Source organism: Hypanus sabinus, chromosome 12 (assembly GCF_030144855.1).
Source record: "Hypanus sabinus isolate sHypSab1 chromosome 12, sHypSab1.hap1, whole genome shotgun sequence".
NCBI classification, from domain to species: Eukaryota; Metazoa; Chordata; class Chondrichthyes; order Myliobatiformes; family Dasyatidae; genus Hypanus; species Hypanus sabinus.
In genome coordinates, this window is record NC_082717.1 from 5,197,944 (window position 1) to 5,270,032 (window position 72,089).

General features: G+C 44.7%; 1 gene segment (V, D, J or C); it reads right to left on the reverse strand.

The window, feature by feature from the left end:
- Nucleotides 1-8,478: 8,478 nt before the first annotated feature.
- LOC132402583 (Ig kappa chain V-IV region S107B-like) lies at nt 8,479-49,237 on the reverse strand. The segment is given in 7 exon segments: nt 8,479-10,382; nt 12,158-12,200; nt 12,291-12,335; nt 13,375-13,448; nt 13,614-13,733; nt 21,994-22,335; nt 49,113-49,237. Coding segments are annotated over 7 exon segments (702 nt in total).
- Between the last annotated feature and the right edge of the window lie 22,852 nt (nt 49,238-72,089).

Here is a 72,089-nt window from a genome sequence, read left to right on the forward strand (position 1 = left end):
AGTTTTATTCACCCAGACACAGTGCAACACTGTGGACTCGTGACACGGCCGGTAAGCCAGAGGGTCACCATGGCTTCTGGATCGCATTCCACAGACATCTGGGGGGGGGGGGGGGGCTTGTGTAGCGACATTGGTGGTGCAGGGCACAGAATATCAGAACTTTGCGTTACTGGTCTTGCCTCAACTGTGTGCCCCTGTGCTATTGGGACTCAACTTCCAGAGCCACCTGAAAAGTGTGACAATGGAGTATGATGGGCCCCTCTCACCAATCACTGTCAGAAATCCTCAGTTTTGTGGGACTTTGTCATATACCCCACTACTGCCCACACACACACACACCGACACGTGCATCCCACCCAACACCATACCAACAGCCATGTTACTGACACCACTTGCAGCCTCTCTGCCCTCAAGATCCCTCCCCCCACTGCTGTTCGCCAACCTGACCCCCGACTGTAAACCTGTGGCAACTAAAAGCAGGAGGTACAGTGCGGGGAACAGGGCCTTCATTCAGTTGGAGGTGCTGCAGCTGCTCAGGGAGGGGATCATTGAGCCAAGCACAAGTCCTTGGAGGGCCCAGGTGGTTGTTGTTCGGACTGGGCAAAAAAATAGGATGGTCGTAGACTATAGCCAGACCATCAATAGGTTCACACAGCTTGACGCGTACCCCCTACCCCGCATCGCGGATATGGTCAACCAGATAGCTCAGTACAAGGTGTACTCGACCATAGACCTGAAATCCGCTCACCATCAGCTCCCCACCCACCCGGAGGACCGCCCCTACACCGCCTTCGAGGCGGGCGGCAGGCTCTATCACTTCCTGCGCATCCCCTTCGGTGTCACGAATGGTGTCTCTGTCTTCCAGAGGGAAATGGACCGGATGGTGGACCAGTGCCAACTGAAGGCCACATTTCCATATCTGGATAACATCAACATCTGCGGTTACGACTGGCAGGATCACAACACCAACCTCCAATGATTTTTCCAAGCCGCCAAAGCTCTTAACCTCACCTATAACAGGGACAAGTGCGTGTTCAGAACCACCCGACTTGCTAACCTTGGGTATGTCGTGGAGAACAGGGTCATTTGCCCTGACCCCGACCGTATGCACCCCCTGTTAGAACTCCCTCTTCCCACCACCCTCAGAGCCCTCAAATGGTGCCTGGGCTTATTTTCCTATTACGCCCAATGGGTCCCTCATTACATGGACAAGGCCCGCCCCCTGATCAAGTCCACCACATTTCCCCTCTCAGCTGAGGCCGGCGTAACCTTCAGCTGCATTAAACGGGACATTGCCAAAGCAACGATGCATGCGGTGTACGAGACCATTCCCTTCCAAGTAGAGAGTGACGCTTCTGACTTCACACTGGCTTCTACCCTCAATCAGGCAGGAAGGCCGGTAGCATTCTTCTCTCGTACCCTTCAAGGCCCTGAAATTCGGCACTCCGCAGTGGAGAAAGAACCCCAGGCCATAGTGGAAACTATTAGGCACTGGAGGCACTATCTTGCCGGCAAAAGGTTCACTTTGCTGACTGACCAGCGCTCAGTTGCGTTCATGTTTGGCAACTAACAGCAGGGCAAAATCAAAAAAGATAAAATTTTGAGGTGGAGAATAGAACTCTCCACCTACAACTATGACATCATGTACAGGCCTGGGAAGCTCAATGAGCCCTCCGATGCCCTATCCCGGGGAGCGTGTGCCAGCGTGCAACTCGACCGGCTATACGCCCTCCATGCAGATCTTTGCCACCTGGGGGTCACCCGACTTTACCATTTCGTGAAAGCCCGGAAACTGCCTTACTCCCTTGAGGAAATCAGGACAATGACCAGGGACTGCCAAGTCTGCGCTGAGTGCAAACCGCACTTCTACCGTCCTGAACAGGCACAACTTATCAAGGTCACCCGCCCCTTTGAGCGACTGAGTGTCGACTTTAAGGGCCCCCTTCCCTCCACCGACCACAATGTGTACTTTCTCAACATAATCGACGAGTACTCGTGGTTCCTCTTTGCCATCCCCTGCCCCGATACCACTGCCACGTCCGTCATAAAGGCCCTGCGCCAGCTCTTCACTCTGTTCGGATATCCCAGCTATATCCACAGTGATAGAGGGTCCTCGTTTATGAGTGACGACTTGCGTCAGTACCTGCTGGCTAGGGGCATTGCTACTAGTAGGACCATGAGCTATAATCCCCGGGGGAATGGGCAGGTGGAGAGGGAGAATGCCACGGTATGGAAGGCCACACTCTTAGCCCTTAGGTCAAAGGGATTGCCGGTCTCTCGCTGGCAGGAGGTCCTCCCCAAGGCACTCAACTCCATCCACTCCCTGTTATGCACGTCCACCAATGCCACCCCTCATGAGCGACTCTTTTCTTTTCCCAGGAAGTCTGCCACTGGGACCACCCTACCAGCTTGGCTGACGTCCCCAGGGCCTGTGCTGCTCCGGAAACATGTGAGGAGCAATAAATACTCCCCAGTGGTCGAGAGGGTTCACCTACTTCATGCGAACCCCCAGTATGCCTGCGTGATCTTACCTGATGGGCGGGAGGACACGGTCTCCATCCGCGACCTGGCGCCCGCAGCAGCACCAGATCCCTACCTGGAACACTCCACGGTGACTCTGAACCCTGTACCCACCGATGTATATACCCACGAGATACCGCACACACCAAGCCCTGCACAGACTCCTCACGACACTCTCATACCGGGCACATGCATGAGGGATTACTGATGCCTAACGGGCTGGCACCTCAACTCCAGGGTTGTGATCTCAGGATTGTGCTAAGTGCTAAGTGCAAGTGAGGCCAGAACTAGGAAGATTATACAGTTTAACCCATGGCCAAAGATTCGATGTAGGAGGGAGGGCAAAAGATTTTTGGATTGTTGGGTGCTCCTCCAGGAAAGGAGGGTCCTGTACAGAAGAGACGATTGCACCTGAACTGAATGGGGACTAATAGCCTAGCGGGAAGGTTTGCTAATGCTGTACGGTGAGATTTAAGCTGGAACTGCATGCGTACCAGAGTGCCAGAAAAGTTAGTGGAGAATTTGTGGAGACAGATATTAGGAGGACCTCAGTCAAGTCAGGAATCAAAAAGTTGAGCATGGTGAGACTAGTGTCCTGAACTGTGTATATTTCAAAGTGTGAAGTATTGTATGAAAGGTCAATTATGGATAAACACCTGGAATTATGACATTGTAGCCATTGGTGAGACTTGGTTGCAGGAGGAGCAGGATTGGCAGTTCAATATACTGGGGTTCTGTAGTTTTAGACATGACAGAATCGGCGGGAGTAAAGGACAGGTGGTGTTACAAGCCAGGGAAAATGTTTCAGCAGTGCCCAGTCAGGACAGATGGGGGAACTCATCTAGTGAGGCATTATGGCTGGAAATGAGAAATAAAAAAGCTATGACATCATTAATGGGGCTATTTTATAGACCACCTGACAGTCAGAGGGATTTAGAGGAACAGATTTGTAGAGTTTGCAGATTGTTTCAATATAACTTTGTGATAGTAGGTGATCTTAGCATTCTTCATATTGACTGGGACACCCGTGCTGTAAAAGGACCAGATGCTATAGGGTTTGTCAAGTCTGTTTAGGAAAGTTTCCTGAACCAGCACGTAGGGGGAAGGGGACAGCCAGGGGTTGTGAAGCATATTGACTTAATGATGGGCAGAAGAAGGGAAGAGGTTCAACACAGTAAGTATATAGAGCAAGGAAAGAGGCTGAAGAGAAGGACCTTCAAGGTTGTAATCTCTGGATTACTCCCTGTGCCATGGGCTAGTGCAGGTACGAATGGTGGTAACGAGTGGCTGTGGAGATGGTGCAGGGGATAGAGTTTCAAGTTCTTGGATCATTGGAATCTTTTCTGGGGAAGGGGTGACCTGTACAAAAGGGATGGGTTGCAGCTAAACTGTAGGGAAACAAATATCCTTCCTGGGAAGTTTGCTAATGCTGCTCTGGAGAGTTTGAACTAGTTTCGCTGGGGCTGGGAACTGGAGCCCCGGGTCACTAAGGGAAGGATTGGATCAGAAGGGAGGGAAGGCATTGAAAAGCAAAATCAAGATAACAGGTATGATAGGTCAGACAGTTTGAAGTGTGTATATTTTAATATTAGGGGTATTTTTGGTAAGGGCGATGAACTTGGAGCATGGATCAGGACATGGAACTACAATGTTGGAGTCATTACTGAAACTTGGTTGAGGAAAGAGCAGGAATGGGGGATTAATGTAGCAGGTTTTCAAAGTTTTAGAAACGATAGAGGAGGAGGTAAAAGAGAGTTTAGAATTACACAGCTAACCATGGACAATATCACAGCTGCACTCAGGGGAGACAGAATGGAGGGGTCAGGGACAGAGCCCATGTGGGTAGAACTCAGAAATAGGAAGGGTGCAATCACACTGATGGGATTGTTCTACAGACCCCTAATAACTGGAGGACATTGAGGAACAGATATTTAATCAGATAGGGAAAGGTGTAAAGGTAAGTGGGTTGTGGTCATGGGGGGGATTTCCACCCATCAACACTGAGATGCAGGCCACGGTCTCAGTTCAGTGCAGAGATTAGTAAACCTTGCAGGGCGGTAATCTGAACTGCCTTGTCCCTCGCCTCAGGCCCCAACACTCTGATCTTTTCAATCTGGCCAAGCACTTGAATTGAATTGTCCAAACCTCAGGTCATTCCTCCTACTTCGATATGCTCTTGGGCTGTTGCCCAACTGCCTGAATTCAGCCCGTACTCAACTTTTCCAATTCAGCTCCATGTTTAAATTGATAAAACCTCAGGTTATTCTTCACTCTCGGGCCTGGGTCCTGTCCCAACTGCCTTGACTGTGCATCTCCCCCACCTGTCCCGCTTCGCTTCTGCCAAAGCGAGTTGTCTCCATGTCCGCACAACCAATAGCCATACACTGGCTCATTCTCGGCTCTCTCACCCAGACCCCACTGTCTCGATTCAGCCCGTACTCACCAGGCCACTACCGTCCTACACCTTTGAGACTTCAGTTCCAACTGCTTTTTTTTTGTTTTATTTGCCACCAGCAATTTGTCACTGAGCTGCAACCAGAAAATAATTCTTGAATAAATTTTTGCATCTGTATTTAACCAGGAGCCGGACACAGAGTCTAGAGAAGTGAGGCAAAGCAGCATCAACTTCAGGGACCCTTACAGATTACAGAGGAGATGGTGTTTGCTCACCTGAGCCAAAAAGTGGCAATCTCTGGTTTATTACCTGAGCCACGTGCAAATTAGCACAGGGTGAAGAAGATTAGAGAGTTAAATGCATGACTAGGATTGGTGTAGGAGAAGTGGGTTTGAATTAATGGAGAACTGGCACCAGTACTGGGGAAGGAGGGAGCTGTTCCATTGCAATGGGCTCCACCTGTACCATGAACAAAAGAAAACCTGCAGATGCTGTCATCTGGTTCGGACATGGCTCAAGTGCAAAGTGAGAGACACTGAAGCAAGTCAATAGTTCACAGACTTTAATGCAAACAGTGTTAAAGGGAAAGAAAGCAATAAACACTAGGCCAAACAGGGTCATTAACTAAAACTGTTTGTAGTTACCTAATCATTATAAAAATAAGTCAATACAAATCAGGATAATGGTAATATAGCAATACTCCCACTAGGGGATGCTGTTTGTAAAGAGAGGCTGGTTCTGGGGTTGGAGGGGTTTCACTTCCACTTTCTTGTCCAGTGTGCATCTGTATAGCTTCTCTGCCATGCAGTATGGTTCAGTGAAAGCCTCTGTATATAAGTATCGGTTTTGCCATCCAGATAAAGTTGTTCCTTTGGGCACACAGTTGTCGAGTAGTCCTTTTTCGAAGTAGAAGTTACCACACTCTCAAATGGAAAGCAAAGTCTAAACTGCGGCTGAAAAGAACAACTAAGAATTAAATGAATACCGCTGGTCTTCAGAGACAGTTGACTCGAAAGTCCAGTTTCTCAGGCAAGGTGGAATGCAGATGACAAACCTTAGCTATGTTCAAGTCTCAACAAAAACTGCGACGGAATGAATGGAGCTAAATACTATCAAAATAAAATGATAATAAGCTGACACATGCATCATTGCAAGCGCAATTTCCGAATCTGCTGTGCTGCCAAATCCGTGGTTGCGACAGAAGCTAGAAATCTGAGCCCAAAATGTTAACTGTGCTTTTATCCACAGATGCTGCCTGGCCTGCTGAGTTCCTCCACCTGAACCGTGATGGGACCTGGATCTTCGCAAAGTGCATAACTAGGGTTTGTTAGAAGTTTATTTGTTTATTTGCAGATACAGTGTGGAGTCGGCCCATCCATCCCATTGACCCGTCCTGACCAGCAAACACCAACAGCCCTGATTTAACCCTAACCTAATCACAGAACAATTTCCAATGACCAATCAACTTATCTGATACGTCTTTGGACTTTGGACTGTGGGTGGAAACCAAAGCACCCAGGGAATGCTGCATCTGCATCCGCAAAGCAAACAGCTGTAACACATACCCAACAAGCTGGTATATGTCTAGAGGAAAAAGAGATCCAGCCACTCACCAACCCCACCTCCCGTACACGCAGGTGCTGTGGGAATCAAGTTAATGCCACGCGCACACACACAGTATCAAACACACACCAGATACCGTTATGGAATACACTTGAAAGATTTTACTAAAACTAAAAGAGTACTATGCAATACAATATATATGAAAGAAAAGAAAAAGTAAAAGGCGCCAACTTATCAAAGTTCAGTCAGTTTAGTGCACATCGTTGGAGCTCAACCATCGAACCATTCGACCTCTTGTCGCTTGCCTCCGACCTCCACATCCTCGCAACTGGGCCCACCCCCGGGCGGTAGACCGAGCAGTGCAGCGCACGTCCACCTTCCTTGGTGTCTCCTTCCCGACTCCCCTCAAAAGACCGCGAAACCACCCAAGCTCCCAGCCCCACAAGACAAAATAACATTCCCCATTGGTTAACAAGTGAATACAATCCCCATATCAGCAAGTCTAAAGCTAAACAACTGCGAGAAAAAAACACTTATCAGACACAGAAGCATTCCTACTATTAACAAACCAAAGAAGCCATTTTAGTAACGTACACAGTACATTGTACATTCTCCCCCCAACAGCAAATGTCATGCCCTCATGACATTACCAGAGTTCCCCAAGGCTTCTTGCAATGCAACCTAGGTGCAGACAGCAGCAACATAACTACCCAGAGCAGTAGAAATCACACTCAGTTCTCCTGGTACCACATATGTCAACTGCTCTGGGGGGCACCTAATCCTCTGAGATCTCCGTACCCCTTCTGCTGACCCTTCCGCCTCACTGGGCTCCCTCTTCACCTGCAAACCCTCTGCCTCGGACACCCCAGGTCTACCTGTCAGATCCTCACCCCCTCCCTCACGGGGTTCCCCCCCCTCACCTGAGAACTCCCTGGCTCATGTTCAGGTTCCACCCTCTGTCCCCCCAATGCTGGCTGCCTCTCCATCTGACCATCAACACCTTCCCTCCTCTCACCCAACTCAGTATGGGAAGGGCCAGGAGCCTCCTCTTCTGGTACTGAAACGCCAGCGAATGGGAGTAGTGGCCACTCATCTGAGTCGTCATGTTCTCCTCCTCCGAGCCTGGCCACTCCTCTAACATCAAGGACATATACTCAATCCAGGTCTCATAGTCCACCTCCCCATCCGGGGTAGGCTTGGCTCCGGAGAACACCCCCAGCTTCAGCCGTGGCCTCTCGGCCACTCCCACCAGGGAGTTAAGTGCGGCCGCCAGCTCCGAGGTTTCCACCCTCCGCTCACTACACAGGCATACTGCACCGGTACATCTTCCAACTCGCACCAGCTAACGATCTTATTATGAAGGACTCCACACACCCCTCTTCTCCCTCCTGTCATCTGGGAAAAGGCACTGAAGCATTCAGGCTCTCACAACCAGACTAGGTAACAGTTTCTTCCCCCAAGCTATCAGACTCCTCAATACCCAGAGCCTGGACTGACACCAACTTATCTACTGATATCTACTGTAAACCTACAGACTCTCACAGCTACCTGGACTATTCCTCTTCCCACCCTGTCTCTTGCAAAAAGGCCATCCCCTTCTCACAATTCCTCCATCTCTGCCACATCTTCTCTCAGGATGAGGCTTTTCTTTCCAGGACAAAGGAGATGTCTTCCTTTTTTAAGCAAAGGGGCTTCCCTTCGTCCACCATTAACTCTGCTCTCAAACGCATCTCTCCCATTTCCCGCACATTTGCCCTCACCCCATCCACCCGCCACCCCACTCGGGATAGGGTTCCGCTTGTCCTTACCTACCACCCCACCAGCCTCCAGGTCCAACATATAATTCTCCGTAACTTCCACCACCTCCAATGGGATCCCACTACCAAGCACATTTTTCCCTCCCCCCCTTTCTGCTTTCTGCAGGGATCGCTCCCTACGCAACTCCCTTGTCCACTCGTCCCCCCCATCCCTTCCCACCGATCTCCCTCCTGGCACTTATCCTTGTAAACGGAACAAGTGCTACACCTTCCCTTACACTTCCTCCCTCACCACCATTCAGGGCCCAGACAGTCCTTCCAGGTGAGGCGACACTTCACCTGTGAGTCGGCTGGTGTGGTATACTGCGTCCGGTGCTCCCGGTGTGGCCTTTTATATATTGGCGAGACCCAATACAGACTGGGAGACTGTTTTGTGGAACACCTATGTTCGGTCCACCAGAAATAGCAGGATCTTTTAATTCCACGTCCCATTCCCATTCTGATATGTCTATCCATGGCCTCCTCAATTGTCAAAATGAATTCAAACTCAGGTTGGAGGAACAACACCTTATATACCGGCTGGGTAGCCTCCAACCTAACGGCATGAACATTGACTTCTCTAACTTCTGTTAATGCCCCTCCTTCCCTTTTTACCCCATCCCTGACATATTTAGTTGTTTGTCTGTTTTCCATCTCCCCCTGGTGCTCCCCCCCACTTTCTTTCTCCTGAGGCCTCCCGTCCCATGATCCTTTCCCTTCTCCAGCTCCGTATCACTTTCACCAATCACCTTTCCATCTCTTAGCTTCATCCCACCCCCTCCAGTCTTCTCCCATCATTTCACATTTCCCCCTCGCCCCTCTACTTTCAAATCTCTTACTATCTTTCCTTTCAGTTAGTCCTGACAAAGGGTCTCGGCCCAAAATGTCGACATCGCTTCTCCCTATAGATGCTGCCTGGCCTGCTGTGTTCCACCGGCATTTTGTGTGTGTTGTTGTTTACTGCCCTATTGTCTTGTTTATTACTTATTGTAATGTCTACACTGTTTGTGCACTTTATGCAGTCCTGGGTAGGTCTGTAGTCTAGTGCAGTTTCTTTCTGTGTTGTTTTTTCCATAGTTCAGCCTAGCTTTTGTACTGTTTCATGTGACACCATGGTCCTGAAAAATGTAGTCTTATTTTTGCTATGTACTGTACCAGCAGTTACGGTCGAAATGACAATAAAAAGTGACTTGACTTGACTTGACTTGAAAGCTCACATGTTCCACAGGGTGGACATACAAATCCCTGAGAGGATGATGGGATTGAACTCTGAACTCCAACGTCACAAGCTGAAATAGCATCACACTAACCATTATCCAACCATGGTGCCCAAATATATTAATACATATAATATTATGTGGGGCACAGATAGATGCCAGTGTCTTTTTCCCACCGGTGAAATGTCTCATCCCAGAGGGCAGGCATTGAAAGTGAGAGAGGGTAATTTCAAAGGATAGATGAGGGGCAAGTTTCTGAAACAGAAAAGGGGGAGAGTCTGGAATTCACTGCCGGGGTGGTGGTGGTGGAGACAAATATGACAGAAATGTTCAAGAGGTCCTTGGATAGAGACATGAATTGGCAGGAAGTGGAAGGATATGGACATTGTGTGGGCTGAAATTACTAGTTTCACTGGTCATTTGATTGTGAATTTTAATTATTTTGACACATCAAGTCCAAAGGGTCTGTCCAGGGCAGTATTGTTCTGTGTCCAATGTTCAAAATGACATTGAAGGGAATGGAGGGATATGGATGATACACAGGAGGAGGACATTTAGTACAAATTGTCACCAAGATCAGCACAGCATTGTGGGCTGAATGGCCTGTCCAGTGATGAACTGTTCTATGTTCCAACAACTAGATCCTGATCACATTTCACACCCTCGATCTCAACCGCCCACCAGGATTGGTTTCCCCTAGAAACATCCCAAATACTGTCTCTGGTGAAGTTCTTGTCTCACACGTCAAATGAGTAGAATGTCTGGGCCTTAAACTTTTCCACGTCTGATGAGTGTGTCTGTGCAGAAATCCATCCGGGGCTCCTCCCCCAGCGGTGGTCACACAGACGATTCTCACTGTGGTTCAGCTGGTAGACGGTGGTTTATTGTCAGCTGTAACAAAAACAAGTTGTGTGAGATGAGCCGGTGAAGAATGGGAGAGTTAAACTGAGTGGCAGACACTGTCTGAGTGATTTTCCTGAGTCTCTGACCATCGGGGATTTGGGGTCTCAGGTTTGAATCTCCTCTGCTGGCCCTGAGCGTGAACCTGTGGCCAGGGAAAATGAATTGGACGGTACTGACCATCATCTCAGGTTACTGCTGGATGCAAGGTGCTGAGGGCAGAAGCACCCATGGGTGGGGAACTTGAGCAGCAACACAATGTTGCTGTTCTAATGCTGGACTCATATCAGGGGCCCTGAACAGACCATGCAAAGTGGATGTGGAGAACAGACCACTCAGTCCCTCCAATCTGTTCTGTCACTTCATCAGATAGTGGCCGATGGGTTTTAGCTCTAATCAACTTTCTCAGTACAAAACCAGTAAATTCTAGTTGGTTCCAATCAGGAATTCCCACCTGTGCTGAGAGAGGGTTGCACATCTCCATGGCAACACCAGTGTGTTTCCAAAGCAGCTGGGCTATGGTGATGTTGTACAGTTGCCGCACATTCTGGATTCCCCATGAGAACAAATGGTTTCTCTGCATCCATCAGAATGGACTCAATTGACATTGGCTAATCCTCTCGTATCACATTCTGGGTGGGATCTCCAGTACAGAGGAACACAAGGGGATCAATGAGGTCACACCTAGTTGTACCATTTTCTGGTGTGTGATCTCCAGTGTACAGGAACACAAGAGGCTACAGAGAGAACAGGGCTCATCCAGTTTCATCATGAGTACAACTCTTCCCACCACTGAGAACATCTACAAGAGAAGATGTCTCAGGGAGGTGCCATCCATCAGAGAACCCCACCATCCGGCCGTATCTTCCACTTAATGCTGTCTTCAGGTAGTAGGCACAGGAGCCTGAAGTTACACACATCGAGGTGCAACAACAGCTTCTTCCCCACTGCCATCAGGGTCTTGAACACACCTGGTTGCGGTTACTCTCCGTGCCATGTGGCCCTTTTTGGTGGCAAGATAGCCATTTTGTTAACATTCATCTGTTTTTCATAGGTCGAGTTGTCAGCTCAACACTCCACTGAGCATGGATGGGAAGTGTGCAAGGAACAAGCCAGATTCAAACCTGGGACCAATTGATTGAAGTCTGGTGTTGATGCCACTACACCATTGACCAGCATGAAGAAACTTGAACTTGAAAATTAACTCTTCTAAACTGTCTAAACTGAGAGCACTGCAATTCAATTGTGCAAATAGCTGGGAACATCGAACCCTGCCTCATCTCGCCAGTAGATCTGGTTCAGATGACACTGTGAGCGTGTTCAGGGATTGATGTCCTTTCCCTGAATTCTTCATGAGGAGTTACTGATGGATCCTGAAGAGGATGGGGAGTGTGAGTGGGAGGTTTGCCTCGGTCATCACCTTCCAAATTCCAATAACTCCTGTAACAGATTCTTTTGAAAATATCAGGGACAACACTTGCTCAGCCTTGAAACCAATGGAGGTGATGAACAACACTGGATCTTTTAGATACTCAGTTTTGCCAGGACTGTGAGGATGTGTGTACACGGCTGAGTGACCTGATTCAGTAAAAGGTGTGAATTCACACCCTGGTCCCATTGGTCATCAGACTGAGCACCCGCTGACCCATTACCTCACTGGGCTCATTGCTCACTGGGTGTTCCATCTAAAGACTTCTCCACATTCCCACCACTTCCACAGCAGTTGATATGGTTTAGTCACCCTGTCCAAAGATGTTGCTACGTACCTTGGAGATGACCGTAGATGGACTGAGTGGGACGTTGCAGAGCCTAGTAGAGAACACAGAAATGGTGTGAACAGCAGCTTGACAGCCCATGCTGTGGGAAAAGTTTCAATGTTCCAGAGGTGACCTTCCTTACCATGTAGGTGTTGTTTGAATCGACCCCCTGGTGACCTCCTGAAACCTACAACAGAACAATTGAACCATTACAAGGGTCTAAACATTGTCAACACTGGCTTTAAGATGAGAGGGGGAAGCTGAAAGGAAATGTGAAGGGCAAGTTACCTTCACACTACTCAGACAGACTCTCTCTCAGTCGCAAGGCTGAGAGGGACATCACTCATGCAACAAACAGGAGCAGGAAACCACTCGCTGTTTCGATGTTACAATCTGCTGTGTCAGTTGTCTGAGTCCATAGAATCAATGACCGACAGAGTGTGCTGGGGCGTTCTTCCATCAACAACGCACACCACCTGCTGTCTCTGTGTTTCTCTCAGTATCCCGCAACACTTTGGCAACATTGACCATTGGCAGCAAACCAAGAAAGGCTCCCATTTATTCCCACACTTTGCTTCCTGCCAGTCAGTCACTGCTTTCCTTACTCTGGCTCTCCTCTCAGCTATTCCCTTCTCCTCACCTGCCAGTCACCTCCCCATGTTGCCCTCTTCCCTGCTTTCCCCCAATAGTCTGCTCTCCTCTCCTATCAGATTCTTTGTTCTTCAGCCCTTTACCTTGCAACCTATCACCACCCAGCTTCTTTCTTCAGCCCCCTCCCCCAGCACCAATCTGAATCCACCTATCACTTTCTAGATTGTATTCCTACCCACCATCCCCGCAGCTTCTGATTCTGGCTTCTATGCCCATCCTTTCAAGACCTGACGAAGGGTTTTGGTCTGAAGCTCCAATCTTTCTATAGATGCTGCCTGACCTGTAGAGTTTCTCCAGCATTTTGTCTGTGTTGCTCAGGATTAGTTTCATGTAGCATTCGGGTTGGCACAGCCATGATGGGCAGAAGGGCCTGTTCCTGTGCTGTAGAGCTGTACGGTCTGTAGTCAATATCCAGGAACAGTTACACCACATAAAGTTGCAAATCATTCAGACATTGCAGAAATATTCAATGAACCACAATGTCACTGGGGAATATCCCTGATGTAAGAAGCCAAGAACATACCAGAGAGATCCCCACACAATTCTACTTATCAGAGAAAAGCATCAGAACTCACCGGGACACCCCTGGCCACGGAACCATTTTCATAAACTGCCCCTGGGCTCCGGTGATCAGTTGCTGTAGGTGGGTCTGTGAAATAGAGTATAAAGTATCATTAACATCCGTCTCAGAGCTGTGAGTCCCACATTGTGTCACAACACAACGACGGGCTCTTTCACAATCAGTCCCCAACCTTCACATTTTAATAACTCCACACAACAATCGGATCAGAATGAACCATTTAGTCACACGTACGGGACGGGTGGTTTCTAAACGCTCTGCGTCTGATGAGGAAAATGCCTCCAGTGACAGCGAGAACTCCCAGCACGACAACCACAATGATCCAGGCCAGGTACGATGGGGCTCGGGACATCTCTGCTTGAGGAACGGAAAGGAAATCACATCAGTGGGTAAACATCTGGGAAGCTCACTGTCAGTGTAGAAAGAATCCATTCGGCCCATCCTCCTGTGCCAGCTCTTTGAAAAAGGTGCTCACTAATCCCAGTCCCCTCATCCCCCAGAGTCCTGTGAAAAGTTCTTTACAAGCATTTACCCAATCCCTGAAGGAATGATGTTGTTCCAGCTGCTGCACCGACTGACCCAGTGGTGCAGTGGACTGAATAAAGCACAACCCTCAGAGACATCCTGTTCCCCGTTGCCCAATCCCTGAAGGAATGATGTTGTTCCAGCTGCTGCACCGACTGACCCAGTGGTGCAGTGGACTGAATAGAGCACAACCCTCAGAGACATCCTGTTCCCCGTTGCCATCTCACTGGAGACCAGAATTCCAGTAAGGTATCATTACTCTTGTACTCAAATCTGTCCCACAATAATGGACAAGGGAGTTTCTTTCCAAATCACCAGTTGTACCTGCTTGCTGGGTTTGATCTTTGTGTACAAGGCCACCCAGATTCCCCAGGACATGAACGTCCCTCAGCTTGTCTCTTTGTTTCTGTTTTTCTCCCCAAGAGAATGATCTCGCATTTGTCCACATGAAATTCCAACTGTCTTCACCTTGCACATTCACTCCTTGTGTCTACATCCCGAATGTCTCTGCACCCTCCTGACCAATCTCATTGCCACCAACTCTGCATCCCCAACAGGCTTGGATACACTTGGTCCCCTCATTGATACAGATTGTTAGAGCTGGGGCCCAGCCCTGATCCCAGTCACTACTGACAGTCTTCCAGCCAGACAATCACCCACTCTTCCCATTCCTTGTTCTCTGGACTATGCTCATTTCCATAGATGCTGTCTGGTCTGCTGAGTTCCTCCAGCATTTTGTGGAATTTGAACCTTCATCACCGGCATTGTAAGTCATTATGCTAATCACTACACTACCACGTTACATGATTGAAAGATTTACTAATGTTAATATAGACAACATCCACTTCTCAACCCTGCATTATCTTCATCACCTCCTCAGAAAACTCAGTCAAGCTGATGAGATGTGACACTCTGCAGTAATAGGTGACAGAATCACTGTGCACCACGTCTGTGACTGTCAGGGTGAAGCTGCTGTTGGACGTGTCTCTGTAAGACTGGAATCTCTCAGTGAAACCCCATCCCCACTCTGGGCTGCCTCCTGCCCTGTGTGTTAAACCCACTCCATGTCCTGCCTGGGTAGTTTCCGATACCAGTGGACATCAGTGTGTTCCAGCCTGGATTTGCTCATGGTACACCATAACCACGCCGTGTGACCCTCAGTGACACGCTGTATGCTCGGGGACTGGATAAGGACAGGAATGTCTGCACCTGTAAGGGAGAATATCGTCACTTCAAACACAGCTTGAGGCGTGTTTGGATGGAGTTGCTGTGTGGGGAATGTGGGCTTGAACAGTGTTCCTGAGACACAGAGGTGGAAAGAACAAGCCCTGTCTACAGAATGCCTCTGAAAGCCGAGGGTAGGAGACAAACACCCACTGCGTGTGGTAAGTGTTTTGAAGGTGCATCATGGTCTGGAGGAACATTGTGTCTTGAGCTTGTATACAGTATATGTTTTCTATCAAATCACAATAAACTTGAACTTGAACTATTACTAAGGCAAAGGTGCTTGTGATGCTGAAATCTATGAAATTAGATAAGTCCTCTGGACCACATGGTCAACACCCGAGAGTTTTGAAAATGGTGGCTGAAGTGAATGCAGAGGCATACTTTAATGATCTTTCAAGATTCACTGGATTCCGAAATGGTTCTGAAAGACTGTAAAATTGTAAATGTCACTCCATTTATTCCCACTCTTTGCCTCCTGCCAGTCAATCAATTCTTTACCCATGCTAGTGTCTTCCCTGTAATACCATGGGCTCTTATCTTGTAAAACAACCTCATGTGGACTTGTCAAAGGCCTTCTGAAAATCTGAGGGCTCAATATACATTGATTCTCCTTTCTCTACCCTGCCTGTTATTTCCTCAAAGAACTCGTCAGATTTGTCAGGCAGGATATCCCCTTAAAGAAACCGTGCTGACTTTACCCTATCTTATCATGTGCCTCCAAGTACGCCAAAACCTCGTCCTTAATAATGGGCTCCAACATCTTTCCAACCACTGAAGTCAAGCTAACTGACCTATAATTTCCTTTCTTTTGCTTCCCTCCCTTCTTAATGAGTGGAGTGACATTTTTGGGCCAAGAAAGAATGTTGTACCATTGGAGAGGGTCGAGAGGAAATTCCTGTGAGGAGTCACACACAAATTGTACTCTTCGCCATAAATGCTGCCTGTCCTGCTCAGTCCCTCCAGCATTTTGTGTGTGTAGCTCAGATTTCCAGCATCTGCAGATTTTCCCTTGTTTACGAGGGGTGATTGATTAGTTTGTGGCCTATGGTAGAAGGAGTCAATTCTAGAAAACCTAGCAATATTCGATTGTCTGAAACAGAAATACCACAAAAGTTATTAACTTTAAATTTTCTGTATAATTAATCAAAGACTTGAACTGCACATTGTTACGAACCCCGTAACTGGGTCACTTACCAGCAAAGATAGAGAGGTCCGGTGAAGTCTGATGGTACTATTTTTAACAGTATTTATTGATAAAAAGACACAAAATAGTATCAATGCAACCATACAGATAATATACGTCGTCAATACTAAATCTAAACGTGCGGGTATAATAATAATCAATAAGAAATAGCTCTATCGTTGTCTAGGGGATGATGTATTGTCTGATGGAAATATAAAAGTCACTGTTCGTTCGTTCAAGCTGCAGCGTTTTGGTTTGAGAGAAAGACGGGTTAAAACTTGCCCAGTCCTTTTACGATGTTAATCCGTCGAGTCGTTGGGAGTTGGGTTCCCCGTTGCTAGCTAAAAGCTGTTTTTCCATGGTAAAGGGCACCGGATCCAGGGCAAGTGGAACCGAATGCATGTGGCCTCCCCACCAGCTTCCACTATTACGGGATCGCTAGCATTTCTTCTGGTGCGTCTGAGGGGCTGTTCCCCCAGACCCTCTTTTATCCTGACTCACAGGGTCTCAGATGCCAATCAGGTTGGGGTGATGCAATCCCTCCCTCAACCAGCCCACTTTGCCTGAGGGCTTCCACGTAGCACAGTATTGCAATACACAAGTTTGTCTCCAAGAGACAATGGCTGTTTCCCGTAGCTTTATATCGCTGGGGGGAACAAGACATTCCGCACATCTCTCTCTAATTTCCTGGGTCTCTGGACCCAAATCAATAGTGATCTTGCGATTCTCACAAAGGAGGGGGCTACCCCGCACCCTTTGGCCCCTCAGAGCTGTGGTACATTCATAACAAGATGTAGGTAACGAGAGCTGTATAACTCATCTCCTTATACCTTAGGCCACTGACTTATCAATCAGCCCTCCTATGTCTACTGTTTACTATTTTCCATATTTGCTGCCTGGCCTGCTGAGTTCCTGCAGCATTTCGTGAATGTCAATTTTGACTTCCTGCATTTGAAGTTGTATTCAACCTTAGCTTTTTGGGAGAAGACAGAGAGTGGTAGTAGATGGTTGCTCTGACTGGAAGCCTGTGACTAGTGGGCCGAAACATGGCAGATGATATCCAATGCAGACAAGTGCAAGGTGTTACAATTCAGTTGAACCAAACAGGGTAGATCTTACATTGTGAACTTTGTGGTAGAACAAAGGGATCTGGGAATACAGGTCTGTAATTCATTGGAAGGCATCACAGGTAGTTTGGGTCATAAAGAAACCTTTTGGCACATTGGTATCCATAAATCAAAGTATTGAGTACAGGAGATGGCATGTTATGTTGAAGTTGTGTAAGATGTCAGTGAGGCATAATTTGGAGTATTGTGTGTAATTCCAGTTCCTTACCTGTAGGAAAGATGTAAATAAGTTTGAAAGAGTACAGAGAAAATTTTTAAGGATGTCATCAGGACTAGAAGACCTGAACTTCGAGGAAAGATTTAATGTGTTTGGTCTTCATTCCATAGAATGTAAAAGATTGAGGGAGATTTGATAGAGGTATACATAATTGTGGGGGGTATAGATAGGATAAATGCAAACATGCTTTTTCCTCCGAGGTTGGGTGGGACTGCCACTGGATGACATGGATTGAGGGTGTAAGGTGAAAAGTTTAAGGAAAACATGAGAGAAATGTCCTTCATTCAGAGCGTCGTGAGAGTGTAGAATGAGTTGCCAGTGCAAGAGGTGCATGCGAGTTCGATGTCAACATTTAAGAGAAGTTTGGATAGGTTTGGATGATTGGTGGTATGCAGAGACAAATAGGCTGAAGGCCTGTATCAGTGCTATATTTTCTATGACTTAGTGACTCTAATAATGTTGCTTCTGCCATTAATTGTATTCTCATACTTACTTTGAATTTAATGGCCGGTCTATTTCTTTTACACACATCATTTTATCCTCTTCTCCTGTCCACTTGCTCAGACTGTTTTTTTTTAATTGGTAATATCGTCCAGTTCTGACAACTCACACCCACAGGGAGAGCTCTCAGTAAGCTGGTTTATTATTGTCACACATACTGAGGAACAAAGAAAAACCTGTTCACCCACAAAATGATTCGCCAAGATTTTCTATATTATTCCAGAGTACTTGTCCTTTCCCACTTTTCCATTTCCCAACTGTTACCAGTTTACACTCCAGGGGAAACCATCCGACTCTCTGTTCTACTGGGGACATTACAGAACCCCCTGTGTCTGACAGTCATCGTGTGAAGGTTGGATACTGAGATGCTGTTATTGTCAGTGTAAACTGACGTTGACTTACCAGTTACATTGAGCTGCGTTCCTCCTCCGTAGATGTAATTCCACACACTGCAGTTGTACGCTGCAGTGTCACTAATAGATGTGTTGCTGATGGTCAGAATGTAACTGTTACTCACGCCATTCCTGTGAGACTGAAAACGGTCAGAGATACCCCCGGACCTGCTCACCGAGTCATTCACAAAGTGACTCAACACCCACTCGCTCTTGTTCCTAGGCCGCTGGTGGTACCAGTGGACATCGGTGACATTGACACTGGCGTTATACAAGGCACAGTGGAGCTGGACAGTTACTCCCTCTGGCACCTTGCTGACCGGTGGATACTGCACAAGGACGGGATCATCTGCGGGATCTGTGTGTTGGATATGGATATATTAATGTATATTTACAAGGCAGTATATTTCCCCCGCATTTGACAATTTCTAAAATTTAAATAAACGTTATCAACAAGAACAATTTTCAATCTCTTTACTGAAGTCAGTTATATCTGGTTGGTTCTGATGTTTTGGCTGCCCTACAGTCATGGGATCTGTTAAAAGATTGGAGAGAGTTCTGAAGACCATGTTGCATCAGTTGATAATATTTCTCCCTTTATCCCTGACCAGTCCTACCTTCTGTCTAGCCATTCTCCTGTTCCTCAGGTATGTGTAGAGTGTCTTGAGGGTTTCCTTATTCATAATCCCCAAGAATCCTTCCAGCTCTCCCAAGTCCCAACCGAAGATCCTTCTTTATAACTTTGAAGACCCCCATCTGATGTTTTACTTCATAAACTTTAAGTGTACATCCTTCTTCCTCTTGACCAGATGTTCCACTTCTCTTGTCAACCATGGTTCCTTCACCCTGCCCTCCTTTCCCTGACTCAGTGGGACAAAGCTATCCAGAACCCCATGGAAGTGGTTCCTAAACAACTTCCACATTTCTGTTCAGTGAGTGGTAGAATTATCAATAAGTTTGAATGAGGAGGGAGAATTAACACAAAAACTGAAGAAAAAGGAGTACGAGTTAGCCATCTAACCTACCAAACTCACTCTGCCATTCAATAAGATCATGGCTGATCTGGCCATGGACTCATCTTCACCTACCTGCTATTTCCCCATCACCTTTAATTCCCCTACTATTCCCACCACTCACTGTGTGAAGAAGCCTCCCCTAATGTTCCCTTTAAACTTATCCCTCTTAACCCTTAACCCATGAACTCTGGTGTTTTTCTCCCCTGGCCTCAGTGGAAGAAGGCTGCTTGCATTCACTCTATCTATACCCATCATAATTTTATACACCTCTATCAAATCTCCCCTCATTCTTCTACGCTCTAGGGAATAAAGTCCTAACCTATTCAACGTTTCTCTGTAACTCAGTTTCTCAAGTCCCAGCAACAACCTTGTAAACCTTCTCTGTGCCTTATTAATATACTACCTGTAATTAGGTGACCAAAACTGCACAAAATATTCCAAATTCGGTCTTCTCAATGTCTTATACAACCTCACCATTACATTCCAACTCATATACTCAATACTTTGATTTATAAAGGCCAATGTACCAAAAGCTCTCTTGATGACCCTATCTACTTGTGACACCACTTTTAGGGAATTATGTATCTGTACTCCCAGATCCCTCTGTTCTCCTGCACTCCTCAGTGTCCTACCATTTACCTTGTATGTTCTACCTTGGTTTGTCCTTTCAAAGTGCAATACCTCACTTGTCCGCATTAAACTCCATCTGCCATTTTTCAGTCCATTTCTCCAACTGGTCCAAGTCCCACTGCAAGCTTTGAAAACCTTCCTCGCTGTCCACTACACCTCCAATCTTTGTATCATCAGCAAATTTGCTGATCCAATTTGCCACATTATCATCCAGATCATTGATATAGATGACAAATAACAATGGACCCAGCACTGATCCCTGTGGCACACCACTAGTCACAGGCCTCCACTCAGAGTAGCAATCCTCACTACCACTCTCTGGCATCTTCCATTGAGCCAATGTCTAATCCAATTTACTACCTCTCCATGTATAAATAGCGACTGAATCTTCCTAAATAACCTCCCATGCGGGACCTTGTCAAAGGCCTTACGGAAGTCCATGTAGACAACATCCACTGCCTTCCCTTCATCCTCTTTCCTGGTAACTTCCTCGAAAAAATTTAATAGATTGTTTAAACATGACCTACCACACACAAAGCCATGCTGACTGGTTCTAATAAGTCCCTGTCAATCCAAATACTTGTTGATCCTATCACTTAGTATTCCTTCCAAAAATTTATCTACTACCGATGTCAAACTTACCGGCCTATAATTTCCTGGCTTACTTTTTGAGCCTTTTTTTGAACAACGGAACTACATGAGCTATCCTCCAATCCTCTGGCACCTGACTCGTGGATATCGACATTTTAAATATTTCTGCCAGGGCCCCTGCAATTTCAACACTAGTTTCCCTCAAGGTCCGAGGGAATACCTCATCAGGTCCTGGGGATTTATCTACTCTGATTTCCCTCAAGACAGCAAGCACCTCCTCCTCTTCAATCTGTATAAGTTCCATGACCTCCCTACTTGTTTGCCTTGTTTCCATAGATTCCATTCCAGTTTCCTTAGTAAATACAGATGCAAAAAAAACATTTAATATCTCTCCAGCCAAGACATTTAGTCAGGCACTTTTGTACAGTGCTGAGCTGTAATAATAATCATAAATTATTTATTGAGCACATTTCATACAGACAGATAGTTCAAAGCAATTTAAAAAGAGTGAAAGGGCAAACATGCAAATAAAATGAAAAAATAGAAATAAATATTAAAATTAAAGACAAAAACATACACGTAGCCCAGAGAACGTCACTGTGATTCTCTGACACCATCTTGCATCCAAGACCAAGTTGTTGCAGTCTTTCATTGATTCTACAATGGTGTTTATTCTGTTCTGGATTTATTGAGTATGCCCGCAAGAAAATGAATCACAGGTTTGAACATAGTGTCATATATGGACTTTGACAATAAATTTACTTTGATCTTTGAAGGTATGTTAATTGTGAAATAAGTAATTGGCAGTTAAAAGTGTTAACTGGTTTTACATCCCTTATTGTTTTAGGTTTTGAATTCCACAGGTTTGGAGCTTTTGGAAGAGGTGGTTTTGATTTAAGAGACGCTGACCTATGACTCCGAACTCTGAACATTTTCTCCTTTTCTCTCCTGTGATAACACACTCCACATTGAAATTGATTTTCAAATATCCAACTCGACACATAGAGCAGACGGTCAGTCACCATGTTGGTGCTCCCCACCCATGAGTTAGGGGCCACAGTGCTCTGGATCGTGTCCCAGTGACGGGGCTCCAGTATGACACTGTGTGTTCTTCACTACAATGTGCCCAGCCAGGGGAAGTGAGTGGTGGTGGAATAACTCCCAATGCAGGAACGCACTGCTGAATAAATAGAACTTGTACTCACTGGTTACGATGAGCTGGGTGCCTTTCCCATTTATGCTTCCCCACACTCTGCAGAAATAGAAGGCAGAATCATTGTGCACCAAGTCTGTGATCGACAGGGTGAAGCTGTTGTTGGACGTGTCTCTGTAAGACTGGAACCTCTCATTGAAACCCCATACCCTCGATGAGCTGCCATCTGCCTTGTGTGTTAAAACCACCTTGTCCTGCCCAGATAGTTTTTGATACCAGTGGAGGTCAGTCTTTTCCGGCCTGGCGTTGATCATGGTACACCATAACCATGCCGTGCGACCCTCAGTGACACGCTGTATGCTCGGGGACTGGATAAGGACAGGAACGTCTGCACCTGTAAGGGAGAATATCGTCACTTCAACCCCAGCTTGAAGCAGACATCTTTTATTATATGACCTCTTGTGAAGGTACAAACACTTTATTGCTTCTGATATTAATATTATGTTCCAGCTGTTTCCAAGTTTACAGAGTTCAGATGAGATCAAGGTTGGGTGATAAATATGTGCATCAAGTAATCACCACCCACTTCGAATTGAATGTGGAACAGTACAGAACTGGACAGGACATCTGGTCTTGATGTTGTGCCGACCTTGATGCTCATTTATGTTAAATATCCTCCTCCTATGTAACATTCATTTCCCTCCATTCCCTTTGTATTCACATGTCTATCTAAAATCCTCTTAAAGTCTAACAAACTCCCAGCTTCTCGACTGCCCAGTAACCTGTTCCAGGCAGATACAGTAGATTCTGGTTCATTGGGCTGTCGGTTAATCAGGGAGCTGTTCATTTGGGACATCCGATAAATAGCAAAGATGAATTGAGAAAATAGCCGGGATTCACTTTGTTTATTTGGGACACTATGTCACTTAATTGGGACAGGAGGTTGTTGCTGAACCGTTTCTAACGAGAGTCAGTAGCGTGCATTTGTAAGGCCGTTTCACAACACTGCTTTGAGTGAATAGTTTTTAAATAGCATCAAAGCACGTGTTTTTGTTCAAAATGTTGATAGTTGATGAGAAATAAGCAGTAAGACAATTCAGAACCCTTTTACTCATTGCCTATGTACAGTACATATAACCTCACCCCTCACATCACCTTTAAACTGTCCACTGCTCAAAACTTAAAACCATGTTTGCTGTTTGACATTTCTACCACGAGGGAGAACAACACGAGATTGACTGAGCTTTCCTTGTATTTCATTCCCTCTAATCCAGGCAGCATCCCAGAAAACCTTGTCTACAGTCTTTCCACAGTCTCCACATCCTCACTACAACAGGGCAATGGGAACTGTATGCAACACTCCAGGTGGATCAGAATAAAGATTTATACAGCTCCAACATGAATTGGAGTCAATTGCCTTCCTCACCCACCAACTAAGCCTGCAAGTTAACCTTCAGGGTTTTCTGCACAAGGACTCCCAATTCTCACAGCATCTTAAGATTGTAATATCTTAGATTTTTAAAAGATAATTGTCATGGTCCGGTCCATGAAATCTGCATTCCAGTTCACAGTCCGGTCCATGTTCCTTATTCCAGGTTTTCCAGGTTTTCCCCAGTTTCTGTTGAGGCAGCTGATTCTTGTTTGGACTGGCTTCATAAATAGCTTCAGGATACAGCTTCTGGCTGCTGGATTGATCCTGTCCAAATCCCCTGTCTGTATCCCTTCCCTCCCCCCCCACCCCCACCCCCACCCCCACCCCTACCCCTACCCCTACCCCTACCCCTACCCCTACCCCTACCCCTACCTCCACCCCTACCTCCACCCCCGCCCCTACCCCCGCCCCCACCCCCGCCCCCACCCCCACCCCCTCCCCCTCCCCCTCCCCCTCCCCCTCCCCCTCCCCCTCCCCCTCCCCCGCCTTGTCCCTGCCTGGAGCTCTGCCTTGCCTCACCTTGCCCCTGCCTGGAGCCCTGCCTCGCCTTGACTGAAGCCCAGCCTCGCATTGCCTGGAACTCTCCCTCACCTTGCCTCTGCCTTCAACTCTAGCCCTGCCTCATGTGCCTTGCCCAGCACAGTTCTACCTTGCCCAGCCTGGTGCTGAGGTTCCCTTGTCCAGGAGTCTCACATCCAATCTTGATGTCTCTCCCTTGACCAAGGCTTGGGTTCTCGTCATGTCCATGTGCCTTGCCCAGCACAGGAGTACCTTGCCCAGCCCGGTGCGGGAATTCCCTTGTCCTGTGCTGATGTTCCCTTGTCCCATCCAGGAGAATCTCGTCCTGTCTTGTGCCTCTCCTTGCCCTGTAGTCTTGTCTTGTCCTCACCTGGTTCTGGAGTCTGAGCCTGAGTCAAAACCCAGGTTCTGGGTCCTTGTCCAGTCTCTGGCTCGGAGTCCAAGCCCAGGCTTCTAGTTCCCAGTTCCATGTCCTGGTTCTGCTGTCCTTGTCAAGTCCTAGCCCAGGCAGGGAATCCTTGTCTCGCCTGTGGCATGTGTCATGTCCAGTGTCCTTTCTTCCCCATTTTCCTTGCTTCCTTCTCACACCTAATCCTGTTCCTGGTACTTCAGTGTCTGTGTCTTGCATTTGGGTCCACTCCCAATGCCCACCCTATGACAATAATTTCCATTGACACCACCACAATCATTCATGTGACCTCTTTCAGAACCCAGATGCATTTCCTCTGGTCTGGGTGACTTATATACCTTTATGTCTTTCAGCTTTTTGAGCACCTTCTCTCATGTAACAGTAGTTGAATTCACTTCTCTTCCCTTACACAGTACTACATTGGGCATACTGCTGGCATCTTCCACAGTGAAGACTGATGCAAAATACTCATTTAGTTCAGCAGCCATCTCCTTATCCCCATTATCATTTCTTCTGCATTTCTTCTCATTTCTTCTATAGGTGTCGCTGGACCTATATCCAGTATTTGAAAAAAAAACTTTTACTGTCCACTTTGATATTATTTGCTAGCTTACTTTCATATTTCATCTTTTCCTTTCTAATGATTTTTTACTTGCTCTCTGTAGGTTTTCAAAAACTTCCCAATCCTCTATCTTCCTACTAATTTTTGCTTTGTTTTATGACCTTCCTTTTTCTTTTACAATAGCTTTGACTTTCCTTGTCAGCCATAGTTGCACTATTTTACCATTTGAGTATTTCTTCATTTTGGGAATGCACCTGTCCTGCACCTCCCTCATTTTTTCCAGAAATGCACACCATTGCTGCTCTGCTGACCTCCCTGCCGCAGCTTCTTCCAACTTACTCTGGCCAACCCCTCTGGGAATACCACTGTAATTTCCCTTACTCCACTGAAATACTGCTAAGTCAGACTTTTCTTTCTCCCTATCAAAGTTCAAGTTGAACACAGTCATATTGTGATCACTGGCTCCTAAGGGTTCTTTTTGCCTTAAGATCCCTAATCACCTCCAGTTCATTACATAACACACATTCCAGTGTAGTTGATCTCCAATCCCCAAGTAGGCTCAACGACAAACTGCTGTAAAAAGCTATCTCTTAGGTATTCAACAAACCCACTCTCTTGAGCTCCATTGCTAATTTGATATTTCCAATTGACCTGCATGTTAAAATCTCCCATGACTACCATAACATTGCCCTTTTGACTCACATTTTCTATTTCCTGTTGTAACCTGTGGTCCACCTCCCAGCCACTGTTGGGAGGTCTGTATATAACTTCCATCAATGTCTTTTTACCCTTGTAGTTTCTTAACTCAATCCACAAGGATACGTTTTCTGATTCTGTGTCACATCTTTCTATTGATTTGATGCCATTCATTACCAGTAGAGCCACACCACCTCCTCTGCCTGCCTTCCTGTCCCTCTGATGTAACATGTAACCTTGGAGATTCAACTCCCAACTACAATCGTCCTTCAGCCACGATTCAGTGATGGCCACAACATCATACCTGGCAATCTGTAATATTGCAGCAAGATCAGCCTCCTTATTTCTTGTACTATGTGCATTTAGATACAAGGTAATCAAACCTTACAGAGAGATCCACATTAGATAGAAAAATGGGCTGGAAAATGGCCGATAAAATTTAATGCAGACAAGTGTGAGGTTTTGCACTTCAGTAGGACTGTCCAGGGTATGGCATTGAGGAGTCTTGTGGAAGAAAGTGATCTGGGAATACAGGTCCATAATTCATTGAAAGTGGCATCACAGGTTGATATGGTCGTAAAGAAAGCTTTTGGCACATTACAACCAGAGATCATGGATTAAGGGTGATAAGTGAAAAATTTAAGGGGAACATGAGGGAAAACTTCTTCGCTCAGAAGTTCATGAGCGTGTGGAATGAGCTGGCAGCACACATGGAGCTTTCAAGATAGATTTCAAGGTTTAAGAGATGTTTGCAGAGGTAAATGGATAGTATGGATATGGAGGTTTATGCTCCACGTGCAGGTCGTCAAGAATTAGCAGAGTCAAGAATAGTTTTGGCATAGACTAGATGGGCCTAATGGCCTCCTTTTTGGTACTTCTCTATAAATGTATAACTCTAATTGGATATAGAGCCACAGCATAATCTGTTGTCAGTTTTGACCTGAGGTTAAGTTAACTATTTTTCATAAGGTCTAGTGAATGTTGTATTCTCTACCTCAGAGACAGAGGTATGAGGAATGGGTGTGCTGATTTTAGGCAGGGATTTCCCAACCTTTTTATGCCACGGAGCCTTCCATTAACCAACAGGTCCGTGGACCCCGGTTAGGAACCCATGATTTAGGTCCTGTTGATATTAAGGAGGAAGAGTTGTCAGGTCTCTTGAGGAACATTAAGCTGGATAAGTTTCCAGGGACTGATGGCATCTGTCTCAGGTTATTGAGAGAGACAAAAGAGGAAATCTTTGTATCCTCTTTAGAGGATCCAATGGGACTGAAGAGAGGACAATTTGTTCCTCTTTTTAAGAAGGGCATCAGAGGAATACCCAGAAATTATAGGCTAATGAGCTTTACATTTGAGGAAGAGAAATGACTGGAGAAGATTCTTCGCAATGGGATCTTACATAGATTTAATAGAGACAGTCAGCATGATTTTACATAAGAATATATGAACATAGAAATATGAGCAGGAGGAGGCTATCTGGCCCATCGAGCCTGCTCGGCTATTCAATAAGATCATGGCTGATCTGGCCATGGACTCATCTCCACCTACCTGCCTTTTCCCCATAACCCTTAATTCTTCGACTATGCAAAAATCTATCCAACCTTGTCTTAAATATATTTACTTTGGTAGCCTTCACTGCTTCATTGGGCAGAGGATTCCACAGATTTTGTGTGGCTGAAGTCATGTGCCATAAATTGAGGCATTTTCCAAGAACACCTTTACCAGGAAATAACCTTACCCTTCCACACTTGCCATATTCTTTATGATATCATTAAAACTGGTCTGTTTCCAATTGAGAATCTCAACCCATGAACCAGACCTGCCCTTCTCCATAATTATCTTGAAACTAATGGAAATAAAATCACTAAATCCAAAGTGATCCCCACACACACCACTGCCACCTGCCTTGTCTCGTTCCCATCCAGACCATGCTCTTTTCTCACTGCTGCTATCAGGAAGGAGGTACAAGAGCCTCAGACCCACACCACCAGATTTAGGAACTGTTATCACCACTCAACCATCAGGCTCTTCAACCAGAGGGGATAACTTCAGTCAACTTCACTCACCCCATCACTGAACTGTTTCTACAACTTTCAAAGACTCTTCATCTTGTGATCTTGATATTTATTGTTTTCTCTTTTGTTTTTTTATCTTTTTGTATCTGCACAGTTTGTTGTATTTTGTTTGTCTTGTGTGTGATTTTTCAGTGATTGAATTGTGTTTATTTGTACTTACTGTGAATACGCACAGGAGAATGGATGCCAAGTTCATTTATGGTGACATGTATGTATAGTGATAAGAAATTTATTTTGAACTTCAATGAAAGATGCAGTATCACTCTCTCTCTCTCTCTCTCTCTCTCTCTCTCTCTCTCTCTCTCTCTCTCTCTCAGTGGAACCTCTATACATTGATGAAGAAAACTTTCCAGAACACATTTGACAAACTTTCTCATCCAGCCCTTTTACGGTATGGGATTCCCAGTCAATATGTGGAATATGTGGATATGTCAATATGTGGATATCATCTGCTATCACAATCTTGTGTTCTTGCAACAGTCTGCGATCTTGCTTCAAATATACTTCTGCATGACTGCAGGGAGATCAGACCTGGGAAATGAATGTACAAGGGTATTCATGCTATTGTAGGGACAGAAATGTGGGCAGAGGGGGTGGGGTGGCCCTGTTGGTAAGGAATGAGATTCAGTCCTTTGCAAGGGGGGACATAGGATCAGGAGAAGTAGTGTCTGTGTGGATAGAACTGAGGAACAGTAAAGGCAAAAGGACCCTAATGGGTGTTGTCTACAGGCCACCAAACAGTAGCATGGATATTGGGTGCAAGTTGAATAGAGAGTTAACATTGGCATGTGGCAAAGGAAATGTCGCAGTAGTTATGGGGGATTTCAACATGCAGATGGACTGGGAGAATCAGGTTGGTGCTGGACCCCAGGATAGGGAATTTGTAGAATGCCTACGGGATGCATTCTTGGAACAGCTTGTACAAGAGCCGACCAGGGACAAGGCTATTCTGGATTTAGTGTCATGTAATGAACAGGATTTGATAAGCGATCTTGAAGTAAAGAAGCCATTAGGAGGTAGTGATCATAATATGATAAGTTTTTATCTGCAATTTGAGAAGGATAAGGGCAGCTCGGAGGTGTCAGTGTTGCAGTTGAACAAATGAGACTATGGAGCCATGAGGGAGGAGCTGGCCAAAGTTAACTGGATGGATATCCTAGCAGAAAAGACAGCAAAGGCAGGAATTCTTGGGAATAATGCACAAGATGCAAAATCAGTTTATCCCCCGGAGAAGGAAGGATTCAAAGGGGGGGAAAGGGGCCACAGTGGTTGACAAAGGAAGTCAGAGATTGCATAGCATTATAAATAAAGAAGTATGACAGAGCTAAGGTGATTGGGTGGACAGATGATTGGGAAATTTTTCAGGAACAACAAAACTTAACTAAAAAGGCAATACGGGGAGAAAAAATGAGGTACGAACACAAGGTAGCCAGGAATATAAAGGAGGATAGCAAAAGCATTTTTAAGTATGTGAAAAGAAAGAAGATAGATAAGAACAATGTTGGGCCCTTGAAGAATGAATTGGGTGAAATTGTTATGGGAAACAGAGAAATGGCAGAAGAATTTAATAAGTACTTGAGATCTGTCTTCACTAAGGAAGACACAAGCAATCTCCCAGATGTATGGATGGGCCAAGGACATAGGGTAACAGAGGAAATGAAACAGATTGACATTAGGAAGGAAACGGTGTTGAGTAGCCTGATGGGACTGAAGGCTGACAAATCCCCAGGTCCAGATGGTCTGCATCCTAGGGTAATAAAGGAGGTGGGCCTGGAAATTGCAGATGCATTGGTAATCATTTTCCAATGTTCTTTAGATTCAGGATCAGTTCCTGAGGATTGGAGAATGGTTAATGTTATCCCACTTTTTAAGAAAGGAGGGAGGGAGAAAATAGAGAACTATCGACCTGTCAGCCTGACATCAGTGGTGGGGAAGATGCTAGAGTCCATTATTAAACATGAAATAGTGGCATATCTAGATAGCAGTGATAGGATTGGGCTGAGCCAGCATAGATTTACCAAGAGTAAATCATGCTTGACTAATCTATTGCAGATTTTCGAGGATGTAACCAGGAAGTTAGACAAGGGCAATCCAGTGGATGTAGTGTACCTCGATTTTCAGAAGGCATTTGATAAAGTCCCTCATAGGAGATTGGTGGGTAAAATCAAAGCTCATGGCACTGGGGGGAAGACATTGACATGGATAGAAAACTGATTGGCAGATAGAAAGCAAAGGGTTGCGGTGAATGGGTGTTTCTCGGAATGGCAGGTGGTGACTAGTGGGGTGCCACAGGGCTCGGTATTGGGGCCACAGCTGCTTACGATTTATGTCAATGATTTAATGAAGGCATTGAGAATAATATCAGCAAGTTTGCTGATGATACTAAGCTGAGTGGCAGTGTAACATGTGATGAGGATGTTAGGAGAATTCAGGGTGACCTGGGTGAGTGGGCAGATACTTGGCAGATGACGTTTAATGGGAATAATTGTGAGGTTATCCGGTTTGGGAGTAAGAACAGGAAGGCAGATTATTATCTGAATGGTGTAAAGTTAGATAAGGGAGAAATACAAAGAGATCTAGGAGTCCTTGTTCATCGGTCACTGAAGGTGAATCAGCAAGTGCAGCAGGCAGTGAAGAAGGCTAATGGAATGTTGGCCTTTATTACAAAGGGAATAGAGTACAAGAGCAAGGAAATCCTCTTGCATTTGTACAGGGCCCTGGTGAGACCACACCAGGAGTATTGTGTACAGTTTTGGTCTCCAGAATTAAGGAAGGACATCCTGGCTGTAGAGGAAGTGCAGCGTAGATTCACAAGGTTAATTCCTGGGATGTCCGGACTGTCTTACGCAGAGAGGTTAGAGAGACTGGGCTTGTACACGCTGGAATTAAGGAGATTGAGAGGGGATCTGATTGCAACATATAAGATTATTAAGCGATAGGACAAGATAGAGGCAGGAAATATGTTCCAGATGCTGGGAGAGTCCAGTACCAGAGGGCATGGTTTGAGAATAAAGAGTAGGTCATTTAGGACAGAGTTAAGGAAAAACCTTCTCCCAGAGAGTTGCAGGGGTCTGGAATGCACTGCCTCCGAAAACAGTGGAAGCCAATTCTCTGGATACTTTCAAGAAGGAGCTGGATAGGTACCTTATGGATAGGGGAATCAAGGGATATGTGGACAAGGCAGGAACTGGTTATTGATAGTAGATGATCAGCCATGATCTCAAAATTGCGGTGCAGGCTTGAATAGTCTACTTATGCACGCACCTATTGTCTATTGTCTAAATCCCTCTAACAATTGGGTGGTCTATAATATATTCTCATTAATGTGATCATTCATTTCCCATTTGTCTTTCCACCCATGTAGCCTAAGTAAATGAGCTCTCCCATCTGTCCTGACTAAGAAGTGCTGTAACATTTTCCATGACTAGTAATGTTACCCTAGTAATGATCTCTCTCGCTGTCACGTCTAAAGCAACAGAACCCCAGAACTCTGAGTTGCCAGTCCTGCCCCTCCTGCAACAATCTCACTAATGGCCACAATATCACAATTCTACACATTGATCCATGCCCTGAGCTCATCTACCTTTCCTACAATACTCCTTGCATTGGAAGATGAGCAGCTCAAAACATTAGTCCCACCATGCTTGAAAATTTGACTCCTTACTTTGTATGAAAGCTTCATGATATCATTCTCCACAATAACTCCACTATCTGTCCTGGCAGTCTGGTCTCCAGACACTTGCAATTCTAGTTTGGATTCAAAACTGGCCAGAGTAGACATGGGAGTGGTGAAGGGCTGTTACTCTGCTTGTTACTGTGACTAGTGGTTTCTGAAAGGAACCATATTGGGATCTGCTTTTTTATGTTGTTAGTTGAAGATTTATGTGGGCTAATGTATTAGTTTGCAGATGACACAAAAATAGAAATGTGTGGCATTGTGGGTTTTTTAAAAGTGTGTCAATGTGTACTGAGGAATCCATGTTGCAGATCTGGGCTGAAGATTGGGAAGAAAAATTAATCTGTATTAGTATAAAGAGCTACAATTTGGGAGGTTAAATACACGTGACAGTATACAATAACTGGATGGACTATTTGGAGCATTCGTATATCGGGGGATCTTGTGGTACAAATCAATTGTTAACTGAAAGTGACAATGCAGCCCTGATGAATGATCTCAGCTGGAAACATTGACTCTTTATTCCTCTCCATAGATGCTGCCTGACCTGCCAAGTCCCTCCAGCATTGTCGATGTGTTTTTTCTCTGGAATTCCATTATCTGCAGAATCTCTTGTTTATGATTGCAAGTAAAGAATTCATATGCACAAGGAGTCATGTAGCAGCTGTGTAAAGTTCTGCTTTGGGAACAGTTCTTATACGGTTCTGGTTGCCCCATTACAAGGAGGTTGTGGAGCCTTTGGAGAGAAGGCAGAAGAGGTTCATCACAATGTGGCCTGGATTACAGTGGTTTAGTTACAGAATAAGGGGACTTTGGACAGACTTGTATTGCTTTCTCCAGAAAATCGAAGGCTAAGCTGCGATTCTAAAGTCATATCAAACATAGAAAGAGGAGATAGAGAAACACAAGGAATTTTGCAGACCAGAGACACGAGAAAGCCTGAAGATGCTGGAATTGAACAGCATATGAAATGCTGAAGGAACTCAGCAGGTCAGGTGGTGTAATAAAATGTTGGGGGAGGGGAAGGAAGATGTAGAATGTGAGAGGTGAAGCCAGCTGTGTGGGGAAGATAAGTCAGGTGAAGAAAGAATCTGATATGAGAGGAGAGTGGACCATAGAGTGAAATTCAGAAGAATGAGCGATGACTTCATTGAAACCTATTGAATGTTGCAAAGCGTCAAAAGAGTAAATGTGGAGAGGATGTTTCAGAAAGTTGGAGAGTCTAAAATCAGAGTCTAAATCTAAGAGTGTTGTGAACAAAGCAGATGATCTTGGAGCATGGATCAGTACTTGGAGATATGATGTGGTGGTCATTACAGAGACTTTGACGGCTCAGGGGCAGGAATGGTTACTTCAAGTGCCGGGTTTTAGATGTTTCAGGAAGGACAAGGAAGGAGGTAAAAGAGGTGAGGGTGTGGGACTTTTGATCAGAGATAGTGTCACGGCTGCAGACAAGTTGGACGCCATGGAGGGATTGTCTACGGAGTCTCTGTGGGTGGAGGTTAGGAACAGGAAGGGGTCAATAACTTTACTGGGTGTTTTTTATTGGCCACTCAATAGCAACAGGGATATCAAGGAGCAGATAGGGAAACAGATCCTGGAAAGGTGTAATAATAACAGGGTTGTCGTGGCAGGAGATTTTAATTTCCCAAATATCGATTGGCATCTCCCTAGAGCAAGGGATTTAGATGAGGTGAAGTTTGTTAGGTGTTCAGGAAGGTTTCTTGACACAGTATGTAGATAAGCCTACAAGAGGAGAGGCTGTGCTTGATCTGGTATTGGGAAATGAACCTGGTCAGGTATCAGATCTCTCAGTGGGAGAGCATTTTGGAGATAGTGTTCATAATTATCTCTCCTTTACAATAGCATTGGGGGGGGGGAGAGGGGGGAGAGGGGGAGAGGCGTACCGTGTATTGGTCTTCATCAATTGTGGAATTGAATTTAGGAGCCGAGAGGTAATGTTCCAGTTGTATAGGACCCTGGTCAGACCCCACTTGGGGTACTGTGCTCAGTTCTGGTTGCCTCACTACAGGAAACATGTGGAAGCCATAGAAAGGGTGCAGAGGAGATTTACAAGAATGTTACCTGGATTGGGGAGCATGCCTTATGAAAACAGTTAGAGTTAACTCAGTCTTTTCTCCCTGGAGCGATGGAGGATGAGAGGTAACCTGATAGTGTCATGGTCCAGATCGGTTCCCTTTAAATTTAGTTAGGTTGCATTATGATCCAGACCATTGACACTTTGTTCCCTTCTAATCCCGTTTCACATGTCCCTTGAGCTTGGCCATTAAAGTAATTTACTCTCGACCTGAACCAGCAGCTTATAAGCCCCGTGGCTTTAGCCGTTCAGTGCGAGAGTGTTAAGAAGACTTCGCAAGTCGCCGTCGCTGCCACAAGCCAGAGTTATCCAGCCCCGCATCGGAGTGCCGGCAATTGGCCTTCCTTCACCAGAGTAGCCCAGGCAAGGTCAACTGCCAGGGGTGAATTGAAGGCGGAGTCCTGGCTCAATGTCCATGTCTAGTTCCGTGTCTATCTCTCTCTCGAAGAGTCCCAGCTTGGTGCCTGACTTGAGGCGGAGTCCTGGCTCGGTGTATGTAGTCCAAGTGTCCATGTCCTTGGCTGTGGCAATCCATTGTGTCCACATCTCTGGTTGCGGTGATCCATGATGTCCATGTTCTGGCAGCGGTGGTTCAAGGCCTCAGTTTCCAGGCCCAAGGTCCGCAGTGATCCAAGTTCTCTGTCTCCAAGTCCAAGGTCCGTGGCGGTCACAGACATGGCCATGGCGATCAGAGTTCCCAGTTTGCAGGTCTGCTATCCGCTGCGGTCCCAGTCCTTAGTCTCCTAGTCTGATGTTCGTGTTCCCCTTGTCCTCCTCGATTTCCCGGTTCTCTGTGTAGCGAGCAATAAATGCTATTTTATTGAACTTGAGAGAGAGGCGTTTGTGTCCTGCTTGTGGGTCCTCTCCCAGCGCCCTCACCCCCACCTTGTAACAGATAGAGGTATATAAGATGATAGGCATTGATCATGTGGATAGTCAGAAGCTTTTTCCCAGGGCTAAAATGGTTGCCACAAGAGGGCACAGGTTTAAGGTGCTGGGGGAGTAATTACAAATGAGACGTCAGGGGTAAGTTTTTTACGCAGAGTGTGGTGACTGTATGGAACGGGCTGCTGACAACAGTGATGGAGGCAGATGCAATATGGTCTTTTAAGAGATGTTTAGTTAGGTGCATGGAGCTTAGTAAAATAGAAGTAAGCCTAGTGATTTCTAAGGCAGGGATAGGTTCGGCACAACTTTGTGGGCCTGTATTGTGCTGCAGGTTTTCTGTGTTTCTCTATAAAGAAATAGCAGTAAATAATGAGGATGAAATAACAAATAAAGAGTTCTTAAATGTGTAACTCTCGCTTCGGCTAGCAGCTTAATATAGGGGGGTGATAGCCACTGCCCAGCCAAACTTAAAATCTTCTTTGGGTGGATGCTGCGTGATGTGTCCCCTATTACGAATCAATACCCCTAAAGAACAAAAGATACACACTATGCGGTTAAATGATTAAGCTTTATAATTCTTACTTTGACTCTTCGGTTAGTACAGAAATGAAAAAAGAAATCAAAAAAAGAAAAAAAGGGCCCTATCTTATTAAACAGTCTGTTGCGCAATATTGGAGCTCACAAATACAAGGAGGTCCTCCATTGACCTCCTCTGATCATCACTATCCTTCAGACCCTCGCTCCAAGTCCACCCCATCCGGCGGTCTACCAACTCCCTCCATTTGCGTCTTCTCTCCTTATCTCTCCCCAGCCAAAGACCACTTAAATCTCTCTTCCAGCTCACAAGAAAGGACAACAGCATTCCTAACCTTGTTATCTCTAGTCATAACCCAAACATTGCTGCTACAGAGAAACCATTACATTTTCAGTGAAACCTTACAGCATGTTACACAGCAGTAATACCCTACAGCATGTTACAAATATTTGTTGTTATATCCTAAGAAAGTAGAAATGCTGTTGTGCTTTCTTCACAATTATATTTATATAATGGGTCCAGGACAGGTCCTCAGAGATGGTGACTCCCTGGAATTTAAATTTACTGACACACCACCTCTGATCCCCCGCTGATTACTGGCTTATGGACCTCTGGTTTCCCTCGCCTGAAGCCAGTTGCTTGGTGTTATTGACATAGAGTGAGAAGTGCAGGGTAGGTAGGCATTAATGTGACATCATAGTGAGAGGTCAAGGGTTCATCTTTATTATACAAGAAGTCCATTCAATAATTTTATAATAGAACAAAAATTGTGCTGCATATTTTTATCCCTAATATCTTTTTCCCATTAGAATTGGGGAGAACATAACTATGTCCAGGGTAGTAGGGGTTTTTGATGATGTAGTCTGCTTTCCCAAGGTACTGAGAAGTGTATGGAGGGAGGGTGGATTAGGCTATGGACTGGGTTGTATTCACAATTCTGTAATTTTAATGCAGTCTTGGGCAGAGCAGTTGTGATACGAGTCTGTGATGCATCGAGATAGACTGCTCTCTGTATAAAAATTAGTGAGGGTCTTTGGGAATATATTAGATTTCCTTAGACTTTCTGAGGAGGAAGACATGATGGTGTGCCACCTTCAACATAACGACTACATGGTTGTTTCAGACAGGCCTCTCGGAACTTGGAGCTAACCGCCATCTTCACCTTGGCACCATTGATTCATGTGGGGACGTACACTCAAGTGCTTCCTCGATCACCAGCTCTTTTGCTTTACTGACACTGAGTAAAGGTTCAGTGTTCAGTATATTTTTAAATCTTCCAGGTTGGTTTCAGACCACGATATTATGTCAAGAGAATACATTAATATGATTGCCTTTGTTATATTTTTAATGATGAGCTCTGTTCAGCAGATTTTCTTAAGCCTTGAAGTAAATTATGTTGAAAGTTTTCCCTTTAACAGAGTTTGATCTTTTTCTTTTCTTGTTTATATTCCAGATTGTTACAGTATATTCATCCATCAGTGTATTGTATCCTAGCTTGATTCTAGTAGCTGGATTACACCTCTCTTTATGTTTAATGTTCTGTACTTATCTAGTCCAACAATCATGTTTATATCTTTAGAAATTATTGTGAATTTTTTTCTTCTGTATTTACAATTTGTTGCCTTTTACTCACTAGGTGTTCACTCTGTTGGTGTGGTCATTCATTGATCCTATTATGGTTATTGGATTTATTGAGTATGCCCATGAGAAGATGAATCTCAGGGTTGAATATGGTGACATATGTGTACTTTGATAATAAATTTACCTTGATCTCTGATCTTTGAACTTTGGGATTTTGGTATTGAAGTTACATCTGTGTTCAAGAAATAGATGTAGGTGTCTTTATTACCCTGATATTCCATAAAGGGTATCTAGTGTGGATTTGTTTTGGCAGTAGGTGAATTGCAGTGGCTGAGTTTGTCTGGGAAGTTGGAGTTGATGTGTGTAATGACCAGCCTCTAGAAGCTGCCACCAAATTCATAGTTCCCTTAGCATGTCATTGCCCACTTCTACCTCCTACTCAGAATCCACAAACTGGACTGTATGCCTATTGTCTCTTCTTGTTCCTGCCCCACTAAACTTGTGTCCTCACACCTTGATCCTATTCTATTCCCCCTTGGTCCAATCCCTTTCCTCCTACATCTGCAGCACTTCTCATGTTTGCAATCTCAGTGACTTTCAAATCCCTGGCTCTGACAACCTCATTTTCACCATGGATGTTCAGTCCCTATACAGTACTACCACCCATTAAAAAGGCCTCAAACCTTTCTGTTACTTTTTTGACAAAAGAACCAATCAATTCCCCTCCAACACCATCCTCCTCCGTCTGGCAGAAATGCTCCTCATTCTCTACCAATTTTCCTTCGACCTCCCACTTTCTCCAAATTCAAGAAGTAGCCATGGGCACCCAAATGGGCCCCAGGTATGCTTGCCACTTTGTTGACTACATCGAACAATCCATGTTCTGAGCCTTCCCTAGCAATACTCCCCAACCCTTCTGCTAAATTGAGGACTGTATTGGTGCTGCTTCAAGTCTGCATGCTGAGCTGATGAGTTTCATCAAATTAGCCACTAATTTCCACCCTGCCTTAAATTCACGGCCTATCACTGACACCTTCTTCCTCTTTCTCAATATCCCTGTCTCCATCTTTGGAGAAAAACTGTCAACTAATACCTCTTAGAAACCTTCCAATTCCATTGGTTATCTTGACTGTGCTATCTCCTGTAAAAGTACTATTCTCTTTCCTCTTCTTTCACCTCTGCCACATTATACAATAGACATTAAGTGCAGGAGTAGGCCATTCGGCCCTTCGAGCCAGCACCACCATTTAATGTGATCATGGCTGATCATCCACAATCAGTACCCCATTCCTGCCTTCTCCCCATATCCCTTGACTCCGCTATCTTTAAGAGCTCTATCTAACGCTTTCTTGAAAACATCCAGAGAATTGGCCTCCACTGCCTTCTGAGGCAGAGCATTCCATAGATGCACAACTTTCTGGGTGAAAAAGTTTTTCTGAACTCCGTTCTGAATGGCCTACCCCTTATTCATAAACTGTGGCCTCTGGTTCTGGACTCCCCCAACATAGGGAACATGTTTTCTGCCTGGAGCATGTCCAATCCCTTAATAATCTTATTTGTTTCAATCAGATCCCCTCTCATCCTTCTAAATTCCAATGTATACAAACCCAGTCGCTCCAATCTTTCAAAATATGATGGTACCGCCATCCCAGGAATTAACCTCGTGAACCTACGCTACACTCCCTCAATAGCAAGAATGTTATTCCTCAAATTTAGAGACCAAAACTGAACACAATATTCCAGGTGTGGTCTCCCCAGGGCCCTGTACAACTGCAGAAGGACCTCTTTGCTCCTATACTCAACTCCCCTTGTTATGAAGGCCAACATGCCACTAGCTTTCTTCACTGCCTGCTGTACCTGCATGCATACTTTCAGTGACTGATGAACAAGAACTCCTGGATCTCATTGTACTTCCCCTTTTCCTAACTTGACACCATTCAGATAGTAATCTGCCTTCCTGTTCTTGCCACCAAAGTGGATAACCTCACATTTATCCACATTAAACTGCATCTGCCATGCATCTGCCCACTCACCCAACCTGTCCAAGTCATCCTGCATTCTCCTAACATCCTCCTCACATTTCACACTGTCATCCAGCTTTGTGTCATCTGTTCCCAGGACTCAGCTTACCATTCAGGACATCAGAGATGTCTTCCTTCTTCAAAGAAAGGGGTTTTCTTCTTCCACTGTTGATGCTGCCATCACCCACGCCTGGTCCAGTTCCCAAAAATCCATGCTTTTTCCATCTTCCCACCAGCTTAGCAGTTCCTCTTGTCCTTGCCTGCCACCCCATCAGTCTCCACATCCAACAGATCACCTTCTGTAACTACTGTCATGTCCCAACAGATCATCTACTAAACATTTCTTTACCACCTCCCAGCCCCCTACTTACCACAAGGATCACACCATCTGAGATTCCCTTGTCCATTTGTCCCTCCTCATTAATCTCCTTTCAAGCACTTGTATCTGCAAGCAGCCTGTGATACACCTGCCCATTCACCTTCTTCCTCTGTCACCAACAGATTGTTTGTCCATAAAAATACAGGCACTTGCTGCCCTGATGGTAATTATGTCAGCAGTTCCCAATATATTCATTAAATACTTGCTAACTGCTGAGAGATTTAGGCAGCTCCAATTTATAATCTCACATTTACTAATGAGTACCAAGAAAAGGTTTCATCTCCATTCATCTTTATCCACCTCTTCACACCGAAAGGAGGCTCATTGGGTATAATGTTGTAAAAGTAGCACAATGTGGTCTCAGCAGAACAAGGCATTTCTCATTACAGCTGCTATCAAGGTTCTCTCGGACCTGTTAGTCATACTCATCCATTACTGACAGTTTATTCAAGCCATAAAGAACACCATTTTAAACCAGTTTGAAAATGAGAGAAAGAGTCCCTCATCATCAGGGATGACCGTGGATGCTGTGTACTAGTGTCAAAGTCAATACGTAAGCCAAGGCAGTATCATATGGAGAGCAAGTTGTTGTCCATGCAGCAGGCTCCCCTTCTCCATTCATCTGATGAACTTAAAGGAATGGCAGAGACTAATACAGATTGACATCAACATCATTGCAGGAGTTGCCAGTCAGCGTTGAACTCAACAGAGAACTGCCTTTGGGAATCCAGCTCCGTATTTTTCCTTCGAGGTTTACTCCCAGTGCTGACCATGGCTGACGAGCCACATTTGCCCAAAGTGACAGGTTTTAAGGTGCTAGTAACCCACCTGTGCCCCTTCTCCTGTCAGTAGAAATGGTTTCTCCGTGCTCAGTAGCTAAGCCACACATGAAGGACAGGAGCTGGACTTGGTAGCCAGAGGATATTTGAGGCACAAGCCATTAGGAGAATTTAACAGGTAGTGGGAGTTTGTCCCCGTTATAACCCTCAGCTATAGTAACCTTAAGGAATTATAGATGGTAAAAGTGAACTTTCTGGATTTGTGTAATGGGGACAATGCACTTTTCAGTATTGTTGGAGAGACAGAAGAAATTTTGGTCATCAGACACTGAATGCAGGGGGAATTCAGGAAGTCCAGCTGCATCTCTGGAGGGTAAAAAACAGTTAGTATTTTGGACGGAGACCCTTCATTAAGCCTGGAAAGAGGCTAAAATAAGATGGTGAGTAGGGAGGAAGGAATATGAGCTGGCAGGTGATTGGTTCCCAGGTGAGGAGGAAAATAGGTGAGTGGCAAAAGGAGATGAGGCAAGTAGCTGGATAGGGATAGGTAGTAGAGGTAAAATATGTAGGATCTGATAGGAAAGGGCAGTGGACCATGGAAGAAAGGGAAGCAGCAGGGGCCTCATTGGGAGGAGAAAATAGGCTGACAAATGGCAGACATGTGATGTTGCACTTTGGGAGGACAAACCAGGGCTGGACTAATACCGTGAACAGTAGGGCACAGAGGGATGAGGTAGAACAGAAGGATTTGGAAATACAAGTCCATAAATTCTTGAAAGTGAATTCTCAGATAGTATCGTAAAGAGAGCTATTAGCACATTGTCTGTTCATAAATCAGAGTATAGGGTACAATAGGGATATTATGTTGAAATTTTGTAAGACATTGTGGAGGCTGAATTTGGAGAATTGAGTGCAATGCCTACCTACTCTGGTTACCTGCCTGCAGGAAAGATATCAATAAGATTGTAAGGCTGCAGAGAAAATTTATAAAGGTACTTGAGGATCTGAGTTATAGTGAAAGATTGAACCATTTCAGATTCTTTTTTCACTGGAGTGTGGGAGAATGGGGAGATTGGATAGAGGCATACAGACTTATGAGGGGGATAGGTAGGGTGAATGCATGCAAGCCTTTTCACTTCAGGTTGACTGTATCTGGAAGGAGAGGTCACAGGTTTGGAGTGAAAGGTGAAACATTGCAGGGGAACTTGAGAGGAGAATTCTTCACTCAGAGGGTGGTGACTGTATGGAACGAGCTGTCAGTGAAAGTGGTGGATATGGGTTCAATTGTAACATTTAAGGGAAGTTTGAATATGTCCGTGGATGACGGTTATGGAGGGATATGGTCCAGGTGCAAGTAAATGGGGCTAGGTAGAAGATCAGGTTGAGATGGAATAGATGGGCGGAACAGCCTGCTTCTCTGCTGTAGTACTCTGTGATCCTATGACCCTTAAACATAAAATGCATGAAGAAGATGTGGTCATTTGAATTTATTAGATATTTTGAGATTTTTCTTCAACCATTTCCAACTTCTGTAGTTTGATCATTGTAACTTGCACTGCCAGTGTTCCCTCCTTACTCAATATATCTGCAAACCTGTGTGAGCATCATCAGGTTTTCCTGTGTGAACCTTGAACTCAGTTTCTCTCCACTCTGTTGCTCTCAGTCCTGCTGAATGCTTGGAGTGTTTTGGCCTTTCTTTCAGAACTGCAGCTGCTGCAGGATTTTGCTATATATGCAACTCCTCATTTCTGCATCTGGTCACTAAAATACATCTGAGGCCCCTGAGGTTTACCTCCTTACATACATTGCTGATATTGGACACTTTCTCTCTCTTTAGTTTCTTTGCCCATCTTTCAAATTTAAGAACATAGAAACATAGAAAACCTACAGCACAATAGAGGCCCTTTGGCCCACAAAGTTGTGCCAAACATATCCCTACCTTAGAAATTACTAGGCTTGCCTATAGCCCTCTATTTTTCTAAGCTTCATGTACTTATGGAAAAGTCTCTTAAAAGACCCTATTGTATCCATCTCCACCACCGTTGCCGACAGCCCATTCCACTCACTCACCACTCTGCGGAAAAATAAAACTTACACTGAAATCCATATACACTACATCTACTGCTCTTCCTTCATCAATGTTTAGTCACATCCTCAAAATGCAATCAGGCTTGTAAGGCACAACCAGCCCTTGACAAAGCTATGTTGACTATTCCTAATCATATTATGCCTCTCCAAATGTTCATAAATCCTCCTTCTCAGGATCTTCTCCATCAACTTATCAACCACTGAAGTAAGACTCACTGGTCTACAATTTCCTGGGATATCTCTACACCCTTTTCTGAATAAAGCAACAACATCCGCAACCCTCCCATCCTCAGGAACTATTCCTGTCCCCATTGATGATTCAAAGGTCATCGCCAGAGGCTCAGCAATCTCTTCCCTCACCTCCCACAATAACCTGGGGAACATCTCATCCAGTCCTGGCAACTTATCCAACTTGATGCTTTACAAAAGCTCCAGCACATCCTCTTTCTTAATATCTACATGCTCAATCTTTTCAGTCTGCTGCAGGTCATCAGTACAATCACTAAGGTCCTTTTCCATAGTGAATACTAAAGTAAAGTATTCATTAAGTATCTCTGCTGTTTCCTCCAGTTCCATACACACTTTCCCACTGTCACACTTGATAGGTCCTATTCTTTCACGTCTTATCCACTTGCTCTTCACATACTTGTAGAATGCCTTGGGGTTTTCCTCAATCCTGCCTGCCAAGGCCTTCTTATGGCCCCTTCTGGCTCTCTTAATTTCCTTTTAAAGCTCCTTCCTGTTAGCCTTATAATCTTCTAGATCTCTAACATTACCTAGATCTCTGAACCTTTTGAAAGCTTTTCTTCTTGACGAGATTTATTACAGCCTTTGTACACCACGGTTCCTGTACCCTACTATAACTTCACTGTCTCATTGGAACTCCACACAAGTATCCCATGAATATCTGCCACATTTCTTCTGTACTTTTCCCTGAGAACATCTGTTCCCAATTTAAGCTTCCAATTTCCTACCTGATAGCCTCATAATTCCCTTTACTCCAATTAAACGCTTTTCTAACTTGTCTGTTCCTATCTCTCTCCAATGCTATTGTAAAGGAGATAGAATTATTATCACTATCCACAAAATGCTCTCCCACTGAGAGATCTGACACCTGACCAGGTTCACCTGACCACCTGACCCAATATCAAATCAAGTACAGTCTCTCCTCTTGTAGGCCTATCTACATATTGTGTCAAGAAACCTTCTTGAACACCTAACAAACTCCATCCCATCTAAATCCCTTGCTCTCGGGCAGTGATGTCAAACTCAAGGCCCGCGGGCCATATCCAGCCCGGCGTACAATTATATCCGGCCCACGAGATCATTTTAGATAGATCTATTATTTTAATTATTAATGGCCCGGTGATATGAAGCCTATGATTGTAAGTTAATACCAATCATAAAAATAATGCTTGCTCAGCAGTCTTCTTCATAAGAAATGGAATTTGTGAACTGAAACACTTTGTAGTTATAGCAGAGACTGAGATACATGAGAACAGGCTGAAAAAACGGAGCCAATGAAAGCTGCATTTGCACGCGCCCGACTGATCCGGCCCGCATGAAGCTGCATTTTGCTCAATCCAGCCCGTGACCTAAAATGAGTTTGACATCCCTGCTCTAGGGAGATGCCAATCAATATTTGGGAAATTAAAATCTCTCACCACAACAACTCTGTTATTATTACACCTTTCTAGGATCTGTTTCCCTATCTGCTCCTCTATCCCTGTTACTATTGGGCGGCCTTTAAAAAACACCCAGTAGAGTTATTGACCCCTTCCTGTTCCTAACTTCCACCCACAGAGACTTTGTAGACAATTCCTCCATGATGTTCAACTTTTCTGCAGCCGTGACACTATCTCTGATCAACAGTGCCACGCCCCCACATCTTTTGCCTCCCTCCCTGTCCTTTCTGAAACATGTAAAACCCAAACTTGAAGTAATGATTCCTGACCCTGAGCCAGCCAAGTCTCTGATATGGCCACAACATTATAGCTCCAAGTACTGATCGATGCTCTAAGCTCATCCGCTTTATTCACAATACTCCTTGCATTAAAATAGACACATCTCAAACTGTCAGTCTGTACGCGTCCCTTCTATCACCTGCCTCTCCACCCTCGGTCTCCAAGCCTTCTCTATTTGTGAGCCAACCACCTCTTCCCCAGTCTCTTCAGTTTGGTTCCCACCCCCCAACAATTCTAGTTTAAACTCTCCCCAGTAGCCTTAGCAAACCTCCCCACCAGGATTTTGGACGCCCTGGGATTCAAGTGCAACCCATCCTTTTTATACAAGTTACACCTGCCCCAAAGGAGGTCCCAGTGATCCAGAAATCGGAATCCCTGATCCCTGCTCCAATCCCTCAGCCATGCATTTATCCTCCACCTCATTCTATTCCTATGCTCACTGTCACGTGGCACAGGTAGTAATACCAAGATTAATACCTTTACAGTCCTGCTTCTCAACTTCCTTCCTAACTCCCTTAAGTCTGTTTTCAGGACCTCTTCCCTTTTCCTACCTATGTCGTTCATTCAGATATGTACCATGACCTCTGGCTGTTCTCCCTCCCACTTCAGGATATCGTGGACACGATCTGAAACATCCCAGACCCTGGCACCTGTGTGGCAAACTACCATCCAAGTTTCTTTCCTGCATCCACAGAATCACCTGTCTGACCCCCTAACTATCACTACTGCCAGTCTCTTCCTTTCCCTACCCATTCTTAGCCACGGAGCCAGACTCTTTGCCAGTAGTACAGTCTCTGTTGATTCCCCCAGGCAGGCTGTCCCACCCCAACAGTACTCAAACAGCAGTACTTATTGTTCAGGGGTACAGCCACAGGGATTCTCTCTAGTACCTGACTCTTCCCCTTCCCTCGCCTGATTGTTACCCACTTGTCTGTCTCCCGTGGCCCTGGGGTGAACACCTGCCTATAACTCATTTCTATCACCTTGACGCTCTCCCTGACCAGACGAAGGTCATCGAGCTGCAGCTCCAGTTCCCTAACTCGGTCCCTCAGGAGCTCCATCTCGATATATCGAATGCAGATATGGCCGTCTGGGAGGCTGAGCAACTCTAGGACTTCCCACATCTGACACCGAGCATGGATCACCGACCTGACACACATACTTCCTTTCCACAATTAACACAGGTAAACCTACTTCCCCTCGTCCCGTTACCGCCAAAGCCCGTTGAGCCGAAGCACTATCTCTCTGCTGCCCTATCACTCCGCAGCCCGCTGGATATGACTGTCTTCTTTTTCAACTTTCCCCGCTGTACTGGCTAACATCACGTGCCTGCGCTCTGGATATCCTTAGACATTCCATTCGCAGCCCCCTTGCTTAAATTTAATTTGCACCACAGAGGCAAAATTCAAAATGGCAAAGAATGCAGGACTGAACGTGTTGTATTTTAATATGCCTAGCATTCTGAATACAGTGAACAAACTCATGGCACAATTAGAGATTGATCAGTATGACGTTCTGGGCATCACTGAGTCATGGCTGAAAGAAGACCATAGTTGGGAGCTTAACATCAAAGGATATATTTTGTAACAAAAGGATGGGCAGATGGTGGCATGGCTCTGTGGGTAAGAGATGGAACTACATCTTTAGAAACAGGTGACATTGCCTCAAAGCATGCTGAATTTTTGTGGGTGGAGTTAAGTAACTGCAAGTTTGTAAAAACCATTATAGGAATAATATATGGTGGTATCCGTTAGACATGTGAGACCATGGATCTGTGCCTGGAATGGTTTCCAGGGCGCAGACCTGGGCAAAATTGTACAGAATACCAGCAGTTGCCCATGCAGCAAGTCTCCCCTCTCCATGCCACCGATGCTGCCCAAGGGAAGGGCAATGGCCAAAACAGCTTGGCACCGGTGACATCGCAGAAGTTGCCAGAACAAGGTTGAAGGCAACATTGGACTGCCTTAGGGACTCCAGCTCAGGACTTGTCCTCAGGATTTACTCCTGAAGCCTTTCCCATAAGTGGGTATGGCCGCAAGGCAGCGGAGGTTTGAAATCAGAGTTTTCTCTCTCTTAGATGGACTGCCTTCCCAGGCTGACGAACTCCATCTACCCGAAGCACTGGTTCTAAGGTGCCAGGACCTGCCTTCGTCTCTTTTCCTGTCAGTAGAAACAGTTCCGTCGGGCTTAGAGGCTAAGCCACACGAGAAGGCCAGGAGTTGGACTTGGTTATCAAGGTCTATTTGAGGCACATGCGCATGCACTACTTTTAGGTAGTGGGAGCTTGTCTCCACCTCCACTCCTCGGCTTGACAACCTATGTCGGGCCTATAATCTCGAGCATTGGAGTAGCTACTGACCTGGCTAAGATGGAAGTGGTTTGCCATTCTGGGCATCATTGACTTGTGGCTGAAAGTAGGCCATAGTTGGGAGCTCGAAAGGATAGGGAGAGGGTGGCATGGCTCTGTTGGTAAGAGATGGAATTACATCTTTAGAAACAGGTGACATTGCCTCAAAAAATGTTGAATCTTTGTGGGTGGAGTTAAGAAACTGCAAATGTGAAAAAACCATTATAGGAATAATATATAGTCATCCCAATAGTAGCCAAGATGTTGGGGTGATATTGCAAAGGGAGCTGGAGAAAGTATGTAATAAGAGTAATGACATAACTGAAATGGAGGACTTGAATATGCAAGTAGATTGGTGTCGGATCTCAAGAGAGGGAAATTGTTGAATGCTGATGAGATGGCTTTTTAGTGCATCTTGTGTTTGAGTCTACTCAGGGAAAGGTTATCATAGATTGGAAGTTGTGTAATAACCCAGATCTTATTAGGGAGCTTAATGTAAAGGAACACTTAGGAGGAGGTGATCTTAATATGAGTGAATTCATGCTGTAGTTTAAGAGGGAGAAGCATAAGTCACATGTATCAGTATCGCAATGGAATTAAAGAGAATCACAGGGGCATGAAAGAGGAGCTTGCCCAGGTGGATTGGAGGAGGTACTGCCAGGATGATAGCAGAACAGAGATGGCTGAAGTTTCTGGGGGTAGTTCACAAGGTGCAGGATAGATATGTTCCTCAGAGGAAGAAGTTCTCAAATGGCAGGGGTAGGCAACCATAACTGACAAGGGAAATTAAGTACTGCATAAAAGCCAGGGAAAGAGCATATGTATCAAAAGTGAGTGGGAAGTTGGACGGTTCATTGTAAAAGACACTCCCATTGTGCCAGAGGTCTGTGACTGTCAGGGAGCAAGAGAACTATTAGAAAGGAAATAGTACAAGGCAAACTCAAAGGTCTTAAGGTGGGTAAGTCAGCTGGACCAGATGGACTACATCCCAGAGTCCTGAAATAGGCTGTTGAAGAGATAACAGATGCATTGGTCATGATCTTTCAGAAATCACTTGATTCTGGCATGGTCCTGGCAGACTGGAAGATTGCAAATGCCTCTCCACTCTTTAAGAATGGAGGAAGGCTAAAGAAAAGAAATTTTAGGCCAATTAGTCTAACTTCAGTGGTTTAGGAATTGTTGAAGTCTATTATGATGTCTTCTATTAAGGTTTTGAAATACCTGGAGACTAATGATGAAATAAGTCAAAGTCAGCATGGTTTCTGTGAAGAGAAATCTTGCCTGACAAATCTGTTAGTTTTTTAAAGAAGTAACAAGCAGGGTGGGAGAAAGGAGAAGCAGCTGATGTCATTTACTTTGATTTTCAGAAGGCATTTGATAAGGTGCCGCACATGAGGCTGCTTAACAAGATAAAATCCTACGGCTTTACTACTGGCATGGATAGAGGAATGGCTGACAGGCAGGAGGCAGCGAGTGGGAATAAAAGAGGCCTTTTCTAGTTGGCTTCCAGTGACTAGTGGTGTTCCTCAGGAGTCAGTATTCAGACCGCTAATTCTCACATTGTAAACACAAAGTACACTGCAGATGCTGTGGTCAAATCAAGACGTACAAACAAGCTGGAATGCTGCCCGACCTGCTGAGTTCATCCAGCTTTTTGGTACGTCTTAATTCTCACATTTTTTGTCTATAATTTGTATAGTGGAATTGATGGCTTTCTGGAAAGTTTTCAGTTGATACAAAGATAGGTGGAGGGGTAGGTAGTGCCGAGGAAACAGTGCAATTGCAGCAGGACGTAGACAAGTTGGGAGGATGAGCAAAGAAGTGGCAGATACAATACAGTGCTGGGAAATGTATGACAATGCATATTGGTAAAAAGATTATTAGTGCACAATTATCTAAATGGAGAGAAGGTTCAAACATCAGAGGTGCAGAGGGACTTAGGAGTCCTCGTGCATGACTCCCAGAAATTTAATTCACAGGTTGAGTCTGTGTTAAAGAAGACAAATGCAATGTTGGCATTTATTTCAAGGGGCATAAAATATAAAAGCAAGGAGATAATGCTGAGCCTTTATAAGACACTGATCAGGCCACAGTTGAAGTATTGTCAACAGTTTTGGGCTTCACATCTCAGAAAGGATATGTTGTCATTGGCGAGAGTCCTGAGGAGGTTCACGAGAATGATATCGAGAATTAAAGGGTTAAGATATGGGGAGTGTTTGGCAGCTTTGGGCCTGGACTCACTGGGATTTAGAAGAATGAATGGGGATCTCGTAGAAACCTACTGAATGTTGAAAGGACTAGATTGGGGTCGATGTAGAGAGAATGTTTCCTTTGGTGGGTGTTTCCAGAACAAGAGGTCACAACCTCAAAATTGAGTGGTGACCTTAAAGAACACAGATAAGGAAGAATACTTTTAGCCAGAGAGTAGAGATTCTATCACAGACTGTGGTGGAGTCCAAGACCATGGGTATATTCAAGATGGAAGTTCCCAGTGTGTGCAATCAGAATTGAATTGAATTGGTTTTATTACTTACATCCTTCATATACATGAGAAGGAAAAATCTTTACATAACATCTCTGTCTAAATGTGCAATGTACAATTTACAGTAATTTGGAATAAATATTCTGTACAATAGGACAGTCAATATAACATGAATTAAGCAGTCTGATGGCCTGGTGCGAGAAGCTGTTCTGGAGCCTGTTAGTCCTGGCTGTTATGTTGCAGCACCATTTCACGGAAGGTAAAAGATGGAATAGCTTGTGGTTGTGGTGACTCGGGTCCCCAATGATCCTTCAGACCCTTTTTACACACCTGTCTTTTAAATCTCCTGAATAGTGGGAAGTTCACATCTACAAATGCATTGGGCTGTCCACACCACTCTTTGCAGACTCCTGGAATTGAGGGAAGTACAGTTCCCAATCTCTCCTTATGACACAAACCCCCAGGAACAGACAACATCCTGGTGGATCGTTTCTGCACTCTTTCTAGTTCAATAACATCCTTCCTATCACAGGATGATCAAAACTGTACACAGTACCACTGCCCACAACTGGTCAATTAAACTCAAAGGCAGATGAAACCAGTCTCAGACTGGGTGACCCCATTCTGGGAATTTACTCACCCACTGCACAGACGGAGAGGGTCAAGGTTGTGATTATCGCTGCAAACATTGCTTCTCACTTATTTTTCAAAAACTGAATTTCTACTCATTCAGACCTGATGTTCCCCATCGGTATTTCACAAGTGACTGATTTCCTTTTGACTTCCCCATATGCTTATTTCTGCACAAAGACACGGGGTGTGAAGAGGAAGTGACGAGTGAAAGTAGGCAGCCCTGCAGAAACTGCTGAAACAATACCGACAAATTGCAGAGTAGCTGAATGTTTTTATCCAATTTTACATGTCTATCACTGAAACTCACTCCTTATGCCCATACACCATTATCAGATTCAAACATGAGAAATAAGGCTAGCACACTAAAGTACAACTGCAGATGCTGTGGATCAAAGAATATGTACACAATGCTGGAAGAACTCAGCAGGTCAGGCAGCATCCGTGAGAAAAGAGTAGCCAATGTTTCGAGTCGAGACCCGAATGGGGGGGAAGAGAGGGCTGAAGCCCAGTAATAGAGATAGGGGAGGGGGTAGGGCCTGGAGGCACCAGGTGGAAAGCCAGTCAGAGGAAAGATAGTGGAGGGGGAGGGGATAAGCATGAAAGAACTGTAGAGATAAAGAAGCAGAAAGTTGAATGGGGAGAGAGGCAGAGAGGGACCTGGGATAGGGGAAGGGGGACAGGGAGGGAATTACCAGAAATTGGAGAATTCAACGTTCATACCACCAGGCTGGAGGCTACCCAGACGTTAGATGAGGTGTTGCTCCTCCGGATCCAACCTATTATCCTCAACTTCGCAACTTATCCTCCGCAACTTCTGCCACCTTCAACAGTACCCCACCACCGAGCACATCTTTCCCTCCCCGCCCCTCTCAGCTTTTCGCAGGGATCGTTCCCTCCGCAACTACCTGGTCCACACGTCCCTCCACACAGATCTCCCACCCGGCACTTATCCCTGTAAGCGCAAATGCTACACCTTTCCCCACACCTCCCCCCTTACCACCATTCTGGGCCCCAGACAGTCCTTCCAGGTGAGGCAACACTTCACCTGCGAGTCTGCTGGAGTCGTCTATTGCATCCGGTGCTCTCGGTGTGGCCTCCTCTACATCGGCGAGACCCGACGCAGATTGGGGGACCGCTTCGTCGAGCACCTACACTCTGTCCGTCACAATATACAGGATCTCCTGGTTGCCACTCACTTCAACTCTGCCTCTGTCTAACAGACAGTACACTGCATATAATTAAAAGAGTTAGCTTTATAATTCTTAATTTACTGAAAGGGTTAATGAAGAAAAAAGAAAAAGGGTCCATTTTAGTGAAACATTCTAATGTGCACTAGTTGGAAATCACCGTTTCCCGTTTGCTGATCCCCGGGATTCATGGATCACGGACCCACTCAGGATCGATTTTTATGACCTCATCTCTCCGGCACCTTCTCCCTTCTCCCCCAACAAAGCCTCAAGCCCAATCTTAGTGTTCCTAACTGGAGAAACCTCCCTTAAGTCTGTCCATCCTAATTGGTTGGGATACAATTCTCCTAGCTCTTATCTTCAACAGTAACCAGACCAGCAGCATACACAGAACAGAGCAGCATAACAGAGAAAAATATGAACTTTATGAACCAGGGCATTACAGCTGTAAAGACAGGCCCAACACCAGGCAAAACAGATGTTTATCTGTATGACAGTATTACACTTACTGTTCAAAGTAAATTTATGATCTAAAGTATATATGGGTTTCCTCCGCTAGCCTGCAGGTCGCCCATGGGCAAGGTTGTGGGATGCACTGCCTGGGTCAGTGGTGCAGGCAGATACACGAGTGAAATTTAAGAGACTACTAGACAGGTATATGGAGGAATTTAAGGTGGGGGGTTATATGGGAGGCAGGGTTTGAAGGTTGGCACAACATTGTGGGCCGAAGGGCCTGCAATGCACTGTACTATTCTATTCTATTGGCCATTGCTGTCCTGAGAAAAGTCTTTAGCAGTCTACTCTGTCTATGCTTGCTATAAACTTATACACCTCTGTTAAGTCACTTCTCATCCTTCAAAGTTCAAAGTAAATTTATTAGATTTATTTCACAATATACAAACACAAGATATGTTTCCTTGTGGGCAGACTTAGTAAGTCCAAGAAACATATGGAATTAAATAATGAATGGCCATTCCCAACAGGACGAACAAACAGCCAAATGTGCAAAATATAACAAACTGCAAAGCAGATAGAAAATACAAATCATTATCATATTTTTTGGGACTGCCCTGTTATCAAAAACTATTGGACAGGGATACACAATGCTCTACAAGACATCTCTAAGTGTGAAATACCCTTGAAGAGTAAGACCATATATTTTGGATATATACCTCAAGAATGGTTGAAAAGAGATAAATATTTAATGAATATACTGTTGGTGGCTGGTAAAAAGACTCTTACAAGGAAATGGTTATCACAGGAGGGCCCAACTTTAAATGCATGGATGGAAATTACAATGGACAGTTACAAAATGGAGAAGATAACAGCATCTGGAACAATTTGATTCATACTGGGAAAAATGGTTTAACTACATAATGCCTCATAGGCCTGATTTTATTCTCACAAATCAATGAACCTGTTGTAAAAAAAAAGATCACTCCCTACTTGTACATAGTTCTTTCCTTTTGCTTGTTTTTTCTTTCCACTCTTTTCTATAAGAGTATACCTCAGATAAATACTTTGTGGAGATGTGTGATATATATGATTATATGATATATATGTACAATGTCTGAAATACATCTTATGGAAATGTTTGTTTGATGATGAACTTCAATAAAAATATATTACAAAAAAAATGAACAACAGAAATATTAATAATAAATAAATAATAAATATTGAGAACCTGAGATGAAGAGTCTTTGAAAGTGAGTCCATAGGTTATGGAAACATTTCAATGATGTGTTAAGTGAAGTTAACACCACTGATTCAGGAGCCTGATGATTGAGAGGTAATAACTGTTCCTGAATCTGGTAGTGTGGGACCCAAAGCTCTTGTACCTTCTCCCTGATTGCAGCAGTGAGAAGAGAGCCTGGCCTGGGTAGTGGTGGTCCCTGATGATGGATGCTGCTTTCCTGTGACAGTGCTCCATGCAGATGTTCTGAATGGTGGGGAGGGCTTTACCTGTGATGGACTGGGCCTAATCCATTACTCTTTGTTGGATTTCTGCAGGTAATGCAACACCTGACCTTTCACCCTTTGCTTCCCACTATCCAGCTCTCAGTCTTTCCGGACAAAGCAGTGAATCACTTCATGAGGTACCTCCTTTTGAGGATGTTCTTAATGGAGTGAAGGGTTGTGCCCATGATGGAGGTGACTGAGTCTGTAACTCTCTGCAGCATTTGTTGATCCTGTACACTGGAGCCTCCATACCAGACGATGATACAACCAAATAGAATGTTCTCCATGTACATCTGTAGAAATCTGCTGGAGTTTTTGATATATCAAACCTCCTCAAACTCTGAAGGAAGTAGAGCTGCAGAGGTGCCTTCTTTGTAATTACATCAATGTGTTGGGACCAGGAAAGAACCTCTCAGATGTTAACACCCAGGAACTTAAAATCCACCTACCTGAAATGGCTTGTTAGTTGGCAGTCTCCCAAAGCAGCGCCCGAGAGACCCGCTGTTCTTCAGGTGCATGTGTTTAGGGAGTAAACTCTCCAGTACCACCAATTCCATGGGATTGGGATGTCTCTCCCACACAAACTCCAGCTTCAGTAAATGCTGTGTGATTTGCTTCCATGTTACAATGTGACTTCTCTCTTCATCCCCCACTGAACAAAGACCCCGGCTCACACCGGTGTCAGGCACAAAATCCCACTCACCCAGCCTTCTTTCCTGACTGGATGTCTCACATTCCTCAGCCCTGTTATCGCTAACAATAATCCAAACACTGATTCTACAGTAAGACTATTGCATGAACTACCCTAAAATATGAGCAGTGAAACCTTTACCAGGGGTGTTACACTCCCCCCAACCAAAATAGTAATGCCCTCATGACTTTGAGGTAATCTATCACCCTTTCAGGAATAATACCAATCTTTAAAGGAACTTTATGATGTCTAGATCTCTGATCAGATGTAAATGGCAGTGACATATCTCACTTAGGCTTAGGCACAACACACTGTTCCCCCGGTGACATCGGCCAGCCCATCTGGGGGGTTCCTGACACTTTGAGACCTCCTTACCCCATTATCTCCTTCTTCAGTTTCCACTCCCTGGGATCTTTCCTCTCTCTGTCCATTATTCATGTCTCCTGACAACTCACATCCACTTGTCACTTGGCTGAGCTCAGCTTCATGCCCAGTTACTTTGAAGTCCAATCTACCACCATTGTCTGACCACAAACCTGCCTGCCCACCGCTAGTTCCTCTATTTCACATTCATCAGCGTGGAGAGGGTTAGGAATCTATTTGTCACTTATTGGGAAGTTTGCAAAGGGCAGCTTAACCACATCCCCATTTCCTCCACCTCTGAGTATCACATTCAATGGTTAGATCCGGTCCAGATCTTTCCGAGGCTGGTCCTTCTGTTCTTTCACGTCACAGCAGAGCTCTCTTATTAGGTGTAGGGTCCAAGTCAGGCTTTGGGTCAACATGTGCCTCTTGTCTCAGAGGTAGAAGATGGTTCTGATGGAGAATCTTGACAGGCCCATTCCCATCCTCTGGTTTCACCCAGAAAACTGGTACATTTGGCATTTGTTTCTCCACTACATAACATGTAGCCACCCAGTGATCAGCCAACTTGTGCTTCCCAGGTAACCCCAAGTCCTTTATGAGGACTCGGTCTCCAGGCATCCATTGGGAGAACCTATCCTTCTGATCATATCTGCTCTTATCTCCTTGATTTTGCTTGGTAGAGGAGATCTCGGCAAGTTCATAAGTCCTTTACAGATCCCTCCTCATATCAGACACATACTTCAGATAAGTCTTCTGTGGCAAATCTTCCTCGCCAAAACAGAGGTGAATGGGCAACCTTGCCTCATGCCCAAACATCAGATAATACAGTGAGTGTGCAATAACTTCATTCTGTGTACAGTTGTCACACTGGAGCAGATGCAAAATACGTTGAAAAAACTTGTTCTTCTTGTTAATCTCCAGGGTTCTGAGCATGTCGAGCAATGTCTGGTTGAACCTCTCAGCTGGGGATCACACTGAGGATTGTAAGGCGTAGTCCTGAACTTCTTGACTCCAAGCATGTTCAAGAACTCATGCATGAGCTGACTCTTGAAATCCCGTCCCTGATCACTATGTATCCGTCTGAGGAGGCTTGTGCATATCTGGTGTAATGATCTGTAATAACCAAGATATTCGCCGTGTTGCTGGAATCTGGCTCTACTGATCCATACACACCAGATCAAGTGGACCCACACACTGCAAATGGGATAATGGAGCAGCCCTCATAGGCAGAGCTTTCCTACACATTCATCAAATTCATGACTTGCAGTACTCTTAAATCTCTGGCTTCATTTGGGGCTAGTAGAACCAGTTTCTGACAAATCCATAGGTCTTGTCAACCCCCGAATGACCTGAATCATCATGAAATGACTCTAACACAATCCTCCGATACTTTTCAGGGAGTACCAACTGATACGTTGAGGACTGTCTGGGGGCGATGTGACCTGGTATAGGATCTGGTTCCTCAACTCCATTCTGGACCATTCTCTCTGTAGTAGACACACCACAGAGTATTTCATTTTGTCTGCTTGGGCCATGTCGCCTTTTGCAACTGCTGACCAAAGGTATTTATGCACGGGTCATCTCGCTGAATGGTGGCCACTTCCCTGGTACTCAATTCAGGCAACTGTTTTGTTTTCAGAGCAGTCAGGTTGCAGTAAGCTTGTGGAATGGCACCATTAGGAGCTCCCAAATGATCTACCGCTTGATTCTATCTTTGCCTTGCCTCTGACGTGCTCATGATGGAAAACTGCCACATGGCTTTGACTCCAGGGGCAGGAACACTCTCCCACTCTCTCTCCCTGTCCAGCCCTTCATGCACATGCTGGAACAATGCCTCAGCATCACTGTTCTGACTCCCCAGCCAGTACTTCAGGCTAACATCATCACTAAGTGGCTTTGGTATTAACCCAGATATAAGAACATATCGCCCAGGATCGGGTTGAGTAGCACTCTTCACTCCATCAGGGTGCAGTGACACCTGAGACAGAAAGGACAATAACAGCAGAGAGACGTAGGCTGGCCCGGGAAGCCCAGGCCTGCAACGCCAACTGTCTGGAAGGACTGTTTGGGGCCCTGAATGGTGGCAAGGGAGGAGCTTTAGGAGCAGGTGAGGCACTTGTCTTGTTTTCTGAGATAAGTTCCAGGAAGGAGATCAGTGGAGAAGCTTGAGTGGACAATGGAGTCACATAGAGAGCGATCCTTATCAAAAACATGGATCGTGAGGGGTTTTAGAAGGAAAGATATGTTTAAATAATAGAAAAACCTACAGCACAATAGAGGCCCTTTGGTCCACAATTCTGTGCCAATCATGTACTTAATTTGGAAATTATCTCGGGTTACCCAGAGCCCTCTATTTTTCTATTTAGGAGTCTCTTAAAAATCCCCATTGTATCCTCCTCCACCATTGACACCAGCAGCCCATTTCATGCACTCACCACTCTCCGCATAAAAAAAATTACCCCTGACGTCTCCTCTGTACCTACTTCCAAGCACCTTAAAACTGTGTCTTCTCATGATAGCCATTTCAGTCCTGGGAAAAAGCCTCTGACTATCCACAGAATCTGTAACTCTCATCGCCTTATACAACTCTGTCAGGTCACCTTTCATCCTCTGTCACTCCAAGGAGAAAAGGCCAAGTTCACTCAACCTATTCTCATACGGCATGCCCCCCAATCCAGGAAACATCCTTGTGATCCTCCTCTGCACCCTTTCTATAGTTTTCACATCCTCCCTGTAGTGAGGCGACCGGAACTGAGCACAGTACTCCAAGTGGGGTCTGGCCAGGCTGCAACATTACCTCTCGGCTCTTAAACTCAATCCCACGGTTGATGAATTTATTCTTTCTTAATCACAGAGTCAACCTGAGCAGCAGCTTGAGTGTCCTATGGATTCGTACCCCAAGATCCCTCTGATCCTTTAAACCGCCTAGAGTCTTACCATTAATACTATATTCTGCCATCATATTTGACCTACCAAAATTAACCACCTCACAGTTATCTCAGTGGAACTCCATCTGCCACTTCTCTGCCCAGTTTTGCATCCAATCGATGTTCCGCTGTAACCTCTGACACGTTCTTTAATAAAAGGAGTAAATCTCAGATGTTCTACAACAAGACATCTCATCCCGAACAGATCAACGGAGTCAGAGGAACTGAGAGAAGAGAATCGTATTTTTACAAGTGACCGGGTGGGTGGAGGCAAAGTCAAGATAGCTGTGAGTGTCAGTAGGTTTATAAAAGTAATCAGTAGATGGTCTGTTTCCAGAGATGGAGACAGAGAAATGAAGAACGGGTTCTCCTCATACGGCCTCACTAGGATTATATAAAGCTGCAACATTAATTCCTGACCCTTGAACTCAGTTCCTTGACTAATAATGGCAGGCATGTCAAATGCCTTCCATTTCAAGACAATAGCTTCTTGAAATTGGGTACACAGGTTGTGGTAAAGAAAAGTATTGTGCAGCATTATCCTGGATTCCTTCTTGAACAAAGGAACTACATTAGCAACTTGCCAGTCGCCCAGGGCCTCACCAGTGGCTGCAGAGAACAGAAAGATCTTGGTTCGTGTCACAACAATCCCGTCTCTTGCCTGTTCTGGGGACTAACTGTCTTTCAGAGACTTCTTCGTTATCTCAGAATGCCCCACTCAAATCTCATTCTGCTGCAAATTTTTCCTTGGTAAGTACTCATGCAACTTACTCATTTTAGAAAGACTGATTAGCAAACACCACATCCAGTATGGCATGTCCTCTATCACTTACCATCAACATCTCCAGGGTTCCAGCCACGATGCAGCAATCTCACTTGCTCCAGTGATGCCTGGGCCTTTAAATTTCTATAATGTCCTATCTTTCCTACCTATACTACTGTAACACTTACCCAGCAGGCTGGTATATGTCGAGGGGAAAAGGAGATCCAGCCACTCACCAACCCCAACTCCCGTACACGTAGGTGCTGTGAGAATCAAGTTTATGCCGCGCGTACACACACCCTATCAAACTCACAGCAGATACCGCTATGGAATACACTTTAAAGATTTTACTAAAACTAAAAGAGTACTATGCTATACAGTATATATGAAGGAAAAGAAAATAAAGTAAAAGGCCCCAACTTATCAAAGTTCAGTCAGTTTAGTGCACATCGTTGGAGCTCAACCATCGAACCATTCGACCCCTCGTCACTTTCCTTCGATATCCACGTCTTCGCACCTGGGACCACCCCCGGTGGTCGACCGAGCAGTGCAGTGCACGTCTACCTTCCTTGGCGTCTCCTTCCCACCTCCCTCGAAAAGACCACAAAACCCCCAAGCTCCCAGCCTCACAAGACAAAATAACATTCCTCATTGGTTAAAAAATGAATACAATCCCCATATCAACAAGTCCAAAGCTAAACAACTGCGAGAGAAAACAGTTAACAAACAAAAAAGCATTCCTACTCTAGCAAACCAAAGAAGCCATTTTGATTAACATACACAGTACATTGTACACGACACAACTTAAAAGTCCCATTTCCTAACTGTTTTTCACAGATTCTACATCTCTTCCTTCTGACTACCCCCTAAAGAAGACCATAAGACAAAGGAGCAGAAGTCGGTCATTCGGCCCATCGAGTCTGATCCACCATTTTATCATGAGCTGATCCAATCTCCACTTTAGTCCCGTTCCCCCGCCTTCTCACCATAACCTTTAATGTCCTGGCTACTCAGATACCTATTAATCTCTGCCTTAAATACACTCAATGACTTGGCCTCCACTGCTGCCCGTGGCAACAAATTCCACAGATTCGCCACCCTCTGGCTAAAAAAAAATTCTTTGCATCTCTGCTCTGAATGGGCACCCTTCAATCCTTAAGTCATGTCCTCTCGTACTAGACTCCCCCACGATGGGAAACAACTTTGCCACATCCACTCTGTCCATGCCTTTCAGCATTCGAAATGTTTCTATGAGGTCCCCCCGCATTCTTTTAAACTCCAAAGAGCACAGTCCAAGAGTGGTCAAACATTCCTCATATGTTAACCCTCTCATTCCCAGAATCATTCTAGTGAATCTTCTCTGAACCCTCTCCAATGTCAGCACATCCTTTCTTAAATAAGGAATCCAAAACTGCACAAAGTACTCCAAGTGAGGTCTTACCAGTGCCTTAAAGAGCCTCAATACTACATCCCTTCTCCTATACTCTATTCCTCGAAAAATGAATGCCAACATTGCATTCGCCTTCTTCACCACCGACTCAACCTGGAGGTTAAACTTAAGGGTATCCTGCACGAGGACTCCCAAGTCCCATTGCATCTCAGAACTTTGAATTCTCTCCCCATTTAAATAATAGTCTGCCTGTTAATTTCTTCTACCAATGTGCATGACCATACACTTTCCAACATTGTAATTCATTTGCCACTTCTTTGCCTATTCCCCCAATCTATCCAAGTCTCTCTGCAGACTCTCTGTTTCCTCAGCACTACCGCCCCCCCTCCACCTATCTTTGTATCCTCAGCAAACTTACCCACAAAGCCATCTATTCCATAATCCAAATCGTTGATATACAACGTATAAAGAAGCAGCCCCAACACGGACCCCTGTGGAACACCACTGATAACCAGCAGCCAACCAGAATGGGATCCTTTATTCCCACTCTCTGTTTCCTGCCAATCAACCAATGCTCTATCCACGTATGTAACTTTCCCGTAATTCCATGGGCTCTTATCTTGTTTAGCAGCCTCATGTGCAGCACCTTGTCAAAGGCCTTCTGAAAATCCAAATACATAACATCCATTGCATCTCCCTTGTCTAGCCTACTTGTAATTTCCTCAAAAAATTGCACTAGGTTTGTCAGGCAGGATTTTCCCTGAAGGAAACCATGCTGAGTTATGCCTGTCTTGTCATATGCCTCCAGGTACTCCGTAACCTCATCCTTGACAATCGACTCCAACAACTTCCCAACCACTGATGTGAAACTAGCAGGTCTATAATTTCCTTTTTGCTTCCTTGCCCCCTTAAATAGCAGAGTGACATTTGCAATCTTCCAGTCCACCGGAACCAGGCCAGGATCTATTGACTTTTGAAAGACCATTGCTAATGCCTTCGCAATTTCCACAGCTACTTCCTTCAGAACACGAGGGTGCATTCCATCTGGTCCAGGAGATTTATCTACCCTTAGATTATTCATCTTCCTGAGTACTTTCTCTGTCGTAATTGTGACTGCACATATTTCTCTTCCCAGACCCCCTTGAGTGTCCAGTATATTGCTGATGTCTTCCTCAGTGAATACTGATGCAAAATACTCGTTCACTTCCTCAGCCATCTCCTTATCTCCATTACAATTTCTCCAGCATCATTTTCTATCTGTCCTATGTCTACTCTCACCTGTCTTTTACTCTTTATATACTTGAAAATGCTTTTAGTATCCTCTTTGATATTGTTTGCTAATTTCCTTTCATAGTTCATCATTTCCCTCTTAATGACCTTCCTAGTTTCCTCTTGTAAGCTTTTAAAAACTTACCAATCCTCTGTCTTCCCAATAATTATTGCTTCCTTGTATGCCCTCTTCTTTGCTTTTACTTTGGCTTTGACTTCACTTGTCAGCCACAGTTGCATCCTTTTTCCATTTGAAAATTTCTTCTTTTTTGGAATATATCTGTCTTGCACCTTCCACACTTTTCGCATAAACTCCAAACACTGCTGCTCTGCCGTCCTTCCCGCTAGTGTCCCTTTCCAGTCAACCTTGGCCAGTTCCTCTCTCATGCCACTGTCATTTCCTTTACTCCAGTGAAATACCGACACAGCTGATTTTGGCTTCTCTTTGTCTGTTCATTCTGAGGGGATAAGTCAGGAGTTGATGTGAGGTGTCATTTTACCCTGTTTGTTTCGCAATCAGCCTCTCTGTCCTCTGAGACTCAGTGCGCCAATGATTTAAGCAGTTGTTTCACTTTCCCAGTCTCTTGCTACATTAACTGTGTCACTATGCTGTTGTTAGGTGGATCTGCATGTCCAGGTCATGATGCCTTTCCACCCTCTTGTTAGTCTCATCTGTGTTCTCAAAGTCAAAGTGGAGTTTATTGTCATATGCACAAGTCCACGTGTGCTCAGGTGAAATGAAAACTTACTTCTAACAGCAATGATGTCATTGTACAATGTAATTTGGGGCAATTGACAGTGTTTTTGTGTGGGGTGATGCGCAGTTAATGTTTTGCTTTGAATGACCAATGTTTTTTTTTGCTTCGTGGCTGTCTGGAGAAGACAAATCTCAGAATTCTATAATGCAAACATATGTTCAGAATAAAATTAACTTTTGAACCTTTAATCATATCACCAATATACACAAGAAAAACATAAAGTATTTGACTTTTACAGGCAAGAACATGATTAGAATTAAAAAAACAATAGTTGTGTAAAGCAATCAAGGAAGTCACAGTATTGCTAAACTGTTGTGGTTCAACAACTGAAAGGCTTAGAGGAAGTGACTATTTATGACAACTGCATGGTGGTGTGAGACTTTAACCTTCTCAACTCCTGCCTTTCTGTATTTCTGTACTCCTGGTCGCTGTGAGAAGCTCACATGGCTCTGAAAGTGAGGATTTTTGATGGTGGCTGCTAGCTCTTGAGGCAGTGACTCCTGTAGGCACTACTGATGGTGGATAGAGATATGCCTGTGAGGTAGGTGACCAAAACCACACACAATACTCCAAATTATGCCCCACCAATATCTTATATATCTTCAACATTACATCCCATCTCCTGCACTCAGTACTTCGATTTACGAATGTGCCAAAATCTTTCTTTACAAAACTATTTACCTGCGCTGCAACTTCTCATGAATTATTGACCCATGTTCCAAGATCCCTTTGATCTCCTGCACTCCTGAGTGACCCTGCCGTTCATTGTGCAACACCTACCCTGGATGGTCCTCCCAAGGTGCAAAACCTCACACTTGTCTCTATTAAATTCCATCTGCCATTTTACCAGCTTGCCTAGTTCCAATATTTTCCTTGGTGTCCACTACAGCCAAAATCTTGGTGTCATTCACAAATTTGCTGATCCATTCAACCGCATTATCTTCCAGAGCATTGATAGAGATGAAAACCATCAAAGGGCCCAGCACCGACCCCTGTGAAACACCACTAATCACAGGCCTCCAGTCAGAAAGGCAACCATCTACTACCACTCTCTGTCTTCTTCCACAGAGCCAACGTCTAATCCTGGATACCACCTCATCTTGAAAGCCAAGCGACCGAATGTGCTTGATAAACCTCCCATGGGGGACCTTGTCAAATAGCTTGTAGAAAACATCCACGTCCTTGCCTTGATTATCTTTCCTGGTAACTTCCTCAAAAAAACTAGCACGCAGTCAGATTGACAGGAAGGGCAGGCAGATCATGGGATTTAGTTGCAGCTGAGTATCAAGTCATTATGTATGCAGAATCAGAAAAGTCAGCAAATACGGTACACAAGGTGTTGTATCTAAATATTTGTAGTATCAAGTCAAGTCAAGTCGCTTTTTGTTGTCATTTTGACCATAAACTGCTGGTACAGTACACAGTATAAATGAAACATCTTTCCTCCAGGACACTGGTGCTACTTGAAACAGCACAAAACTACACTAGACTATGTGAGACAACTCAAGGCTACACTAGACTACGTAAAACAACACAAAAACTACACTAGACTACAGACCTACACAGGACTACATAAAGTACACAAAACAGTGAAGGGCAGTACAATAATAAATAAATAAATAACAAACAAGACAATGGGCACAATAGAGAACACATTTCAATATAATAATAAATGATATAGATGTCAGTCTAGGTTCTGGGTATTGAGGAGTCTGATAGCTTCGGGGAAGTACAAGAAATAAGGTGGATAATCTTGTTACAATATTACAGATTGCCAGGAGTGATGGTGTGGCCATCACTGAATTGTAGCTGAAGGATGGTTGTAGTTGGGAGCTGAATGTCAAGTGTTATAACTTATATCGGAGGAGAGGAAGGTATGCAGAGGGGTTGGTGTGATTCTTCTGGTAAAGAATGGCATGAAATCAGTAGAAAGATGTGACAGTATCGAAGATGTTGAAACCTTGTGCGCTGTGTTATGAAACTGCAAGGGTAAAAGGACGTTGATGGCACGAATATACAGGCCTCATAACAATGGCTGAGAACTGGACCACCAGTTACAACAAATATAGAATAGGCAAGTCAAAAGGGGAATGTTATAGTAATTGCGGGAGATTTTAAAATGCAGGTTGATTGGGAAAATCAGCTCGGTGATGGATCTCAAGATAGTGACTTTATTGAATGCCTAAGAGATAGCTTTTTAGAGCAGTTTGCCATTGAGCCTATTAGGGGAGTAGCTATACTGGATTGGATGTTATATAATGAACTGCAGGTGATTAGGAAACTTCAGGTCAAAGAACCTTAAGGAACCAGTGATCACAATATGATTGTGTTCAATTTGAAATTTGATAAGGAGAAAGTAAAGTCTGATGTAGCAGTATTTCAGTGGAGTGAAGGAAATTACAGTGGTATGAGAGAGGACTTGGCCAAAATAAATTGGAAGGAGCAGCTGGCAGGGATGTCAGCAGAGAAGCAATAGTGTCAGTTTCTGGGAAAAATGAGGAAGGTGCAGGACATGAGTATTCCAAAAGTGACGAAATACTAAATGGTAAAATAGTACAGCTATGGCTGACAAGGGAAGTCAAAGCTATTGTAATAGCAAAAGAAAGGGCAAACAGCAAAGCAAAAATTAGTGGGAAGATAGAGGATTGGTAAGTTTTTAAAAACCTACAGAGAGCAACTAAAAAATTCATTAGAAAGGCAATGATGAAATATGAACGCAAGCTAGCAAATAATATCAAAATGGATAATAAAAGTTAAAAGACACTAGCAGTATGCCTGATGTAGTGCGTGAAGAAGGATATGTGGGTGGAGTTATTGTTACAAGAGAGAAGGTGTTCAGAAAGCTGAAAGATTTAAAGGTACATAAGTCACCAGGATCAGGTGAACTGTTCTCTTTGAGAAAGGAGGAAGGCAGCAGAAAGGAAATTATCGACCAGTTAGCCTGACCTCAGTGGTTGGGAATAAGTTAAGGATGAGGTGATGGAGTACTTGGTGACACAGTACAACATAGTACAAAGCCAGCATGGTTTCCTTCGGGGAAAATCCTGCCTGATGAACCTGTTGGAATTCTTTGAGGAGATTACAAGTTGGGTAGATAAAGGGAATGCAGTGGATGTTGTATATTTGGACTTTCAGAAGGCCTTAGACAAGGTGCCACACATGAGGCTGCTTAGCAAGTGAAGAGCCCATGGTATGACAAGAAAGTCACGAACATGGTTAGAGCATGGTTGAGTGGTAGGAGGCAGTGAGTGGGAATAAAATAATCCTTTTCTAGTTGGCTGCCAGTGACTAGTGGTGTTCTGCAGGGGTCAGTGTTGGGACCACTTCTTTTTATGCTGTACATAAATAATTTAGATGATAGAATAGACGGCTTTGTTCGCCAGTTTTCAGAAGATACAAAGATTGGTGGAGGGGCAGGCAGTGTTGAGGAAACAGGTATCATAAGGAAGGACAGACAGATTAGGAGAATGAGCAAGAAAGTGGCAAATAAAACACAATGTTGGAAAGTGCATGGTCATTCACTTTGGCAGTAGGAATAAACATGCAGAGTCTTTTCTAAATGGGGAGAAAATCCAGGAATTTGAGATGCAGAGGGACAGAGGAGTCCTTGAACAGAACACCCTGAAGGTTAACTTGCAGGGTGACTCCATGCTGAGGAAGGAAAATGGCATTTTAGCATTCATTTCAAGAGTTCTAGAATACAAGAGCAAGGATATGATGCTAAGGATTTATAAGGCACTGGTGAGGCCTCACCTTGAGTATTGTGAACAGTTTTGATCCCTCATCTTGGAAAATATATGCTTGTATTGGGGAGGGCCTGGAGTAGGATTCCAGGATTCAGAGGCATTCCAGGAATGATTCCAGGAGTGAAAGAGTTATCACATGAGGAACATTTGATGGCACTGGGTCTGAACTCAATGGAATACAAAAGAATGAGGGGGATCTCATTCAAACCTTTCGAAAGTTGAGAGGGCTAGACAGAGTAGATGTGGTAAGGATGTTTCCCATGGTGGGAAAGTCTAGGACAAGAGGACACAGCCTCAGGATAGAAGGGTGCCCTTTCAAAACAGAGATGCTGAGAAATTTCTTCAGCCAAAGGGTGGTGATTTTGTGGAATTTGTTGCCACATGCAGCTGTGGAGTCCAGGTCGTGGGGTATATCTAAGGCAGAGATTGATAGGTTCTTGATTGGAAATTTCATCAAACGTTAAGGGAGAAGGCCCGGAACTGGAGTTGAGGAGCAGATACAAAAAAGGATCAGCTATGATTCTATGGCAGAGCAGACCTGATGTGCCAAATGGCCTCATTCTGCTCCTTTGTCTTCTGGTCTTAATGGTATTGAATAGCAAAATCGAAACAACAGGTTTGATTGGTCAGATAATTTGAAGTGACTACATTTTAATGCTTGGAGTATTATGGGTAGAAACACGGAAACATGGAAAATATACAGCAGCATACAGGCCCTTCGGCCCTCAATGCTGTGCTGAACATGTCCCTACCTTAGAATACCTGGGCTTTATTCATAGCCGTCTATTTTTCTAAGCTGCATGTAGCCTTCCAGGAGTCTCTTAAAAAGATTCTATCGTTTTTGCCTCCATCACTGCCGCCTGTAGCCCAATCCACGCACTCACCACTGTCTGTGTAAGGTACTTACCCCTAATATCTCCTCTGTACCTACTTCCAAGCACCTTCAAACTATGCCCTCTTGTGCTAGCCATTTCAGCCCTGGGGCAAAGCGTCTGGCTATCCACATGATCAAGTCACCTCTCATCACCCCAAGGAGAAAAGACCGAGTTCCCTCAACCTTTTCTCATAAGGTGAGCTCCCCAATCTAGGCAACACCCTTGTAAATCACCTCTGCATCCTTTCTATGGTTTCCACGTCTTTCCTATAGTGAGCTGACCAGAATTGAGCACAATACCCCAAGTGTGGTCTGACCAGGTTCCTATATAGCTGCAACATTACCTATCAGCTCCTAAACTCAATCCAACGATTGATGAAGGCCAATGCACCGGATGTCCTCTTAAACACAGAGTCAACCTGCATAGCAGCTTTGAGTATCCTATGTCCTGTGACCCCAAGATCTCTCTGATCCTCCACACTGCCAAGAGTCTTATCATTAATGCTATGTTCTACCAACATACTTGACCTACCAAAATGATCCACCTCGGTGAAAAAGATGAGCTCAGAGCATGGATCAGTGCATGGAACTACAATGTTGTAGTCATCACTGACACTTGGTCAAGAGAGGAGTAGAAATGGGTGCTCAATGCGCTAGATTTTTGAAGTTTTAGGAAAGATTGAGTAGGAGGTAAAGGAATAGGGTGGAGTGTGTGTTGCATTACTAATCAGGGACCAAACGTTCACTGTGTCCATTTGGGTGGAACTCAGGAATAGGAAGGGTGTGATCACACTGATGGGATTGTACAACAAATCCCCCTAATATTCACTGGATATTGAGGAGCCAAAATCCAATCAGATTCAGGAAATATTTAAAAATAATAAGGTTGTTCTCTTGGGGATTACAACTTCCCTAATAAAAACTGAGACCTTCTTGCTGCAAGGGGTGTTGATGGAGTAGGATCTGTTAACCATATCCAGGAAGGTTTCTTAAATCAGAATGTGGATGGTCCGAAGAGAGAAGGGGTTGTACTGGACCTGGTGTTGGGTAATGAGCCTGGCCAGGTGATTGACCTTTCAGTGGGTGAGCAGTAAGGGAATGGTGACCAGAAATCCTTAACTTTCAGGATAGTAATTGAGAAGGGTAAGGATTGGAGTAGGGCAAATTATAAGTGCATTAGGCAGGAACTAAAAAGCATTAACTGGGAAAATATCAGACATGTGGAGGAGGTTTAAAGAACAATTGCACACAGTACAGGAATGGTATGCTCCTGTTATAAGGTTGGATGGGGACTTAGAGATAAGAGAACCTTGGATGCCCTGGGAAGTGATGAATTTAGTCATGAAGTAAAAGAAAAAGTATGTACAACTTTGGAAGCTAGGATCAAGGGAAGCACAGGAGGAATATAAAGAATCCAGAAAAGAACTACAGAAGGGAATTGGGAAACCCAGGAGGGGACGTGAAAAGTCCTTGGCAAACAGGATTAGGGTGAAACCCAGGCATTCTAGAACAAGAGGATAACTAGGGAGAGGGTGGGACCACTCAAAGATAAAGCGGGGTGGGGGAGACATTTGCTTGGATGTAGGGAATGAATGAAGTACTTAATGAGTACTTTGCTTCAGTATTTACCAAAGAAAAGAATATGGAGGATTGTTAGATCTGTGCTGAGTGTATACATGCATTATGGTGTTTAGAAGTCAAGGAGGAGGAAGTGTTGGGCCTGCTAAGGAGTTTTAAGATGAATAAGTCTCCAGGGTCTGATGGGATTTACCCCAGGTTATTGAAGGAAGCAAGAGAAAAGATTTCTGGGCCCTTGACCAGTATCTTCATGTCCTCATTTGCCACCGGCAAGGTCCCGGTGGACTGTCATGTGGCTAATGGTATACCTATATTTAAGAAGGGAACAAGGGAAAATCCTGGGAACTATAGACTGGTGAGTCTCAGGTCATCTGTAGGGAAATTGCTGGAGAAAATTCTGAGAGATAGGTTATATGAGCATTGGGAGGCCCATGGCTTAGTTAGAGAGACCTGGCTTGGCTTTGTTCAAATCAGGGCATGCCTTAGCAACTTGATTGAGTCTTTTCACAAGGTGACAAGACAGATTGATTAGGTAGGGCAGTGGATGTTGTCCACATGGATTTTAGTAAAGTGTCTGACAAACTCCCTCATGGAAGGTTAATTCAGCAGATTATGTTACATGGGGTCTGAGGCAAATTGACTGGTTTCAAAACTGGCTTGTGCATGCAAGACAGAGGGTTACAGTTGAAGAGACTTATTCAAGCTGGAGAGTTGGTGTTCTGCAGGGATCTGTGCTGGGATCTCTGCTATTTGTGATGTATATAAATGACTGGGATGAAAATGTAGATGCACGGGATAGTAAGCTTGCAGATAATACCAAGATTGGTGGAGTTGTGGATAGTGTGGAAGTCTGGCAAAGAACACAGTGCGACATAGATCAGTTACAGATATGCACTGAGAAATGGCAGATGGAGTTTAACCCAGATATATGTGAAGTGTTGCACCTTAGTAGGTCAAATGCAAGGAGGCAATACACAGGAGACAGGGAGTATCTGTTTTCTAGTGTTGAAATATCTAATAAAAGAGGGTATGCATTGAAGGCGAGATGATGTAGGTTCAAGGGGGATGTGAGGGGTCAATTTTTACTCAGAGAGAGTGGTGAGCGTCTGGAATGCACTGCCTGGTATGGTGGAAGATGCAAATACATTAGAGGCTTTTAAGAGACTTTTGGATAGGCACATGGATGTCAGGAAAATGGAGGGATATGGAAATTGTGAAGGCAAAATGGATTTATGTTTGGGTCTTTTTGATTTGCTTTTTGGTTGGTTTAGGACAACATTGTGGGCTGAATGGCCTTCTCCTGTGCTGTACCATTTTTTGTTGTACGTTTCCCACCACTAATGTGAGGCTCAACAACCTATGATTTCCTGTTTTTTTTCTTAGAGCTTTTCTTAAACAACGATACCTCACCTGTCGATAAGGATGATTTAAATACTTTGGCTCAGTACCCTGCAATTTCTGCATTTGACTCCCGCAGAGTTTGAGGGCACACCATGTCGGTCCCTGGGGATCTGTCCACCCTAATTTGCTCCAAGACAGCAAACAAGTCCTCCTCTGTAATCTGTATCAGGTCTATGACCTCGCTGCTGCCCTGTACAGATTACAGAGGGAGTGTTTATGCTCCTGTTCTCTGTGACTGTACTTGAGTATTCTGTGATTGCATTTGGTTACAATGAGTAGGTCTCAGGCGACCCTTATTCTGTTGTGGAGACATGGAATGGCCACGTTTTGCAGGAGAGTGCTGCATCTTCTGAAGTCTACGGCTGGTCAACTAGATTGACAGAATCTTGTGGTCAGTCAAGCTAAGAGAAGAAATGAAGATTCATCAACAAAATTGAGTGGTATGTACAAGTTCCATAAAAGATATTAGATTCAGACTTCAATTATTTACATTGGAGGTACATGACTGCAGATGCTGGAATGTCAAGCAACAAATGATCTGGGAGGAAATCAATGGGTCAAGCAACATCTGTGGAGGGGGGGGGGAGACAGAATTGTACTTGTTCACAATTGTTGCTTCCCCACCAGTTGTTAGAAGATTGAGGAGATAATGAGGAACCAACATGTTGGTGGGACTGCAGTCCTACAGAGGCCGCGCTGGGTATGGGGGGGGCAGATTACTCCCTAAAAAGACATCAATCCAGTGTTTGCAGTGAGAACAGCTTTATTTGTCACATGTACATTAAAGCATCAAGAAATACAGTGAAATACATTGTTTGTGTCAACAATCCACACATTGTGAGGATGTGCTGGGGCAGCCCGCAAGTGTTTCTGGTACCAACATAGCATGTCCACAACTCACTGGCCCTTCAGTCTTTGGAACGTGGGAGGAAAGCAGAGAACCTGGAGGAAGCCTTACACGGTCACAGGGAGAATGTATAAACTCCTCACAGACAGTGGCTGGAAATCCCATGTTCCCGGATCAATGGACCAGCTCTCTAGATATCAGTCCAGCAACAACCACAACTTTACTGCAGCTGAAAGTGCTGCAGGATAAGGCTGAATGAGTCTTACAAACACCTGAGGACAAAGATGAGGGCAACTACTGTGGAGGGAGATCCTCCAGGAGATGTGGGGATGTGAGACTAAATAACTACATTCTCCACCAGACAGGGTGAGTGTGCTGTGGATAGTAGCACTGTGCTGGCTGTGACATGTGTTTTGTGGATGCACCATGGTCCAGAGGAACATTGTTTCATTCAGTTGTATACATGTACAGTCAGATGACAATAAACTTAAAATGGAACATGCTGCCACCGGAGATGGTGGAGAAGGTAGAATTACAACATTTAAGACATTTGAACAGGTGTTTGGGTAGCAAAGGTGCTGAGGGATAGGGACTCAATGCATAGAAAAATGATTGGTGTAGATTGGCAATGTGGTCAGGATGTATAGGATGGCCCAAAGGCCATTTCTGTAACACTGTGCTTTACTGTGAGTCCATGACTCACACAGAAGATTATCACTATGTTCCTGACAGTGTATCTGCAAAGACCTTTTGCCCTTCTTTCAATTTCCCAATTTTACCTCAAGGCAACGTGCAGAGTCATCATATTTTCATTTGTTTCCCTCTTGCTTGACCACATCTCTGCATTTACTCTCTGACAAACTTCCTTCTTCTCCCCCAGTGCAGCGTCTGTAACAGTCCACTGTCCTAGTGATGAGACATCAGTGGTGATACATCATTAGTCTCACAGCCTGAGGGAAGAAGCTCTTACCCAGTCTGACAGTCCTAGTCCTGATGCTCCTGTACATTCTTCCTGATGGCAGTGAGTCAGAGTTTGTGGGATGGGTGGTGGGGATCCTCAAGAGTGCTTCAGGCCCTTTGTCCACAATGCTCCTGTTAAATAGTAGGGATGGAAATCTGGATGGTCCTCATCAATCTCTGTGTGGAAAACCTCAGATCTTCTTTAAATCTCCCCACTCTGGGGCAAACTGTACATGTAGCAGACATTCAGGGAGGCAACGGACATGTTGGCCTTCATTACAAGCAACCTGAGTACCAAACAAAGGAGATAGTTGCTATGGAAATGATGCAGTGAAGTTTCACAGAACTGCTTCCCCGGATAGCGGATCTGTGAGGAGAGGAGGAGGTGAACATTCTGATTAAAATGATTCACTTTATTTGTCACATGTAAATTGAAACATACAGTGAAATTCATTGTTTGTATCAAATCAAATCGGTGAGGATTGTGCTGGTGAGGATGTGTCCCATGAAGGATCAGAGGGGACTTGATAGAGGTCTACAACACTATGACAGGCATAGATAGGGTGGATAGCCAGTACTTGTTTCCCAGGGCACAAATAACAAACAGCAGAGGGCATATATACAATGTTAAAGGAGGGAAGTTTAGGGGAGATATCAGAGGTAATTTTTTTACACAGAGAGTTGTGGGTGCCTTGGAATGACTTGCCAGGGATGGTGGTGGAGGCTAAAACATTAAGGGTATTTAAGAGCCTCTTGGACAGGCACATGGATGAAAGAAAAATAGAGGGTTACAGGGTGGTGTGGGTTTAGTACATTTTTCTTTTTAAGGAATATATGTGTTGGCACAACATCAAGGGCTGAAAAGCCTGTACTGTGCTATAGTATTCTTGTGGTCTCGTGTTCTAATGATTCCATAACCAACATATCACACCCACAGCTCACTAATCCTAACTGTACGTCTTCAGTATGAGGGAGGAAAGCCATGTGGTCACAGGGAGAATGTACAAACTCCGCACAGACAGTGGTGGGAACTGAACCCCAATCTTACAGCCGGCACTGTAAAGCATTGAGCTGACCACTACTCGACCGTGCTGCCCTCTGGGCTTGTCATGAGGCCTTTGTTGGTCGGGGTCAACCATTGATGTTTTGTCCTAACTGTCTATGCTGTTGTTGTGCAAATGATTCACAAGCCAATATGCAAGCAGGACAGTGTGATATGGAGAGCAAGCTGCTGCCCGTGTATCAGTCTCCCCATTTCCACACAGCATGTACATGATGTATAGAATGCCTTGGGTTTCCCTTTAATCCTCCTTGTCAAGGACTTTTCATGGCCCTTCCTGGCTCTCCTCATTCCCTTCTTAAAATCTTCTCCAGATTCTTTATAATTCTCAAGGTCTCTGTTTGATGTTAGCTCCTTACCCATTTCGTACTGGGCCGATCCATTACCATTTGTAGGATTTTCCTTTCAAAGGGGTTGTGTTTCCATATGTGATATAGCCTGTCAAAATACTCTCCACTACACATCTATAGAAGTTTGCCAAAATGTTTGATATTATGCGGAATCTCTGCAGATTCCTAAGGAAGTAGAGGTGCAGCCATACTTTCCATACAAATGCACTTAATGTGATGGGTACAGGAGAGGTCCTCTGAAATGATAACAACAAGGAGTTTAAAGTTGCTAGCCACCTCTACCTCTGATCCTCCAATGAAGACCAGCTCATGGACTTCTGGTTTCCCTCTCCTGAAGGCTACAGTTAATTCTTTGGTCTTGTTGACATTGAGTAGCTGTTATGACACCACTCAGCCAGATTTTCAAACTCCCTCCTGCATGGTGATTCGTCACCACCTTTGATACAGCCCACAAGAGCAGAATTGAATATGGTACTGGAGCTGTTCTTAACCACACAGCCATAGGTGTAAAGCGAGCAGAACAGGCGACTACGCACACTCATGGAGGAGATGCTTTTGCCAATCTGAACTGATTGGTGTCTAGAAATGGGGAAATCTAATTGCAAAAGCTGGTTGTGAGGCCAAGGATTGGAGCTTATTGATTACTTTTGAGGGCATGGTGGTATTAAATGCTGAGCTGTAATTGATAAAGGTCATACTGATGTATGCATCTTTGCTGTCCAAATGTTCCAGGGTTGTGTGAAGAGCCAATGAGACAGCATCTGCTCTGGACATGTTGCTCCTCTCAAAACACTTCATCACTGTGGATGTAAATGTATCTAAGTGGTAGTTACTGAGACAGGTCAGCACTCTCTTCTT